The following is a 72,089-nucleotide window of genomic DNA, read 5'->3' as shown; positions in this document are numbered from 1 at the left end:
TGCCCATAACCCCCAACCCTGGTGACAACGGGATTTGATCCCAGGTCTCCTCTACGACCATCCACACAACTTACCAATGAATCCACCATCAGTTGGTTGTTCTACGTCTAACTTTACACTTTGTTGTTAATACCTTCATGAAACGTAAGCTAGCCGAATACTCCAGGGAAAATTGGACAAAGTCTGGGCACTGAAAATTTTAAATATTGGAGAAACTGGAAAATTCCTGTACAACAGAAATCATGAATGTTGGTTATGGTAAATTAAGAGTTGTGGTTTTTGTTCACCAGATCATGTTACATAATCCTCCTTGCATCCACACATCCAAGGAGGTGAAGTTAAAGTGGATGTAATCCTACAGGAGGAAAATCAACAATCTCTTGAAGTTGGAGATTCTTGGACCATTACAGATGATTTATTTCTAGTTACCTTCATTTTCATTACCTTTAGTGGTGGAGAAGAGTTAATCCATGGAGGTCTATCTCAGATACTTGTCTTCAGGCATCTTTAGACAAGCTTGACGGAGTGTTGGTGTTAGAACCCTCAACTAGGGAAATGTTAACTATCATTTTGTCAAGGGAAGTGGCCAGATGCTTACAAGTCTCCTGTTCTGTATTTAGGAGGCTACACTTCAGTTTTAAAGTCAACAAATACAATGTTCTGTAAGTTGGCAATCCTTTCTTTGTTTTTTTTTTTTTTTTGAAAAGAGGAAAACAAAAGAAGAAAAAATAAAGAAAATGGGGAAGCATCCTTCCCTCAAAATCAAGAAAAACAATGAAACTAAGGTCCCAGGGCACCTCTTGAGAGAAAACAGCTTCTTGCTCTAACCCTTTTATTATCGAGCCAGGCAACTGCACAGTTGCCTTCTTGATAAGTGTGATTGTAAACAATCAAACCAGACTGATCACAAGCAAGGCTTCTGCAATCTTGAATAAGAGATGAGAATCTCCTTAGGAATTGATATTCTCCTTTTAGCGCCCTGATGGTGATGAGAGAGTTCTATGATTATTGGGCTATCAGGAAAGCAGGGTTAAATTTTGTGGGCAGGAAAGTGGGATACAATTTTGTGGGCCTCAAGAGCAGCCCAAATTTCAGCTACAGCCCATTTTAGCTGTCATAACTTCACCTTTCGAGTTTCTCATAATGCAGTCATGACCACACATTTCATCTTCTTAGCCAAGGCACCAAATTTATTTTTAGGGAGTCTCGGGGAGGGGGGCCAAGTCAGCTGGACCAGTTAATTTTAGGTTTACCTCCAAGAACTCCTTTACCATTGTGATGATTTTTTCCAGTTTTTTCCTGTAACATTGAATCCACCAAGCTTCTAGGTTTCATCTTCCAGCTAATATACAACCAGCTATTCGTTAATCCATCAACCTCCAAACTTGTTTTGATATTTGGAAATGCTCTAGAATATGGTCTCTATTCTCCACATCCCAACAGAAACGGCACTCAACGTTAATTTTTAGGCCCCTATCTACCAAGTTCTTCTTTGTTGGAAGCTTGTTTAGAATTAAAAGCCAAAGGAAGACCTTAATCTTTTCCTGGAAAAGAATTTCCCGTGACTTTTTAATTATTTTAACAATTCTTGGTTTGATGGTCCTCTCCTCTCCTCTCTGAGGGAATTATAAGCCAATTTTACTGAGTTTACCATTCGGGCTCTCACCCCAAACTCTTCTGTCTTCTCTATCCTCCAAGGAGATATGAATTGCCTTTATTTTGTCTATTATATTTTGAGGACAATTGCCCTCCAAATTACTTTGCTCCCAACATTTATCTTGCAAATTTAGTTTCCAACCTTATAATTCATAATTGACTTGGAAAGAACCCTTCTATTATCCAATGAACCTATTTTTTCTTTTCTTTTCTTTTCTTATTTTCTTTCCTTCCCTTCCCTTCCCTTTTCTTTTCTTTGTTTTCTTTTTTTTTTTCTTCTCATTTTCTTTTTCTTTATTTTCCCTTCCCTTTCTTTTCTTTTTTCTTTTCTGTCTTTTTATATGAGGTGTGTGCCAGGTGCATGAGGCATATGCCTCTAGCATACCTCATAAAAAAGACGTATAGGGGCACCTCACCTTTTTTTTTATCGTTGAATAATAAGATTCATTAAATCAAAAACCAAAAAACACAGCTCAGGGAGAGGCACAAGATGCTACCTCCCCGTTAAGAAAGGGAGGAGGAGGATTCTATCTACCCTTTAAATGATTACACAAAACAAAGAAATGTTACACAAAAGCCCAATACAAAGTAATCCGAGAAGCCCCTTGTTTAGCGAGAGCATCAGCCAAGGCATTTGCCGACCTTCCCACCCACTAAAACCTAACTGTCATATTCCTTGTGAGCCATTTAACCTTTTTTAGAACATCCTTAAAGCCCCAAGTGATAGCATCCGGGTCAGCCAAGCATCCTACTACCACTTTGGAGTCTCTTTCAATTATTAAATTCTGTACTCCAAGTTGGTTTGCAATCTGTATCCCTTGTACCGCAGCTAGAAGTTCAGCCCTTATAGAGTCTCCTATTCCCACTAGTCCTAAAAAAAGAGAGAGAACGTTACTGTCCTCTACTCTTTTCTTAGAACACCACCAATGCCAGACAATCCTGTATTGCCTTGACTATCCCATCAAAATTCAGCTTAACAAAACCTTCCATAGGAGGAGTCCAAATTGCTTAAATTCTGAGCTTCTTATAAGAAGTAAATGCCAATGTAGACCAATTCCTCCATATATCATCAGAGTAATTTTCAAAGAGTTTTGTGGGGGCACCTCACTTGGAGGCACCCCCAAGTGTACTCCCCCATTTTTGTCCTTTTATACTGTATTCCACTTAGTGAGTGCAAAAGTTCTGTGGTTTTGATTTGCACCTCAAAGGAATTTTCTTGGTACTTGTCCATTACCTTTGTTGTCTCCTTGGGGATCCCGTAAATACTTATCCGGTATTGGGCAAGGTTGTTTGTTAATGCTTTTAGGAGAGTTATTCTTCCCCCTATTGATAGAGTTACTCTTCCTCCCATTAATAGAGTTTTGCCCCTCCATCCTTCTAGCTTGCTCTTGAATTTTTCTAGTAACTAATGGAAAGTGCTTTTTGTTACTCTTTTTTCAATTGTTGGAGCCCCAAATATTTTTCCTCTTTATTGCTTTTGGGATTCCTACCATTCTAGACAACATTATTTGGAATCTATTCGGAGTATTCTTTGAGAAATACATAGTCGATTTATGTTAATTTGGTCTTTGGCCTGAGACTTTGGCATGCTTTTTTTAAATATTTTTTATACTATGGCAGGCCTCTAGATTGGCTTTTGCAAATAATATACAATACTACATATTGAAGCATGGGGATTATTGGATCTTGTTTGGAGGTCTTTATAACAAGGTTCACATGAACCCCTATTGATAGATTTTCTATCTACCTTGTGAAAGCCTCAACACAACACAAAAATATATGGAGATAGGTGATCCTCCTATCTTATTCCTCTATTAGGTTTGGAGTTGTTAGCCAGGGATCCATTTACAAGGACTTGGTAACTAACAGTAGATATGCATTCCATTATCCAGTGAACCCATTTTTCATGAAAACCTATCTTTGCCATCACTTTTTGAACGTAACCCCAAGATAATTTGTCATAGGCTTTCTCCATATATATTTTGTAGGCTACCAGCCCAATTTTACCTTTTTTCCTCCTCATAGAGTGGAAAGTTCCATGCATTATTAGAAGTTTAGAACATTGTTTGATATATGTTTGCTCGGGACAAAAGATGACTGAAAGGGGGATATTAGTTTTGGTAAAATTGGTTTTAGTCTATTAGCCATTATTTTTGCTATAATTTGTAAATGATACTGCACAGGCTTATATGTCTGAAATGCTCCAGCTTTTTTGGGTTTTTAATTTTTGTGACAAGGGTAATATAAGTTCTATTCAAATTTTTGTCATTTTACTCGAATGAAAGAAAGCTTTTATTGTACCTTTGACTAAGTCCCCAATGATTCTCCAATTTTTAAAAAGGCATGCATTCAAGCCATTGGGACCAAGAGCTTTTAGACTATTCATTGAATTGAGGGCCTCCATTATTTCTTCATTTGTGACTTCTTTTATGAGCTCCAGATTCTCATCTTCCATTATCAAGGGGAGAAGGACCTCAAGGAAGTCATTAGGGTCTTCTGTGTCCTACCCGTATGCCTTTCTTTGAAAGCTTCAATCGAAGCTTGTTTAACTGGATGGAGGTTAATGATCCAATTGTTATTTGGGTCTCATATTCCTGTTTCTCCTAATCATCATTGTCAAATGAAAGAATTGTGTTTTTGTCTACACACTGTAGTCATTTATTTCTTCATTTTTGGGCCTAAAATAGTTCTTTTTCTAGAATTTTATTTAATCTTTTCTTAATGGCAGCCTCCTTTTCTAGAATCATGTTATGTGGGTCCTGTTGTCTTTCTTGTTGTGTTTTAAATAAGTCTTCAATTAAAGCTTGTTTCTGAACAAAGATATTTCTGAATATTTACTTATTCCATTGTTTTAATTCCATTTCTTTTGTTTTTTTTTTTTGGAAAATCGGACCCCATGTGAGCCTGTAGCATTGGTGTTTCATGCATTTCTTGTTACATCCTCAACACTTTGCTCTTGCATCCACAATTGTTTAAATCTAAAGGGCTTTAGGCCCCCAACTTATTTTATTATCAATGTAAAATATAAGAGGGGCATGATCTGAGCTAAAAAAAAAAGTTAAGTTTGTGAGTTGGGCTCTTGGATATATCATTCTCCATTGTTCATTTGTTAGAACCCAGTTGAACTTTTCATATAAGCTCCCTACCCTCCATGTAAAGTGGTTGCCTTTTGCTTCTAAATCAACAAGATTACACATGTTTATCATATGATTAAAGTTGTTCATTTGAGTCCTGCTTATAATTCCTTTATTTTTGTTTTCTTGGGATCTATAAGAGTTACAATCCTTAATTAGGCACCATGGACCTTGAATTTGGTCACTAATTTCACTGAATCCAATCCCATAGAACTGGTTGTTCGACTCTACTTAGTGGGTCAGTGGGTCTTACAAAAAGTGATAAACCAATGATAGGGATAGTGTGTGAATCACCCATTTACAATTTGCAGATGATACTATTTTTTTTTATGAAAGGGATGACACTAGGTGGATCAAAAATTTGAAATTGGTTGTCCATCTCTTTGAGCAAATGTCAAAATTTAAAGATAAATTTTGATAAGAATTGCATTGTGGAGATGAATATGGGAGAGATAGAGAGAGATCTCAAAAAGTTCAAAAATCCTAAGTTGTGTGGTGTCGCAATGGCCTATGAAAGAAGAAAATTCAAGTGGGTTACACAAAGCATGGAACTTAAGCTGCAGTGGGTAAATTGAAGTGCAAATTTTTTTGCTGATGCTTTAGTGAAACAAGGGGTGGGAAGGGATATACTTTTCTAGGCTGTGTTGTAGCTAGAGTAATCAGTTTTCATCTCAGAGAGAATTAAGAGAGTTCACCTCTCTCCGTGGTGTTCCTTTGTAACTAATATTTTTTTATCTTAATGAAAATTTTCTGTTATTGATCAAAAAACAGAGAGAGAGAGAGAGAGGGAGAGAGAGAGTGATTTAGGGTTCTTGGTGAGCTGAATTAGATTTGCCAAGAGAGATGAACAATCCTGCCTTGTTTTACCACTTTGTTTGGATTGAAACCTTCTTATAGTTCCCATTCAAACTGTAAAAGACTCCTAGTTAAATTAGGAGAGAGGGAGAAACAAGAGCTCCTAATTCAACCCAACTAAGACTAGTCAAACTAGACAATGTCCTAATCTAACTAGAACACTTAAAGTGTAAAGCCAATTCTTGATTCTATTATAATTTTTAACTCTCAAGGAAAAAGTAAAAGCCTGATCTTGTATGGTATGGGGCCCACAACCATCAACTCAAACCAATATGGGAGACCCTCCTCTCTTAGAGGAGAGGTGGGACCAGCTATGAGCGAATTCACTCCTATGAAGAGAGTGAATCATCCATGACTAAATGGGCTTAACAATATGGCCTATTAGTACTTGATTCTAACTACTTGGGTCTCAGCCACGCTATGAGCCCAAGTCCATTGGTCCATAACTAATACATGTCCATCAAGATTTTGGGCCTAATTGGACATTTGCAATGTAATCTCTCAACCAATAATATCCAACACTAGGAAATAGGAAAAGGCTTATTTCCGGTACTAAAAAACCCCAGTGTCACACTCTCTTACAAAGATAGATACTGGGAAAACAATTTGCAAACACATTTTCAAAATAAACTGTTTATTACTATAATATTTATTTTACAGAACTGATTTCAAGAGCCATTTGAAATCCACTACCAAAAATTTGTAATTTCCATCAGAAAGAGCATGTTACTAGAATTTTCTCTGTCTGACAAAAGTTACTAATCCTAATTTGCTCCAATATACCCAGGTTTTTAGCCTAGAAGGATCTCACTAGTTGATATGTTAAAAGTAGACAAGTCTAACACCCAAAATTATACCATTATCAAGTCTAAGGATCACATGAAACTTTCTAGTTGTTCCACCTATCCAAAAGTCCAGGAGCAATATGAAAATGGTCTGATTCAATGTTTTAGAAAATACCCATTCTTATACCTTGGTTCTAACCCTAGAATTGAGACTAATTGCTCCGTCCCTTAAGTAGTACAAGAATGTCAACCTTGTCAGGATAGACTGCCCAAATCTATCCACTGGTTGAGAATGTCAAATATACATACTAATTATGGAGTCTCAGATCATAATCCTAAAATTCAGTACAAGGGTAATTCACATAAACATGCCACATGCCACATGTAATAAATTCAACGTTTATTCATAATAAGATTCAATTGCAACTCTCATTGGAGGGATGATGTGGCAATTCCAACTTATCCATTAGTTGGGGTCCTCTAGATTAGTCATTTATTCATGCAGCTCGGTTGAAAAACATTGTATCTGTATTTGATGAATGATATTTGTACCCATAAACATATCTCATGTATTGAGCAGTGCTATACATGCTTTCAAGTGTTACCTGTACTTGACCATCTTAGCAATTCATAGCAACTATTCTACATTTTTTTTGTTAGTAAAGCGGCACCTGCAAACCATTAATTTATTATAGACCCACCAAAATAAGTTCAAATGACAAATAAAGAAATATGTTCACCTTATGGGTATAACTAGTCAACACTTTACAGTTGTTTATAATGTAGGATGAAGCCTATTCTGATCAAGGATGTTAAGTATCACTTTTTTTTCCAAGTCAAAGAGAGTTTTAAGCTTGTTACAATACTTAAGTCCTTTTTTTTTATCAGCGTACGAAGGTTCCTTTCCATTGATTATGATTCTTTTCTTATGCATTTGAGATACTCCCATCTGTTTTGTAGCATATAGACTCGTTAAGGACCTTTGAGAAGTTCATTGGTTGTAATAACCAATAGCTTACCATATCCACTCAGTTGGCACTAGAGTCGTGACCTATTAGGAGCCCTGGTTTCTGGTCTCTGTAAACCCTCAACTTTTTCTGTACATTGAAAGTGAATCTTCTATGGTTATTGTGCCTCTTGAAAATTCAAATTCACGAGGATGGCACCCATGCTTACTCCATTTCTGAGGGCATGCAATTTTTTGAGTCACTAGTAATTAAGCACGTGCAACATTTTTTTTTTCATATTAGTTACTTGAATTTTAGATATATCATAGTTAAGATATAAATTCAAAATTAATAAAAGTAGCAATATGAATAAAGATAAACTCAAGTACTTGTATTAAATTTTGTGTTCCATTTCTGTTTTAAATAAAAATAACTTTTATTTTAACAATTATATTTTTTATCTTATATGATGATTATATAACATTAGAAATGCTTTGAAATGTCTTTGACAAAACTTTGTACTTTTTTATTTTTTGTGTTTGATCTTTTTTTTTAATATTTATTATTCAATCATGAATTTCTTTGAAAAGTTGGATCATTGACTCATCATTTAGATAAGAAAATAGCTTCACTTTCGGATCAGTTTTAAATTATATATTTCATCTACATTATATAAATAATTTTTACTTATCACAATTAATTTTTTTGACATAGTTAATATATAATTTTTTATATATATTCTTTTGATTATTTGTACTTTTTATTATTTTTAAATATTTATTATTTATCTATCATATTACCAATTAATCCATTTGACCTAATGACTCAAAAAAAAGTTTGATTTCTAGGTTGACATTAAATTTTTTATTACATTTCCATTTTTGATAAAATTATATCTTATGTATAATATTTATTTATGTTCATATAATGAATGTATAATATTATAGATGTACCCAATATTTTATTTTTTATAAATATATAACATTATATCTTATGTATAATATTTATTTTTGTGATTCTTTGTATTTTCTATTTTTAAAAATTTTATTATTTGACTATGATATCATTTCATTTCTAGGTTGATTTTAATTTTGGCATTCCACTTTTTATCATTTATAAAAATATTTCTTAAATTTCATACTTATTTTTGTTTAGTATAATGAATATGCAATACTAGTGATGTGCTCAATTCTTTTTATTTTTTTGTATTATATATTTTATTTAATTATTTATTATTTAATTATGACATTATTTATTAATGCATTTGACCCCAAATGGTTGAATTGCTTACCCACCACCGAGATAGAAGAAAATGGTTTTGTTTTCAAATTAATTATTCAAAATATTTATTTTTTATATTATTAAAATTAATGTTGTGGATTTGATCAGTAGAATTTAATAATGAGAAAAATATATCTTAAATATAGGATTTAGTAAGAGAATATAACCTTAGATATGAGATTTAATGAGAGATAATAGGAAAATAGTTTTACTTCCAATTGGTTTTAAATTTTACATTCCATTTCCATCATTAATAAAAAACATTTCTTGTTTATCATTAATGTTTTCAACCTATTGTTGACCTGGCCGATTGAACCGTTCACTCGACCTTGATCCTAGGTTTGGTTCTGTTGAAACTCTCCCTTTTAGTTAAAAATTGTCTAACCCGGGTGATTCAACCATTGCCCCATTCGACCCAATAACCAGGTTATAGGTTGCACACTTAATTATGTGCAAACTTTTGGAAGCCATAACTTTGCATTCCGATGTCTGGTTGGGGTTAATTTTTTTTTTTTTTTTGAATAACTTTTCAAGATCTATACGTTCCAAGGGCCTTAGGCGTCTTGCCTTGCTATTTTTGCAAGAAACCCCCTTTTTGCCCTCAAATTGAAATTTTAATATTTTTCATAAATAAAAAATTAAAATCTGAATTAAAAAAACATAAATAAATATAACATAATACATATATTATATATCGTAAAACATAATTATACTATTTATTGATAATATATATATTTTTACATACACACACATAGTGTTGACGCAGAGTGGTTTGACTCATTTGATCTTGATAGTCGAACTGGTGACCTGGACCTATGATCTGAAGACAAAAGCGGATAGGCCTCTAGATTGTTGTTTTTTAAAACATTGTTTATCATACTGATTATTGTTTAATATGGCAAATATATGATGTTAAAAACTTTCACATTTTCTCAAATTTCTATATTTTTTGCATTTTATATATTTTTGAATTTTATTATTTAATTGTGGCAACATGGATTGGCCCATTTGATCCAAATGGTTTAATTTCTTATCACCACCTAAATGAAAACACTATTCTAGGTAGTATTAAAAGTATAAGTTTTTATTTTATTGAAATACAAAAAATCTTTAAATATATGATTCAATGAAGGTAAATGCAAATTATTACCTTAAATGTTGGATTTAGTGAGAGAGAATTGAATATATTGAATATCTTAAAATTACCTCTTTTCAACTCATTTAATATCAATAACCAACTATCCTATTTGCTCTCATTTTTATCAATAAATTTAAATATAGAGAAGTTTTGTTCTCTGAAGCTATTCGTATTTTTTAAAGTAGTATAGATTCGCAATGAATGTTTGTAAGAGGACATGCATCCATAACAATTGTTCACCACGTTTCAAGGATGTGCATCTTGAATCAATGACGGACATGTTTCTATTATCAACCACCCCCCCACCCCCCCCAAAAAAAAAAAACCAAAAGGGTATCTTTGATTTTCTTGTGCTGATTTTTGATCATATGAAGAACTTTTGTTGGTGCTTAATTCAACTAGATGTATTTTTTTCGGTTATCATCACTCATTTTATAAGATATTCTTCTGATATTGCAATCCGCAGCATTATAGACTAAAATTCTTTATTTTGGCAGAGCAACCAGGCGTCCTTGAGGTGGTGCCAAGTAGGACCTTACAACTGCATTCAGGACCTGCCAAGATACACTAGAACAAGTGAAATCCTTCCCTACAGAGGGACTAGCGGATCCCTTAAATAGGCTTTATATGTATGAGTTCCAACTCATCCATGGCATAGTATTTACGATATTATGTTCTTGATGGATTTACTCAGGATATATATGTTAAGAGTTGTGAATTGTTGACATTTAAATAAATCATAGTATATCAGTTTATTATACAGATTTTATCTGCTATTTGCAATAGTAAAATGCCATCTTAGAAGTCCTGTCAGTTAAAGATTAAAAATGGAGAAAGTGGTATGGAGGAGTGATAGCAGGTTGATTTAGAGGTGTGCTTCAGCAAAAGCTTGGACTTATTTTGTCACCACAGAAAAAAAAAAAAAAAAAAAAAACAGTTATCAGCTACAGATAATCCGTTGAGTAGTTCTATTCCCCTCCTACAAGTCGTGAGCTATCTGATTATACTGCCTATTTAGTATATTTTAAGACTAGCAAAACGCTTTTGTAGATCCACTGATTCACATCAGCAAGTTGAGGTTCAATACTTGTGCTTCACTGATTCACATCATGGGTTTGTTTGTAAAATGTATGACGTTCAAGCTTGATACAAAACTAGCCCAAGCGGGTGGGAGAGTACTCAATAAGCATTGTGACAAAAAAGAAATTGGGGACCCTTCCTGCGGATTCAATTGGAAGTTGATACAACAAGGCCTCTTGTGTAAAGAACCAAGGGAGTTGAGTTGCTTGTAATGGTGGGAGACATTGGTTTAATTTTGTTTTAGGATAAGCTCCCAAATCCCAATGTTGTGGGGTCTTAAGCCATGAAGAACCAAGATATATCAAAAAGTTTGAAGTAGCCCAAGGACAGAGCTAGGGACATTCACTTTATGGACCTTGGTTATATGCCCCAGATCAGGCTACGCCCACAAGAAGATGCCAAGAGGACAAGAGGACTCGACATTCCTATCCCTTGAGGAAAGGAGGTCATGGAATCATGGAAGAGAGCTCAAGTGATGTATGACACCACTCGATGTTTTCTGGCAATGGGAAGAAGGTTGATTACAGAGAGCTGCTCTCCAATGGATGGTATCTCAACGACTCAATCTCCACCTGTGGGAAAGGAGCAGTTGCGTAAAGGTGCATGACACTGGCGAGAAGAGGAAACAAAACAAGCTATTTGGGTCGAGGTATCAGGTCTGGAAATTACCGGACGGTCAGACTGCAAAAACAGGGAAGCGGTCAGGTGATTGGTTCCGGTTTTTCCCAAAACTGGATTTTTCATAAAAAATGTTGATTTTGGTCAGAAAACCGTTGATCCGGGTGGTTAACCGTTCGAACAGTTTTGGTCGGTTTTCATTTTTTTTAATTTTTTGTCAGAATAGGCCGACTGTTTGGTTCAAACGGTCAGACCGTTCAATCCTATAACTGGACCCTGACCGGTTCGATCTCCGAATCAGTTTTAAAAACTATGGTAAAAACGGATATAATTTGTGAATGTGGAGCAGAATAACAAAAAATAATATCTACCAAGTGACCTTGCTAACTGGGTTCAACATTTCAATCAGTTGGATCATCAAGTCATTAATTGAGGAAACGATTAGCTGCAAGCAGGCAATTTTTGGTGGTGAAATAGACTTGGAATTCTAATCAATAACTAGGTTGACCAGTCCAATTGGCCAATTCAATTGCAAGTTGAAAACACTGCTATCTAGGGTGAACTTGGGCGAAAGAGATCAACTTCGGTGCTTCTTCAATGCAGCTTTTCGATTTTCTAAAAATGTATATGATAACTAGAACCATTATTAATAATGGAAATGGCTAAAATGCAAAAACACAAAAAAAAAAAAAAAAAAAAAAAACTAAATTCTAACTCATGACCCATTAATTAAGTCAGACAGGTTACTATTCAGCCAATTAGGTCATCAAATTGTTGACCAAGTCAATGTCATTTTGAAAAAAAATGAAAGTTCAAAATGAGAGACTTAAAAAAGGTGATTAATCAATTAGTACAACCATCTGGTTCAACCATGGTTAAAAACATTAACACAAATCACAAACCTACATTATTTGTCACAATCCAATAAATATTTGCACATTTCAAATTTAAGTAATCATATTAATTAATACTGCTTGATATTATACATATAAATAAATGTAATAAATGCTGTATCAAACACAGCCTTCTAATGAAAGAGAAAAAATCTTCTACTAAGCTATGACATGAGCTTTGAGTTTCAACTTTTAAGCTATTTTTATCAACATTTTTTTAATTATTAGATTGCCAATCAAAATTTACAAAAAAAAAAACAAAAAACAAAAATCAATTGATAATTGAAATTATTAATTTTCCAATATTTGCTTTGGCAAATGCTGTTGGCCCGCCATATTGGAAACCGCCATCACTGTCCACCAGGGGTGTAACATAGATTGTTCATTGTTGTTATAACAACGTTCGAATTGAGTTTTTCCTTGAACTAGTAAATTTGGTCGAGTTATGTACCACACTGACCATGTTGATTTTAGGCCCCTTTTATGGTGGCTTGCATGCCATTATAAGCTTTGAAAATTCAATGAATAGTTTAGGCTGAGTTTGGAAGGAGTACAAATGCAAATATGTAGAGTGCAAAATCTTATATTTTGTATGTATTTACATTGTACATATTTGCATTTGTACTCTTTCCAAACTGAGCCTGAAGTACATTTTTGTCCTTTAACAATTAGTCTTTTAAAATTAACATTTGAAAATCAACAAGGATATAATATATATATATATATATATATATATATATATATATATATATATATATATATATATATATATATATAGTTTATTAAAACCTTTGGGTATATATAAGTTATTAACCCTTTAACATAGTGACATGGTGGAATTTAGGAATGCCAATAGGGCAGGCTCAAGGCAGGGACCAAGAACCATACTCCCCATCCTTGTCCCATTTTCCCCGTCCTCAATCCTTGTCAGGGAGAAAAATGAACCCCCATCCCCAATGGAGACAGGTTCCCCATTGAGGACCTGAATTCCCCAATTTTTTATTTTATTTTTAATTAAAATCATGTTTTGGGAAAAGGATTTACTTAAAATGAAGAAAAATACAATAATCTAAATTGGTTTAACACTTAACTATCGTCATTAAGCACCAAGGTAATATAGAAATTTGTTCAATATATGTAGTGGCATTATAGTAATTATACATAATTATTTTCAAATTTGTCCAATTTGGGGTTCCCTATTGGGGTGGAGACTTTACTCCCCATTCTTGTTCTTGTCCACAAACATGTATCCTTCTTATTCCTTGTCCTTGTCCTTATCACTGCAAGCTAGAGCAGCCCCATCATTGAATTAATCAAATTGAGAAGGCCATGTGTGTGTAGCTAGTTTTCACACATTGTTAATAGATGCCACTTGAATAGAGAACACACCCTAGTTTTCTGTTGTAAGAAGCAGAGCATGATTTATAAGTTTCTCCTATCCATATAATTTAATAAGGTTTAATGATAGGAATAAAATGCAATTAGCAGTTTGACAATTACTAGCAGTTGAAAGGCTGTTTGAGGGCTTAACAAGATGTCAGGTCTACAAGGCTGAGTCACCAGTCTAGCTCATGGATCAAGTGTACAAGGCAAAGTTAGCATTGGTGCAAGTTAGTTATGTTTCCATTTTTACTAATGTGTTCCTAGACAATTGTAATTGCCTTCTATTACTCATATAAAGGCCAATATATACGCCTCAATTAGCAGGAGGATGGTTATGGAATGATAACAAATTTGCCATTTTCTCTCGAATACTTTCTTCACTAATTCTTCCCCCATTTTTCTCTTAATTTCTTTTCATCTTCTCCTTATCTTCTTCCCATTTTCATTCTTAGTTCTTTTTGATCTCTAAAGATTCTGGAGTTGATACACAAGTGTGTATCAAAGCTCGATCTTGGCATCATTGCTTGAGAATTTCAAATTGCAGTAGACCAGTTAGGGCTACTAGAGGCTAAGAAGATAGGAGGCTCAAGGAATCCTTCAAGAACTTCACTCGAGAGGCAAATCAGAGGCAAGATCGAGCATATGCTTGAATTGCTGAGCTAAGTGAGAGGTTCGATAGATCTTTGGATAAAATGGAGTTACTTATAACATTGAGCTTCCAGGTTCAAACCATTAATGCTCAACAGAACCAACAGATGAATGCGCCACAACAGAATCCCTTCACAAGGTTTACTCGAATTGATTTTCCAAGATTTAATGGTGACAATTTCAAGGGTTGGTTGTACAAGGTGGAGCAATTATTTGAATTTGATTGGATTGCAACTGAGAACAAGATCAAAGTAGCCTCAATCCACTTAGAAGGTAAAGCCCTGCAATGGCATCAAATGTATGTTAAGAGTAGGGAGTTAAGGGGTTTATCTGTTTGGGAGGAGTACTTGAGAACTATGAATGAGAGATTTGGTGAACAAATTTATGATGATCCCCTCACTAAGCTCAAGAACCTCAAACAAACTGGCTCTCTCCAAGATTATTTGGATGAATTTGATCAATTATACACTCAAGCAAATGTGACTAAGATCTAAGCTCTTAGTTTCTTCCTTGCAGGCCTCAGGAAGGAAATTCAAAATCCAATTAGGATGTTTAATCTTGTATCACTCTCCTAGGCTTATGGAATGGCCAGGTTACAAGAGGTCACTAATGAGTCAATACTTGCAATGTCCAAGACTCTCCTCAAACCACAGTATCAGTCCCTTCCAAGGCCTCAGCCTTTTGTACTAACAAAACCACCCAAACAGGCTTTATTGCCTGGGCCCCCATAGCAACCCTTGTTGCCAAGGCCATCACCACCAGCTTTCTTAGCTAGAAACAATCATGCTGGAATCCTACCATTACCTCATAGTGCATAGCCTCTGAACAAGGGTAACTCCAGAAATACTAGAACCTTGTTTAGTAAGGAGTTAGAGGAGAGAAGAGCCAAGGGGTTGTGCTTTACATGTGGTGATAAATATGAACTAGGACATAGGTGTAAAGGAAAATAATTGTATTCCATCACAATTGTTAAAGAAGAAGAAGGTGGATCAATTGCCTCTTAAGGGGAGACCTCCACTATTGAAAGGGAACCTCTACTAATTGAAGAAGAAGCACCAGTGGAGGATCTACAACCCTTGATATCTCTCCATGCTCTATTAGGGCAAACTGAGACCACTCAATGCAACACCATGAGGATCACTAGCTCTTATAAGAGGAGGAATTTTCATACATTAGTGGACTCAGGAAGTTCACATAACTTTTTGGATGAAATAGTGGAAAAGAAGATGGGTTGTGCACTAGAAATTACAAGGAGTCTCTCAGTCAAAATGGCAAATGGAGAGCTAACTTGCCATGCAATTTGTAAAAGCTTCACATGGTCTATGCAAGGGTATGTGTTTACAACTAATGTGTTGATACTTAGTTTAGGTGGTTCTGAGCTAACCCTTGGAATACAATGGTTGGAAACACTTGGTGATATCCTTTGGAACTTCAAACCTTGAGGATGGAATTCACTTTAGCTAATAGACAAATAGTGTTGTTCGGTGAGAAAATTACAACATTGGTGATAGTACCTAAGAAAACCTTGTCTCAACAACTGAAGAAAGCCACTCACAGTGGACTGGTTCAGTTCTTTACCATTCGTGTCAGGAGCAGGGAAGAATCAACTATACTTCCCTCAATTATGTAGTTGATCGCTACATTCAAATTAGAATGCATGTTGGGGATGAATATAAGGTTGCATTTAGGACTCATGATGGTCATTATGAATTTCTTGTCATGCCATTTGGCCTTTACTAATGCACCCTCAACATTTCAAAGCTTAATGAATGACCTATTTAGAGCTTTCTTAAGGATGTTTGTACTAGTTTTTTTTTTATGACATACTAGTGTATAGCCCTTCCGAGGAACATGTGAGTCACTTTAGGCAAGTACTTATCATGCTTAGAACTCATACTTTGTATGCCAAGATGAGCAAGTGTAGCTTTGACAGTATCAAGGTTGAGTAATTGGGCAATTTTATCTCTATAGATGGGGTTTCAACTGATCTAAAGAAGGTAGAAATAGTCCTTAAATGGCCAACACCTGCAACAGTTAAGCAATTAAAGGGATTTCTAGGCTTCACAGGTTACTATAGGAGATTTGTAAGGAATTATGGTCATATCAGCAAGCCCTTAATTGCTTTATTGAAGAAGAATGGGTTTAAGTAGAATGATGAAGCAGAGAGGCTTTCCAAAGGCTCAAGTAAGCCATGGTTTCTGCACCAATACTTTGCTTAACAGACTTTTCCAAGGTTTTTGTTATAGAGATAAATGTTTCAAGTCAAGGAATTGGTGTAGGTTACTATAGAAGATTTGTAAGGAATTATAGTCATATCAGCAAGCCCTTAATTGCTTTATTGAAGAAGAATGGGTTTAAGTGGAATGATGAAGCAGAAGAGGCTTTCCAAAGGCTCAAGCAAGCCATGGTTTCTGCACCAATACTTTGCTTAACAGACTTTTCCAAGGTTTTTGTTATAGAGATAAATGCTTCAAGTCAAGGAATTGGTGTTATTTTGATGCGAAGACCACCCACTTGCATTCATCAATAAGGCACTCTCCAAAAGGCACCAACAACTCTTAGATTATGAGAGAGAATTGTTGGCCTTGGTTTATGTAGTTTAGGTGTGAACACTACCTCAATGGAAGGCACTTTGTTGTGAAAACTGACCATCAAAGTTTGAAGTATCTGTTGGAACAGAAGATCACAACCCCTAGACAATAGAGATGGTTGATAAAGCTACTTGGATTTTGATTACGAGATCTAGTATAAGAAAGGAAGAGAATATGTAGTTGTTGATGCTCTTTCAAGGGTGCACAGTTCTGAGTTGTTTGTTTTATTAGTATCAAGCATACAATTTGGCCTTTTGGAGGAAATAGAAGCCAACTGGGAGAATGATGAGTGTCTCTAGCAGCTCATTGCTTCTGTCCAAGAATCTTAAGTTTCTTCAATTACCCTAGACACACAGTATTCTTGGGAAAATGCAATCCTTAAGAAGAAGGGGAGGATAGTTGTGGGGAACGATCCTGCTTTAAGGAAGAAACCCATTCATCTAATGCATAATACACCAATTGGTGGCCATTCAGGTGTATATGCTACCCTCAAGAGAATGCAGGCAGTGTTTTTCTGTAACAGAATGGCAAAAGATGTGTGGCAATTCATCAAAACTTGTAGCATCTATCAGATATGCAATATGACCACTCAGTAACTCCTAGTCTCTTGCAGCCTCTCCCAATTCCAAAAGGTGTTTAGCAAGCAATAAGCATGGATTTCATTGAGGGTCTACCAAAGTCACAGGGCTTTGATGTAATTTTTGCTATAGTAGGCAAATTTCCATAGTATGCTCACTTCATGCCCCTACTTCATCCCTTTATAGCTTCTATGGTGGCTCAATCCTCATGGATCATGTCTTTAAGTTTCATGGCTTACCCAATTCTATTGTGAGTGACAAGGATTTTGTCCTTGTGAGCACCTTCTAGTAGTTGTTTAAGTTGCAAAGTGCAAACTTGATGTTTTCATCCTCTAACCATCCTCAAATTGATGGCCGGACTGAGGTGGTTAATAGAAGTTTGGAGACTTATCTCAAGTGCATGGTTTATGATCAAGTTAAATAGTGGGCTAAGTGGCTCTTTTTAGCCAAGTGGTGGTATAACACAACTTTCCATACAACAGCACGCACTTCTCCATTTGAGGCCTTATATGGGTATCCTCCTCTTATCCATGTGCCCTATTTCCCAAGAGATTTAGTTATAACTTCTGTTGATCAACGGTTGTAGGACAGAGTCAATGTTGTAGCTCCTGAAATATCACTTGACTCGAGCTCAAAAAATGATGAAGACCTTGGCTGATAGAAGAAGATTTGAAAGGAAACTTGACATTGGGGATTGGGTTTATGTGAAGCTTAAGCCTTATAGGCAAATTTCTGTAGCTTATAGAGACAATCATAAGCTTTCTCCTCTTTATTTTGGCCCCTAAGAGGTGCTTGATAAGGTTGGTGAGTTAACCTAGAAACTGGACCTCCCAACTTTTTCAAAGATTCACCCCACCTTCCACATTTCACGATTAAAGAAGATTGGAACTCATACATATGACACTGAAGTTCCTGCTTGGTTCACAGAATATATTCATCAGCCTACTGCTATTTTAGCTAGGAGAATGGTGAAGAGAGGCAACCAGGCAGTTACCTCAAGTCTTCATACAGTGGAGCCATAGGCCTATTGAAGAAGCTACTTTGGGAATATCTTTATGACTTGCAGGTTCGATATCCAAACATAGTCCTTGTGGAAAAGGACTCTTAAAGGGGGGGAGTATTGATAGGAATAAAATGCAATTGGCAGTTTCAGAGTTAATAGCAGTTGTAGGGCTGTTTGAGGGCTTAACAAGGTGCTAGGTCAACATGGTTGAGTCACCAATCCAGCTCATGGATCGAGTGTACAAGGCAAAGTCAGCATTGGTGCAAGTTAGTTATGTTTCCATTTTTAGTAATCCGTTACTAGACATTATAACTGCTTTCTATTACTCATGTAAAGGTCAGTATATAAGCCTCGATTAGCATGAGGATGGTTATGGAATGATAACAAACTTGTCATTTTCTCTTGAATGCTTTCTTCCCTAATTCTTCCCCCTATCTTCCTCTCAATTTCTTCTCATCTTCTCCTTATCTTCTTCCCATTTTCATTCCCACTTTTTGTTCTCCAATTTTTCTGATATGACAGTTGTTTTTATTTTCAAAAACAAAACCAACCTTATTGTTGAACATCCCTAATAATATTGCTAATAACATGGAATGAGCAAATGGGAATTTCCGATATTTACATCTAGTTACAGAAAAACAATTTATTGTGGTTACTACCACATACTTGATTCCATCATTCCCTTTTCTTAGTAAAATACAAACACTTGAAAGTTAGAACACTAGCTGTTAATTGCTCGTAAAAAATTAGAAACTGTACAACACTTGAAATCATAGCATTTTCCACTTCAAACATGAAGCTTCCAATTGGATGGATAAGAAGTTGCATTAGTTGGAATGTACAAGGAATACAATTCGTCATTATTTCTCCGAATGCACAAGATTCTAGCCTCTAGAAACTTCCTATTGATTCTTCTTTAGCTTTGAGGTGGAAGGTGAGGATCTCAAATCCTGAGAAGTTCTAATTATGAAAAGAAGTGTTTCCAGCAGCATACCACCCACCAGTCCAAGGATACCTCCAGCAGCATTCTACACATTAGAAATAGGAGCAGCACTTGTCACCAATATCACTTTGAAATATCCAATACGCACAGAAAAAAAAAAAGAAAAAGAAAAAACAGCACTTAATAGCTGAAAGGCCCACTAGAGTTGTAAATTGGTAAAACATTTCCAAGAATTTTCTGAAAGTTACCATGATAGGACTGTGATTGAACAGAGCCCTGAAAGCAGCATATCCAACCAAGTAACCAGTAAACATTGTAAGAACAACATGCAGTCCTGCAAAAATTTAAGGCTGGCCTTGTCTTCAAAGCTTCCAATTGGATAAATAAATCGTAAAAACAAATGAGAAACTCAAAAATAAAATTACCTCACCAACTGACACAGTTAAAGGAAAAACAAAGAAAATATCAAAACAGCAAGGACAAGCTTATAGCAGAGCTAATGATAGAAAAAAGAAAAAAAAAAAAGAAAGAAAAGAAGATAATAGCAGAGCTCTGACTCTAAATCTTAGGGGAAAATAAGCTTCATTAAGTTGGAAAAACAATGCAGTTAATAGCTGCACTGTAGTAACATTTTGCAGTTACAAACTACCATTATTACTTTGAATGAAGCCGCATGTGTCACAAGTCACAACTAGAGAAATCAATGTCATACTTATATCATAAAAAATGCAGTATATGGGTATTGATGGATAATAAGTCAGATGAAGCATATTGTTACAACAATTATTAAATATCTATGTAAGTAGCTCAAAAGTTATAAGTGACAATCCCAAGCAACATGGTAGCATCAGCAAGTGACTAGTTGCTGTCAAGAGATGTTCATAGCACCCAAAAATGCTGTCAAATAAATTTAGTCACAAAGCCAGAGTTTATGTTGTTTTGATACTGGAAAACAATAAACATAATGACATGTTAAACAAAAAAAAGGCTTTTTGTTGGAAAAATTGCAAGAACCACCACCACAAATCCAACCAAGTCAACTTGGAAAACAACAAACACTTCCATATTACTGACTTTTCCCCATCAACTTGGATTGAAAGGATTTTGTTCTGCTGTTCTGAAGATATCAATTATCATGCAAATGATCTCCTCCACCTTTGCATTTAAGAGGTCCAAATTTCATTTGAAAACCCTCATTTTTCCTATGCTTTCTTTCCCATAATTTTTATTTTATTTCATTGTTTTGGTAAGTAACTGTAATGTTAATGATTAAAAACAGTAAACAGATATGTACAAGCTTTCATACACCTCAGTTACCAAAAAAGAAAAAAATTCATGTACCCCAAGCTAGGATAGTGTCTTCCATCTATTAGCCGATCTTTGCATCCACCAAGCTGTCACAGTCACCTCTATATTCCTGTCCAGCCACCTGGTTCCTAGAGTTCATTTCTATACAACCACATAGCCTGCTCATGATGCTTCAGCCAATTGATCACCACCTTTGATGATTAGTTTTTCCACATTCATTTCTCTAGCCAGCCTTAATCCTTGAAGAGCACCCAAAAGCAACACTCAAATAGAGTCCTTATCTCTTATTGTACCTCAGAACATTGCCTTCATTTTCCATTCATCTCTGGAAACACCTCACTCAAGATGGGCCCAGATTTCCCAAGCTACTGCCATCCAAGTTGAGCTTTAGAAAGCCCCTATGAGGTGGTGTCCATAGTTTTCAAGGCACCAAGGAGAACCTAGGCGACCAGAGAAAGTTGACTAGGTGAAAATTAATCTTTGACTAATACTTACCATAATCCTCATGAAATAGGTATAAACCTCATAAAAACATAGAAAAGCAAAATATTTATGAGAAGAAAAAGAAGAAAGAAAAGAAAACATAGGTGCTAATCCCTTGTTTTTATCCTAGGAGAAGGAACAATGATAATATAATAATAATTCCTTGGTATCTTTTGTATGCTGTTTGGATAAAAATCTTTAAGTTCTTAATTTATTGATTCAGGTATTATTTTTTGAAAGGTGGAAATGGAAACTTTATTAATCTGAAAAGAAAAATCTATGGGAGAGATTCCCTTAAAACAACAGCATCAAGAATAGTGCAAACATCACAAAAAAACACCACAGAATAGGTCAAAAGACAAAGTTTTCATCCCAAATGATTCTAAAGTCAAAGCCCTTGAACAGGCTGTGGATGGAAGCCCATTTCACCAGAACCCTCTCCACTTTGCCACAAATCCTCTCAACTGGCAGTGATTGATTATGAAAAGTCCTGTTTCTTTCTTTCCAAACTGACTGGCAGATTGCTCCAGGTGCCATGTTTCAGAGGACCTTTCCCCACTTTGAAAGGCTGTCCAACCTCCAGGATGAGAACATTGATTCCAAATCTTGGGGAACAGCCCAAGAGACCCCAAATAGGTTGAAACAATGAGACCAAACTGCGGTGGAGAACTTGCAGTGTATGAGAGTATGATTCACATTCTCTGCTGCCAACCCACATAAGCAACAATGGTTAACAATGAGCCATCCCTTTTGATTGAAGCAGATCAATAGTTTGAACTCTTCCCTCACAACCAACCACATGAAAAAAAATCACCTTACAATTTATCTTCAATTTCCAGATCCAGCCCCAGGCTACCGCTGATTTGACGAGCAACCAGATTTTTAAACATTGATTTTACTGTAAAACAATTTGAACTCTGACTTAACCACCATGATCCATCTTCAAGATCGGGCTGAGCCTGAGGTCTTACTCAGTTACTCCTAACAGAAGCAACAAGTTTGAGAGATCCTCCAAATCCCAGTCATTTACTTTTCTGTGCAACGAGGGATCCAAACCTGCTGTCCGCCTAAAACTTCATAACCCCTGATCTTGGCAGATTTATTAGCTGTAATGTATGGCATAGATGCCTAGAAAAAACTTGGCTTAGGGGTAGAGAGCCACACCACCTGTCTTCCCAAAAATGGACTCTCTCTCTCCAATTCCTATTTTGAAGGTAACAAATTTGAAAAACTCCTCCCTGTTCTGCACGGCTCCTTTCCATAAACTTGTGCCATAGGATTCATTTATAGGATTTGTTTCCCACCCCAAGTCATTTTCTCCATACTTGCAACTTATAATGGATCTCCAGAAATCCTACTTTTCATGAGCAAAACCTCCACAGCTACTTTGAAAGAAGAGCTCCATTGATCTGTTTCAAATGTCTTACACCTAAACCACCTTGGTTTTTTGGCTTACAAACTTCTGTCTAGGCAATCAAATGAAACTTCTTCTCTTCCTCTCTACCATCCCAAAGGAAATCTCTTTGAAGCTTTTCTAAAGAAGCTAGAACTGAAGCAGAAGCCACAGAGTGTCAAAAAATAGGTAGATAGATTTGAAAGAACACTCTGAATCAGTGTTTGCTTCCCACCCTTTGAAAGATAAAGCTTTTCCCAACCTGCCATTTTTTTTTTTATCATTTTTTTTATCAATTCCCAACCTGCCAGTTTTTCCTGGACCCTCTCAATCACCGGATCCCAAATCTCTTTCGATGTGTAATTTTCTCCCGAAGGAAGCCCTAAGAATTTGGAAGGGAGGAAACCTATCCTGCAACCTAAGACTTCTGCAAGGTTTGCAATGTTTCAGAATTCACCCACAGGAATGGATTCACTTTTCTGGAGGTTGATCTTCAAGCCTAAAACAGCTTCAAAATCAATCAACAAGCAGCTCAAGAAAAGCAAGTTGTTGGCTGCCAGCCTTGAAAAAAGTCAATGGATCATCGGCAAATTGAAGTAAACTCACCGTTTCACTGTTTGCTGCAACCTTAAAACCTTCCAAGTGTCCCCCCTCCACAGCTCTACTTACTATCTGCCAAGAGCTTCCACCACAATGATGAAGAGGAAAGGGGAGATGGGATCACCTTGCCTCAGCCCTCTCTCAACAGCAAAGAAGCCTTTAGAGATACCAATCACCAAGATGGAAAGATTCTCTGTTGATAGACATACTTCCATCCACTTTCTCCATTTGACCCTGAAACCCATTCTTCTTAGGAGATATTGAATAAAACTCCATTGACGTGGTATAAGCTTTCTCCATGTCTAATTTACAAATACTATCCAGTGACTCAGCTTTGAACCTTGAGCCAATACATTCGCTTGCAAGCAAAGAACCATCCCAGATCTGCCTCCCATCTACAAATCTCCTTGGGATGGGGAAATGATATTTTAAAGGGTTCAATATTACGTCGCCAATTTGTGTGAATCCAAAAACATAAGAAAATAATAAAAAGCAACTAATATAAGATTTATAAAAAATATCATAAACCCACAAAGTTTAATGTAATAATATCTATTGTAAAGCTATAAAGTTACAATGTCATAAAATAAAAAATATATATATACAAAAATATTATGTAGAAAATAGCACCTAATACAAAAAATACGCAGGTGCTTGGTTGAAGCTACCCTCCAAGGGCACCTTGTCACTTAGATGCCCACCTAGACATCACCTTGACAACTATAGTAATTCCACAGCCTTGGAACCACAACCTTTATGGAAGGAGTTCCAACCACTTCTCCCCATTTACAAAAGACGTCATCAATTGAGAAGGCTTAAAAGACATCAACAGACTTGACCCAATGCCAACTCTGAAAAAAGGCATCAATTCCGAACAACAATCTTCCACTCCAAAATTTTCTCTTATCCATAACCAGCATTCCTCCCAAACCTACAATGCAACGCATGATTCACTATTTCATCACATTCGTTACACAACACACAACCGCCACTGCCCACCATCATAACCCTCCTTAGCAAATTACCCTTTTCAAGCATCTGTTTAATGCAGCTGTCCACACCAGGAATCCAACCTTCAATGGGACTGTATAATACCAAATTTTGAAGCCAGAAACGTGCTAGGAATTGTGCCCACCAGTCACTTATAGAAAGAACTTGCTGTAAATGACCCTGATGCTTCCCACCTCCAAACCCTTGTGTCCTCCTGATTAGGATTTGGCTCAATGTACTGAAGTTGAGATCTGTGGCAACTCGCAGCCATTAGGATCTCTTCTAAATATGGGTTGCCAAACTACAATTCTCATAAAAGTTGGCTTACACCACTTGTATTCTGAACAATGCCTAATGCCTCCAGGTAGTGGAACACCTCACATCATGCCTGTGCGTTTTAGGACATTTATCTAAGTTAACCAGGATGAGGTTCCCTCAAACTAAATACAAAATCCGCCCCCCCCCCAAGGACAGCAAAGGCTAAACGAAAAGATACTACAAAAAGTTTACCGATTCCATAAGACTTGATCACTTATTAATGATTTATAATAATCCACAAAAATAATTCTAAAAATAAACTGATCTTGCTTCACCCACTGAACTCTTTCAGAACCCTGGCCCACTCAATCAGACACCTTTCTATCTTCCCAATCAACCTCTTAGTCTCTAAGGCTGATTTATTAACGGCACCACTAACCAATTGCCATAATATCTTTCCCCTGCTACTAAACATCTTGGCTGGTCATGCCGCAATCAAAGAGAGCAGATCCCTTAGAAACACTATCACTACCTTGAACAGTTACAGAAAATGGCTCCATATATAGTAGGTAACAGGTCACCAGATTAACATATGAGCTACATCTTCCACCTATGATTGACAGAACCACACATTGGTTAACAATGGTGATACCCCTTCTATTTAAGTGATCTATAGTAGAAATTCTGTTGATAATTGCAAACCATACAAAAAACTTCACTTTCAGAGGCCATTTAACTTTCCAAATCAACATCCATGGGACTGCTTCAGCATTTAAAGGAGCCAAAATCTGGAAAAAGATTCGACTGAGAATTACCCAAGGTTTCTGGAGACTAGAGCATAATATACTGTTCATTTGGATTCAGATTAAACTGCTGCAGCAACTCTATCAATCTCATGAACTCCACAACCTCCCAATCATTTAGGCTTTGCCTCAGCTTTGGACCCCATAGCACCTGACTCCCCAGAAGTTCAACATAATCTTTTTTATCAATAGAACTTCAACATAATCTTTATTCAAGGCATTTTTACTCTTAATCAACAAATAAAGAGAAGGGAATAGCTTATTTAAGGATTGGTTTCTGAGCCAAGGGTCTTTCCAAAATGCTATCTGATCTCCACTCCCTGGTCTGAATTTAATACTGATATAAAAAGGCTGATTCATCGTTGTTATTAGTCCAAGTATATTCAGCCTCCCATCAGTGGGAGATCCACCAACTCCCACCTTTCTTTAAACTCTGCAAACTCCCTTAACCTTTGCCAAGTATCTAATAGATGAAATCATTTTACTTATTTTGTTATTATAATATAAAGAGAAATTTAAAGGATTTTATTTCCATAGTAAAGTTAAAAATAAGAAAGAATAGCAATAAAAATGTAGAAAGCAGGTGAGAAAAACTAATAATATAAACCTTACGCGAAAATATTCTAAATGTCAGCAGTTCATCCGAATTTTAATGGCGTCCAGTTATTGAAAATAACAATTCGCTATAAGAATTAATTTACTCGAGGATTCAAAACATGGATATTAAGCCAGATATGCTGCAAAAAAGGATTTAATTTCAAACAAACAAGTAATAACCATTGAACAACAACGAAAACAAGATCCTTTTTTTTTTATAATTAACGAAAATAAGATCCTTACCGAACCCTAATTGATCTTTGTAGGATGAGAAAGGTTCATTAGTAGACTTCTCCGGCATTATATCCTTAACGATCTGTTCATAAGCCTTTTGTTCTGCCAATTCTTCAAGCCTTCTCAGCCTCACCTTCAACTCTTCACTCTGAAATAAATAAACAAAAATGCCATTTCAGAACAAGAAACAGAACAGGAGAATAAAAATTTGGGGCACTTTTTTTACTCTCTTTGTCAATCCCGCAATACCTTCTCCCTGGGTTTGGGGCTGGAGAAGACGAAATCAGAGCCCGAGAAGAGCTGAAGAAGCTTAGGTCTTGTGGAAGAGGGAGATGCAAACCAAATAATCTTCAGTGATTTGTATGGAACAGAGGTCTGAGACAAGAGATTGGAAGCAGATTTTCGGAGCTCGTCAGTGAGATTTGAATCCTTGGAGGCCGACCGTAGGAAAGAGCGGATGGTTTCATTGTTGGCGATGACCAAACCACCTGAACTTGCCGTCTCATCTGTTGTCGCCATATCCCCAGTTTTCTCAACCTAGGCTTGTGCACCAGAACAAAAACGGAGTCACGCAGACCTTTTAGTTTTGATGTGTAGTCACTCAACTCTACGGGCAACAAATTCTATTGAACCACATCATAGAGGACATTCTCCATGGACTGTAAACGGATCGGATTCGGATCTAAATGAAAAGTGAAGTCCAAATCTGATCCGTAATATGATCGAATTTGAAGATCGAGGATCGAATTTCGATTTTAATCCGCTTTTGCTTCATTTTTTAAATAAAGAAAAAAATAAAAATTTATTACATTTTAAATTTTATAAATAAGTAATTAATATAAATACAAAAAATTGAATTTCTTATCTATATAAAGTTATATGTAGTATAATATAACTTTTATATAAAATTATACTTTTATATTTTCTATATAATTATATAAATTATATATATGAATATATATATATATATATTAAAATAAATATATTATAATGTAATCAATTCGGATCTTAATCATATTTGGTGGAGTTAAATCGTAAAGTCCAAATCCAACTTGATATCATTCGAATCCGGGACAATGGCATCAATGTTTGATAAGATTTCAGACTTTCAGAGTCCATAGATAGCCCTGTATACAATATTACCTTTGAGCTTGGCTCATGAAAAGCACAGTTCAGTTTAATTTAAATCGAGTTTTGAGTTGAGTTTGAGTCAAATTTATAGGGTTGTTTACTAATCGAGTCGAGTTAAAGCCTAATAAAGCTTGACTCGTGAGCCTAATCAAGCTTCTACATACACATTCATACATACATACTAAAATATATATAATATTTTTATTTTTATATATAATAATAATTAATTTTTATAATTATATAATTTTTAAATATCAAATAAAAAAAATTATATATAATTTTTTTTACTTTTATAAAGCATTTGACTCATAGTCAACCTCGAGCTTATGAGCTTTTGACTCAAGTCGAACTTGAGCTCAAGTCTCTAGCTCAAATAGAGCTTGAGCCTCATACTGTCTTGGCGAGCCAAGCTCGAATAGCTAACTATTCGGCTTGACTCGGCTCAAATCCATCCCTAGTTTGAATAGGCCCTTGAAATGGATGATTAGATAAAATAAATCTCAAATTTCATCCTCACCATTTTAGGCCCCATTTGGAAATGGCTTGACTCGGCTCAATCCATCGTGTCATAATTAAATAAAAATACAAAAAATAATAGATATAGTACAAAAACTAGGAAATTTTTATAGAAAATGTTGGAACATTCTAATATTATGCTTTCATCATATTAAACAAAAAACAAGCACTATAAATAAGAAGCATATTTATTAATGATGGAAACTACAAAATTAAAAAGAGACCAAGAAACATTTTTTTTTAAATAATTTATAGGTAAATTTTTTAAACTACTCCTACTGTTTAGCTAATTGACAACCTATACGTTAAATATTGTCTTAAACCACCCATATTGTTTTTGAGAATCTACTAATTCTATCGTTGCCGTTAATTTTTTTTTTTTAAATCTAATATTACTCTTTGCCCGAAGCTCGCTTGAAATTAATGCTCACCTAAAACAATGTTCCAAAGCTCGCATGAAACTTGCCTAAAACCAGAGTTCGCCTGAAATAGGGTTGGTTGCATGCATCTCAGACCAAAATGGAATTATTGTTCATTGATGACGACTTTGACTACTCAAACAAACCACACATTCTCTTCATAAACCCATCTTGGACCGAGAATGGGGAAGGCTTCTTTGGGGAATCTCAAAAGGAAGCAGGGATGAATGGGGTCAACGTGCAGTGTTGGAGGTGATGGTGGTGGCGCGTGGATAGCAGTTTGGGCAACAAAAGTATCAATCGGCGAAACCTTTAATGAAACAAACACAGCAACATCTGCTCTTGCGCTCTATTACAATATCACGAATCCAGACAAGTTCAATCAACTCTACTACTCTAATTCATCCCACATCTTACTACTCCCTCCTCCGCCATTGAATACCCTCCACTACACCAACCTCTCTCTTCATCCCCCATTTACCTCAAAAGCCACACGCAGTGATACAATGGAGAAGAGGGTTGGAGGTCTTTGAGAAGACAAAAGAGTGGCTGAGAGTTGGAGACTTCAAAACTAATATCTGAAGGGTTTCAAAGATTGGAGGGAGAAGAGGGCTGGTGGGGAATGCGAAAAGTTTATGTTTCGCTAATACATCTCAATCCCTGATTCACAAGCATCAACAAGAAAGGAAGATGCACTAACGCAGAGAGAGACAAGAGGGAAGAGAGGAAGAAGAAGAAGAGAAAGAAGGAGGAGGAAGAGGAGGAGGAGGAGGAGGAGGAGGAGAGGAAGGAGAGAGAGAGAGACCAAAGGCGGAGGGGGTTGCTGCCGCCAGCGCTGGAGATCGTGAATTCAAAGAAGATCCACAGTGATTTTGTTTCAATTCGGAAAAATGGATTTCAATTTGACCTAGTTTTACCCTATTGCCACCATCATATACTCTTCTAGTTTTTTCTCTTTGTTTGCTTGCTCACCATCGTCAGAAGGTAAGTGAAGGGCAAATTAGACATTTTGTTTTTTTTGTTAGCGTTTTAACAATGATGTTAGTTATTAGAAACAGTATGGATAATTAAGACAATATATGTAAACAGTAAGGTAGAGTTAGTTAATTAACTAAACCATAGCGGTAGTTTAAGAAATTTACCCATAATTTATTAATGATGAAAATGTAACACAATATTTAGTGTCAACCTTGATACAAAACCAATTTCCTCTTTGGATAATAGGTTAGCGGTTAGGTCTAATGAACCAACCCATAATGTGTTAATCAAATAATAAAATTTTTAACATAGAAGAGTACAAAGAATCACAAAAAATTAAAAATTAAAGAAAATTTTATACACATCTCTAATATTATATATTAATTATATCAAACAAAAGATTAGGTGTGATAAGCAAGAATTATTTATATAATGTGGGTGAAATCTAAAAACAAAGTTGTTTTCCTATCCAGATGGTGGGTTGATGATCCAACATTTTGTATCAACACATGATGACATAATTAAATAATAAGTATTTCAAAAAGATAAAAAAACGAAAAAATGAAGAATGTAAATTTTAAAAAAGACACGTGGGAATATCTCTAATGTTGTATATTCATCATTTTAAACAAAATAATTATGAAAATAAGAACTATTTTTATTAATGATAGACATGGGATACAAAATTAAATATCACCCCAAAATCAAAATGGTTTTTTTCATAGGTGGTTGGTGAGCAATTCAATAATCTAGGTCAAATGGGTTAACCTATAATGTTATAATTAAAATAATAAAAATTTAAAAATAAATAAAAACAAATAATAGAAAATTAGAAACTTTATAGAAAATGTGGGTACAATTCTATTAGTATATATTCATCATGTTGAAAATAAGTGTAATAAATAATAATAATTTTTATAAATGATAAAAAATACAATTAAAAATTAGGAACAAAGAGAATAAAATGTTTAACCCATGAACCTGTTTACTAGTTTAAATGGTTCAACAATTTATTTTGCTATGCAAATAACATGGTGGTTAAATCAATGATTTTTTTTTTTTTTTGTGGACAAATACTTTTGGGGTTAATGGACCCAGAATTTTGGTTACGTGACAAATTAACTAGGGTAACCAATTGATTTGAGTATAGGATAGAAAACACTAATAAAACCATGACAATACAAATATAACATTTTTTATAAAATTTACAAAATAATTGAGCATGCCTTTAATATTATATATTCATCCAATTAAACAGAAAAGGTGTATGAAGAATAAAGATCTATTGTTATTAATAATGAAAATATCTAGAAATAAAAAAAATAATAATAATGTCTTATCGAATTGGTGAAATAGGTCAACAGTTCAACCGATAAGGTCGTTTGATTTTTAACCAAGTGAACATTTTTGCAATTATTAAATTTATGGTGATGGATCAATTGATTTGATTAATTGGTCATAAAATCAAGTTCATACACTAGTGTTTGCACCAAATCTGGACTCGTCTTTGTTGCATAGGTTCTAATAAAAATATTGATGAAACTGTCATAATCATTTATAACTCATCCAATTCCCTTTCATTAAGACCTACAACTAATGTATTAAACTCATATTTTCTCTCACTAATCCTATATTTAAGGAATTTGGTTTTCAATAACCATTGAAGTGCATTAATATTGTATAAAAGATTTACTAATTAAATTTTCATGGCTATAACACATAATTTTATCAATAGTATAAAAAACTATACTTTTAAATCCAACCAAAAAGTAAAACCATTTTTTCCATTTGGGTAGTAGGTCATTGATTCAACCATCTTAGTCAAATCATCGCAATGAATCAATCCATCGTGTCATAATTAAATAAAAATACAAAAAATAATAGATATAGTACAAAAACTAGGAAATTTTTATAGAAAATGTTGGAACATTCTAATATTATGCTTTCATCATATTAAACAAAAAACAACCACGATAAATAAGAAACATATTTATTAATGATGGAAACTACAAAATTACAAAATTAAAAAGAGACCAGGAAACAAAACTCTTTTCCTATACAAAAGGTAGGTCATGGTTCAACCATCTAGAATAAATAGGTTGATCAATCAACCCATGATGTCATAATGAAATAGTAGTATTTCGAAATGAACAAAAATATAAAAAATTATAAAATTTTGGGCACACCTCTAATTTCATATATTCATTGTAATAAGCAAAAATTATTTTTATTAATGATGAAAATAGAATACAATATTTAAAATTGATTAGAAAAGAAACTACTCTTCTATCGTGACGGTGGGTAACTTATTTAAATGTACAAGCCAAATGAGTCAACCCATTTTTTCTACAAAAATACAAAAGGTGGGTCAAATATATATAGAATACAAAGTTTATAATTTTTTTCTATGAAAAGTTTGGGCACATCTCCATTCTCTCATATTATATATTCATCATATTAAACAAAATGTGTGATAAATAAGGATGATAGTAATAGTAGTTGTAATTGTAATATGAAATTTGCAAGTGTAACATATGTGCACAATTACTAGTTTCTTACTAAAGTAATAGATATACTGAATTTTTTGCCAAGATTGTATCCAATTGAATTAATAAGGCTCAAGTTGGAAGGGGTACAAATACAAACATGTATAGTGCAAATACATACAAAATAATACAAAGTACAAGGTTTTGCACTCTACATATTTGTGTTTGTACTCCTTCCAAAGGAGTACAAATACAAATATGTAGAGCATAAAACCAAATATTTTGTATGTATTTGTATTTGTACCCCTTCCCTAAGGTGCAATTGAACTCATGGGTTGGGTTTGTGATTAATCATGCAAGTATGCACTTATGTATCTATATATGTATTTATGTATGTATATAGTCCATTCAAGTTGTAATTGGCTCACGCTACTTGAACCAATCCAGCCATTTTATGCAAGGTCTAGGATAGGCTCTTTTCCAATTGTTAGACCTAGGTTTGATTTTTAAGACCTGGTAATAATTGGGAAGGCAACCTTTCCACCTTATCCAAAACCAATAAGGATTTAATCCCACCATTATGTTTATTATTAAATTATTAGGTTTTAAGCATGTTAAGTATAATTGGATGGTTCCCAATAGGACAAAATTTTGGCATCTTACTAACAATGCTCATAGGGTTTGGGTTAGGACTAGGTCTGCCTATTTTCTTATTGGGTTAGGACCAGGTCCTATCCAATTCATACCAGACTTGACTTATTAATAAGTCTACCCATTGCAACCACTTGTTAGTGATGGCTCAAGTAGCCTAACCCGAGAGGAGAGTGAATTGGGTTCTATAATTTTTCTCCCAAAACCAAAACTTATTAAAAAGTTTTTTTAGCCCCAAAATTTAATCCTGGAGAGGTGGTCACCAATTTATTAATAAATAAAGTAAGATGCCTAAATTAGGGAGGGCATAAATAGCTTACCATAACAAAAGCTATACGAGGCAATAAGGTAGCTCATAATGAATGCCTACCTACTGCGTACCAAAAAAAATTATTTTGTTCATAATCATGGATTAAAAAGCTATCATTAAACAAACAACCATGACAAGATACTAGAAGTTTTGGTCTAGAGTTGAACAAAAAGTCACCATGATGATCATAAGCAAAGTTGGCCAAGCAATCAGTTGACAAACTTCCTTCCCTAAGGATATGAACAAATTCATTCTATAGATTTATTGTTAAACTCAGGTTGTGTTTGGTACCGTTGTCACTCTTACTTGTAACATTTTAGGTTGGTCAATACAAATTTTATGATTGATCCATTTGCATCCCTATTGTTATCATCCCTTTTTAAACCCTTGCTTGGTAGCATTATCATAATCACCCTCCTACCTATCAAATGAACCATTAATTCCATTTCCACATTTAACTCCATCCCTTTGACAACAAGTTGGCTCATTTGCCCATGCCAAGTGATATTGTTTGAGCTGATATGAATAAACAACAAATGAAATGTCATGTGAGATGGATGAGCAAATGAGATCCAACAACTTGCACACACAAAAGGTTAGAGACCCTAAGGTGATTCCTCAAGGAGAAGCACTCCAATGCTCAAGTTAGTAAGGGAAATGAAGAGATTGGATAGGTCATATTGGTTGTAGTTGAGCAATGTAAGCTAGAAAGCAAGAGAGTTAAAATGCCAAAGAGTATAGAAAAAATGTACCTTGGGCAGCACACCCTTACATACCCATGGGGGAGTATCGTTTTGCTCCTTGCTTTAAGGGAAACATGTCATGTCCCAAGGTCATCATCGGCTAATGTTCTAGGGGATCATTCAACAATCTTCGCGTGAAAGGTAGAGAAAAGGGTGGGAGATTTGGGCTTTAGTTGGTGGCCATGTGTCTCTCTTTGTCTAAGTTCCATGGTATGCACTGTTGCTCAACTCTGTGGCAAGTGGAAGAGTGCCACATCATCGTTCTCCACGTCAACCAAACTGCATTGTTCTCCATGTGTCGTCCACATCAACATCCTGTGGCGATTCAGCCTTGGACATTTACACCCACATTAGTTGTCCCTAGTTTTAAAGTCGAGTGATGTATTCGTGCCAACAATCTCTTTATGTGCTTATGTGCTTGGCTATAGACCTATTCAATTATCAGTTTGGACTAGGTTGAATAATTGGCGTCATAACCCGTCTTGGTTCAAATATTAATTGCAATGATTGGAGACCACACAGGAGGCCAGAATTTGAAAATTCGAAACTCAAACTTAAGGGAGTTAGGTGTGACACTCTACCTTCCAAGCACATGAATGGGCACTTAGACACATATTAGCTAGTGAATGGGCATCGTTTGTGGGGTATGATCTAGATTGTTGATCATTGATCCATTTGGGTCTTTGGTGTCCCTATAAAGGTAAAGGAACAAAACTAGGTGCCTTTATCATTTAAGCGAGAGCGTTTAGTGGATCTCAACTTAGGTCCTCATCTTTAAGTGTTCTTATCTTTAATGTAGAGCCCCTCTCTAGTAAGTCCACTCTCCCCATTATATCGTCTTTGTCTTTATTTTTATGGTGGAAAGCTCGTCTCAGTGAAAGGTGGTTAAGTGGTGGTCCCTGTGACAAATGCCCACAAGGTTAAGCTTGAGGTGGGCATTTTGGGAGTGAAGTTTGAGGAGGATGTCCATGGTGAGGTAGATGAGGAATTCGTTCCTTCTTCTATTGCCGAGGTTGAGGACCAAAACAAAGAGGAAACTCAGGATGTCCCAGCCTAGGTTTAATGATACTTTATTCTCCTTCATTGAGGCAAACATGCATAAGAATATTGAATAATACCTTATTCCCATCGAGTATGGGCTTAGGTGCCTGAGGAAGGGGAGAACGGGTTGCATGTGTATGCTTGATCGAGAACAACCACAAGGTCGGCCTCAAGTTCCCCTTATATGAGGTATTAGTTGTGATTAACCCTATGCATTTTGATGATAATGAACTCATTTTTATAAGCTTTTTGGTGCTAAATAAGTATAAAAGCTAGAATGCTATAGATGATGAAGTGGAAGCTCTATTAAGTTGGTTGTTTGTGCTTCAATGATTGTCTACACCATCATTATCATCATCTTTCCATCTAAGGAAGTTCCAAGTATATCATGCATCAAGGTTGATTAAGAACTAAATGACTTTGAAGCTGCACAAGAATGATCTGCTACAACAACACAACAAGAAGACTACATAAAGTTATACTTATATTTTTAGGGTCTTGATGTAATCAGTTGTATAATGCATTTCACAGATTCTCCACAAGACTGAACTTAGTCAATCCTCCTTAGAAACCATAATCCTTATTGGGTTTGGTTCCATGGCTGAACTTAAACAAGAATTAAAAAGGAAAATATTTGTTGAAATCCAATGGAAGTGTTTCCGAAGATGTTGATCTCTTTAAAAGGTTCCTTAACAACATTGTTTGAATTTTGCAAGTGTTTGGGGGAAGTTTCTATCTCATCGCAATATCCAATCAAATTGCTAGGTGTTGGTTAGATCTATCGTGCATAATGTGCATCTAAGTTAATGTTGCATTATAAAGTTATGAGTCTCTTGTTTGAAATAAGTTTAGAGTTGTTCAAGTGTACCTGATTAATATCAATATGTCTTGTGGTTTGGCATTGTTATGAATTTCATTATCTGCACTTGTGTGAGAGTGTTGTTGAATTGGTAAAGATGCATTAGTGTGTGAATTGTATATTATGATTGAGTGAGTGAATATTGAAGTATTAAATTAACATGTATAAAGTTAAGCAAGAATGTATCATGGTGTAATTGTGAAAGATTGTATTGGGTGGTAGGACAAACATGTCCTTTTATCTTATGTTTTGGACACTCCTGTCCATTATATATCATAACCAGGGGCATATATGTAATTCAACCTCTAAAACAATTCAACACTTTTCTCTTTTCTCTCTTCTCTCTTCTCTCTTTTTCTCTTATCCTCCCTTCTCTCATCTTCTCATTCTTTATTTTTTGGTTCAAATTCCACTGTATCTATGTTGTACCATCTTTCATATGGTAACAGAGCAGGTAACAAAAGGAAGATCAAATTAGGGCTCATCCTCACCATCGATTTGATTAGGGTTTCTTCTAGAAGACTACCATAGCTTGCTATAGGGAATCGAACTAGGTTCAACAGAACTTTTGGGTGATTAGTGATGATTATAACCATCACATGTGTTAAAAATCAAGAGGGAAATGTGATGATTGAGTTTATTTAGTATTGTGAAGTGAATATCTTTTATGAATTTGTGATGAGACTAATTTCCTAGTGAAACTAAGGTTGTGAAATGATTTTTAGTAATGTAACAGATGTATGTGTGAATTGTGAATGTGATAAGGTTAGTAAAATTCAATTGTGATTTCATTTTAGGCGAGGATAGTGAATTTCAATGGAGGTGAAATCAATTATTATGACCCCCTACTAGGGTTAAACCCCAAGAACAACCAATGGGTGTTTAGAAGAAACACTGAATCCAAACCAATTTTCAGTTATGCCCTTGACCTTGAAAATAAATAGAAAAAACTAGAAAATTGAATTTAACCCTAGACTAGATTATGATACTACACATGATTTAGAACTGAATTATCTTTTATATGCCAACCAGTGAGATGCATTGAGGATCAAATATCTGAGTATATTAGGGCAGTTTAAGAAATTACCAGTGTAGGTGATCATAGTGATAGGATCGGTTCCTTTGTTAGACAAAGTGAATAATAGGGTTTACACTCTCTCTAATGGAAACCTAAACTACCGGTAGTGGATCTCAACTGTACTTGAAATGCAATTTGCAAAACGTATTTATATGTTATATTATTATCTTATGAAAAAGGTTTGCAAAAGATAATCCCAGGATTCATCCGAGTAGAGAGTGTGACAATGCATTTTGTAGTCATGGAAGAAATCTTTCCCTATGGGCAATGTTTTGATGATTATGGGTCAAGAAGTTAGGTGTAAGAGACTATTATAAGGATGATTATCTAATGAAATTTATCTTGCATAAGTTCATTATCCTTGGGTCTTTATAAGCTAGCTGAATCCAAGGGTCATTGATTTGTAAATGTTGGCCCCAAACTAAGCCTAAGTTGATTGTGTCAGGGGTTCTCAAATCCTAAGTAGTGAATTCGGCCTAAGCCCTTCTAAAGGTGGGGTAGAACCCTTTGTGAAATTGTATGAGACCTTTGTGGGTGCCATGTTATACAATATTCATTGAAACACAAAGCATTAAGGAAAATGGGCCTAAGGCTCATTACTAATATGATTAGTTAAGTTGTCATGTGATTTGGATTGAAAATGGGTATGGAGAATATATTCTCTTAGGAAGATAATGATTATCAATTATAGATAAAGTCATGATCCAAATTTGATATGGATCAACTCCTAATCAAATTAGGAAAGTGCTCTATATAAGGGACTGAGAGGGGAAGGGGGAATTCACCAATTCTCTCCACTCTCTTGCTCTCTTCTCTTCTCCCTTGCCTTCCAAAAACCCTAATTCAACCCAATTGTGATAAGGGATGATTTCCATTAGTTCTCTATTGTGCTTTTGCAAGAAAAACATCAATGGATATCAGGTTCATATACCTACATCGATTCAAGCAAGTTGGAAACAAGTTTTATTGAAACTATAATTCTGAATCGGCTTTACGTATACACTATGCCATCTTCAGTTAGAGTTTGACTTTGGAATTAATATTGAGCATGAACTACCACTCTAGGAGCTACACATTATGATCTTCGTATTAGGTATAATCAGTTTTAATTTAGTTTTCAAATCTAGTCCAGTTCAATGCAAGTTTGATCTTAAAATGTCCAATTTCAAAATTATTGGAAAATTGACTCCTAGGTAGAGTTAGAAAAATTTTAAAAAATCGGCCAACCACTATACCTGGTTTAGCCATGTTTAATATGATTTCTAACCCTTCCAACAATATGAACGTTTTCTATTGATCTCGCTAGACCATTGCTCATTGATCTCTCCATATTGGTGCTCATTTCATCCAGTTAGGATAATTTGTAGATTAAAAACGTTGGAGAAAGTTCTCTTGATGAAGTGTCGTAGTTGTTGATGGAAACCGCCTAAGTTCCAAAAATCTATTGGGGATTATTGCTATGCAACAATAATTTACTCTCAACGGACTTAGGTTATCTATATTATTTTCTTGTATTTAAGAGATTCACAAGTCGGTTTTTTTCCTCTCTCAGTGCAAATATATCTTGGATTTATTGATTTGTGTGTGCTATTCTAATACTCCCAATGCATGGATGGGATGGGATGTGGGGCGCACTCCATGGGTAGATGATCCGGTCCCAGTTTTCAAGCACTCCATTTCTAAATGCCTCGTTGTATAAGAAAACTATTGGTGCCTTGCAGTCTCTCCTTTACAAGGCTCAATTCTTCCTAGGGGTGGCATTCTTGACCCTAACCCTTTTGACCCATCCAACCCACCCATTTCAGCAGTGGGTTATATGGGTCAAGTGACCCATTAGGATCAAGGAAAAAGAGGTATGGGTGGGTTGGGTCGAGGGTACCCATTGGGCCAAAAAGGATTAGGGTCACTTGGGTCAAGGAGAGGGACGAGAGAGAAGCTGATGTAAGAGTTGAACTGTCAAACAAGGAGCGGGTCAATAGAAGGTTAGGGTTTCAAGCCATTCGCCATGAATTTTTTCGCAGTTCTCTCAACTCTCTATTTCTGCCATTGAAGTAAGTTTGTCCTCTTAGCCATTGAGGCAAGATTGTCTCTCAACTCTATGCTAGTTTCGTAGTTCTCTCAACTCTCTCAACTCAACTGTTTTCATTGTTGTTGTTTCTCAGAGTTCTCAAGTCGTGTATACATCAGAGCTTCAGATAGATACATCAAAGTTCTGAACTCTCTCAAATAGTTGTTTCTTATTGAATGGCTTCTAGTTTCTACCTGGAATCACTATAAGAAAAAAGGTCAAATCTGGCGGTCATGCGCCCGCTCCCTAAAAAGCTGCTGCCTTAGATTTGGACCGCCGGCTTAGGTTAAAACGGCTGCCACCTTTGATGTTGCTCTAAAGCGGCAGTCTATTGAAGCCCCCGGGTTATCGTTAATAAGTCAACGGTTTTGACTGCCGGCGTAGGTCCTAAAAGACCGCCACTTTAGCTTTTTCTCAAAAATCCTCCCATGGCTTAGATGTTTCTGACCGTGGCCTTAGGTTCTTATTTATTGGCTATGTTGGCGGTAAATAAGACTGCCGACTTAGAACTTTTTTTTAATAGTCATTTGCCATATTTTTGTTTATACCTTTTGTACTGTATTTTGTATTGCTTTATGAGTCGTGCTTAATGCAAATCCCATCCATCAAAAGTTAAATTTATATAAAAATGCAATTTGAAACAATATCTATTAATTAGGAGATTAATTATTATAATATCTAAAATTTGTTTAAATACAGAATGCAATTGTTCAAATACAAAAATTTAAAAAAATCAAATTGTCAAATAATGTAGTGCATCTCTGAATGCATGTTCATTTTTAAATTGAACAAGCTCTAACTCTTTCAACGTCTCTACAGAAATTCTAAGTCTTTCAGCGTCTCCACAGAAATTCTAAGTATTTCAGCTTCTCCGGTTGAAGCTTGCATCCATCTCTGCAATTTTAGACTCCTCAGCTACCAAAACCTAATAAAACAGATTCACCATAAATTAGGTCAGCTCATAATTCGGATATTGGTACAGGAATTTGAAGAATCCATATTTGCTGCTGAGACTACAATATTGAAGATAAGAAGCATATGAATAAATGTATTTAATTAAGATAGCCTTGTATCCATCATACCATGATACTTTGTAAATGCACAATGATTTTCACTTCCAGCTACCATTCTATAACACTTGCAGATTGTTCATTTTCATTTTTTTCCAAATAATTAATTTAACATAGGGACTGATCTACTAATCAACAATTCATATTTGCTACAAAACATAAATTCCTCTGCCCTTCCTCAAGCACATGCTCATTTTAGACAAAACAGAACATAAACCAGCTCCTAACATCTCCCAATGTCCCCTTCTAACTGTCAAAGCTAATAAACGAAATGAATTCTTCTCTCAGACTGTTTTAAACAGATATTAGTGATTGTCCCAGCAAATAATCTAGCAACCATACCCACTCAGATGCATCTTGAACATTTTCTGTTTTGTAAATGGACTCGACAGTGTCTCAAGCATGTTTCTATTCATATACTTCAATTTTGATTACTAGAAAAAGTGTTATGATATATTTAATTAATATACCTGTCAATCCAAGACAAGATATTTTCGGATGACATAATCACCACAGGTATCTCTTTGAAGGTCGAAGATTCCTGCATAGAAAGATTAAGGAAATAAGTAATTATCGAATTCAGTATTTTCGAATTAATCCATTGAAATGCTATAAGATTATATATGAATTGAATCTAATTAATCTTGATTTTCTTGAGCAACTCATATCCAGTCATCCCAGGCATAATCAGTGATTATCATATTCAACTTCAAATCCTGCAATTAATATCAGATGAAAAGATTTAATCACTAAAAAAATAATTCCAAGGAATCATTTATATTTGCCTACAACTTACTAAATTCTCTTACACCCATGCCGACTGCAAAGTTTTCTTCCCCATCCAAACCCAGAAATTTCAGAGCACTCCTTCCACTATCCACAACAGTAACTAAGATTTCAACAATATTTATTTAGATAACAAAAAAAAGTTCAAAACAGAACACTACAAAAACGAAAAGAACAAGATGAGAACCAAATGCAACGAAGAAAATTTTGAAAATGACCTTTGCAAGAAGAGATCTTGAGAAGACACTCAATTACTTTCCGATCAACAAACTATCATCAATCGCAAGAACATGTACTTCATCAGATTCCGCTGACGACAGTGAAGGATCGATTTCTTCATAACACTCCTTCAAATAAGGATCAAAATGTTGGAAATTCCCCAGCTTCTCTCTGTCATTCACTTTCAAACCTTGTTATCTCTCTGTTTCAAGTCTCATCAAATCTGGAAATCTGCTTTTTTAGAAGCCAATTTTAGATACACTAGCTATCTTTCCAGTCTGCAAATCACCCCGAATTAATATCTTCATATTCTCTGTATCACTAGACAGTAGCACCCAAATGGTGAAATGAACTCATCCATACCGTTTCAAATTTTCGTATAGAAAATATCATGGAAATGTTTATCAACAAAAGACAAATGTTATCACTGGCTACATAGATTTAACTTGTTCTCTCTGCTCAGAAAATCCCAAAACCTTCCATCATTTATTTTATCCTATTGAAATGGTATCGAAATCTCAAACTCACATATTCAAAACAGATTGCCACTCAGTTCTTTAAGACTCTTCTTACACCCCATTGGAGATCATTGCCAAATGGAGCACATACTTCACACCACTGATACACAGATTCATTAACTTTTGAGATGTGAAGCTCAGTCATGGATCAACAAACCATCTTGTAGTATTTACCAATGGCTTCACACAAATAATCAAGGCATGGAAGAGTATATCCTAATAAAGTATAATTTCATTAGCCAAAAAAAAGGGCAATTATCCCTAGACATAAATCAACAACTATACAGTGAGAAGCTATACAGAAAACTAAGAGGTATTGCTAAAAGAAAGCAAATGGCATCCCTCATAAAACAATATTTTAACTCATAAATATTTCTTTAGGTGCAACCAAAAAATGGACAAAAAAGGAATGTCAAATGCATGATAACCCAAAAAAAAACAAAAAGAAAGCTACTGAATTTGAACCAAGGCAAATATTATTGAAATCTGTAAAGTAGATAAATGAGTCCCAATTATATGATAGTTGCATAATGATTTAATGATACAAATTAGTCCCAAATTAGATCTCTGAATGATATTCTAGAACCAACATCTATAGCAACAAAGTAGCCAAAGCCAAAACTTGGGAAAATATAGGTTCTGGCAGCATCAAAATCACAAAGAAATGGAATGTCAAACTTCAAATCTTCATTCAGTACCTTAAAGCAAAAAGCGTAGCAACTATTTTAATATTACTAAAAAGACAAATTATTTAACAAAGTAGAAAGGATTGTCTAAATGGCTTGTATCTTCATCACTTCCAATACCACACTAATGTTAGCAACTTTGTTCTCTGCATCTTGAGTTAATTGAGGTGTCTTGTGGTATGCTAGGAAAGGCAAATAGCTTTGTTCTCTGCTACCCAGACTACTAAGGTTTGTATTTCTCATTCAAAATTTTACTACTCATTCTTCCTATTTTGGTAATCTCAGATTGCAGGTTGAAGATCTTGCATGCTTGTCTTTTCAGATAACTCCTATATATATTGGGGTTGAAGATCTCTGTCCACTGCTTGCCAAAGCATCTATCAATCTATTAGCTGATCTATAAACCCAAGTTGCATATACAATTCTGTTTCTTTTGAGCTCATCATCTCCCTCATAATGTTTCTATATTGTCAAGGAGTTCTTTCCTCATCCTGCATCCAGTCCACCACCAATTTGGGTTCTCTCTTAATTGACAATTTTGTATAGTTTAAGTCTTTTCCTAGTCTAAACCTTTGTAGCACTACTAAAATCTCTGATCTTGTTGAATCCCATGGCTTGTTGTTTCAGAATGAGGATCCATTCTATTCTGTATATGAATAAAGCACGAATCCACCAATAGTATAATCAATCAAATTAGGAATATCTATGGAAGTTGTCTTGGTTAGATATTCTTTCACACGAGCCTAAACCATCTTCACAGTATAATCAATCAAATGAGGAATATCTATGGAAGTGTTCTAAAAAATGAACACTTCTATGGAGCGGGCAAATTTGTTACTTGATAGTTTTGCTACTCAAAAGGAAAATAACATAACACATAGATCGTTACCAAGAAAACACATGGATTCCATAATAAGATAACATCCCAAGTCTAAAGTATATAATTGATGAGAGAGAGAGAGAGAGAGAGAAACCTAGATGTGATTAGAATAGAAGGTACGCATGGAGGAGAAGACACATTACCTCAATCAACTCAGTCCCGGATTTGAAGTTGATATCTTCTACAATTAGAAATGGTGGTACCATGTGATCATCTTGCCGTTAGAGAAGTTAGATGAGGACGAAGAAATATTTTACAAAATAGATTAAAGGTTTAATGAAGTGAAAATGAAGGAAGATCATACATACCTCTGTGGAAATAAAGGCAGATCGATGGATTTGGAAAATAAAGTCGAATCTCTCTTCCGATGAGGGAAGCGACCTAAAATCAAAATGAGAGTTTTACTTCAATGATCGAATCGAAATGATAATATATTTGCTGCTCTCATTTTCAGATATCTAATGCATAAATTGTTACTTCTATCGCATAATAACCGTTTTCTTCTCTATCGAACGCTCGAAGAGGACTTTGGATAAAACAGTCGAAACCGAATGGAGAATGAAGATTTTTACCTCCCCGCGCGCGTTAGAACGGAGAATGAAGATTTCTGCCTCTCCCCGCGCGTTCAAACGGAAAATGAGGAGTTTTGCCTAACATCCCGCGTTTATTCTATACCAGTATTTTAGATCGGCACTACAACAAAATCAACATATAGCGGCGGATTCCTTAGCGACACTAAGAAAGACGCCGCTATATATCTTTTTTTCAACCGGCGAATAGTGTAATCCGCTGCTGTAGGTGCGGTTGGGTATAGTGGCGGATGCATATTTGCCGCTATAGAACACTCAAACTAAAATCATCAAAAACATAAGAGCACGGTTAAATCTTTTATCCCGCGCAAATAAAGCGCCCACCTTCCCTCGTCTTCCCCCAAAACCTCACCAGCGAAAAACCCCTCTCTTCTCTTTGCAGATTCCAGATTTCCAAGCTTTTGCTCGTCATCTGTCGCCTCTCCTTCCTTCGGCATATGAGAAGAATCAACTGAAACTCCGGCTAGGTAAGTCACTGATTTCTCTCATAATCTCTCTCATAATTTTTTCTTTTTGTTCGTTCCCTATTTTACTGCAGCAGACCAGACGAAACTCTTCTCTTTGCCGATTAGACCATCGAAGTGAACTCCCTCATTGCCATTCCTCCCTTCGGCAGATGAGAAGAACTGAACCGAAGTGAACTCGGGCAAGTTATTGCACCGATTTCTCTCTCTCCCCCTTTCATCTTCCTTTTTCTCTTATTCTCTCTCTTACACTTTTTTTTTTCTTTTTTCGTTTGTCCCATTTTTTATGCAGTAGATCAAACCATCAAAGGAACCATCTTTGAGTATACACTCTCATCCCTCCCTGCAACATCAAGGTATGGTTTGATTAAATCCTTTGTAAAAAGAAAGACACAACCAAGAAGAAATAGGAAAATAAAAAATAAGCAAGACCTAACCAAAATTTTTGCTCCTTCTGAGTTTTCTAAGTTCAGCATTCTAAAACTCTTACCACGTGAACATGGTGTGTTTTGGTATCATTTCTTTCTTCATTCCCAAATTATTTTTTTTGGGAATATTAAGCATTCCCTATTTCCTTGAATAAATTTAAAAGTAAAATGTTTATTTGATTATATCTCAGGGAGAGCATCTAAACATAGTCGATTTTACTATCTCTTGATTATTTGGATGGGCTTTGCAGGTCAAACTTTTCTAACCGTACAAGAAGCCTTCCATTTTCCCTCTACTATTCTCAGCTCAATATCGATCTATCTTGTCAACAGGTAAGTTATCTCTTCTTAATTTTCCTTTTCCCTTCTAGTCTTTTATACCCAGTTTGTGGCGTAAGAACCATTTCTTGTTTACTCAGTGTAGCAAGGGATGTTGGAGTAATTTACAAGTGGGTAAAGAGGTCAGCCAATTCTGTGACTGATACTTTGGCAAAGCAGGGGACCTTCAGGGAAAACCTTTTTTGGGTTGTGTTCTAATTATTGAAATTGATTGGGACAAACCTTCATGCTCTGAGTTGTTGACAGTGTATAATGATTAACTGTTATTTTTAATGAAAGTTACTGATTCAAATAAAAAAAAAAAAAATTGGAGTGCATAGCACCACTATAAGAGAGCTGAAGGTTCTGGTAAACAGATAACATGGACCTCTACAACTCAAGGGAGAGTAGAAATATGGATGAAGAGCTCCATGGGGGTTTACAGAGAAGTTGCAAAAGGGGAATTATGGTTTCTCATGTAGAAAGATGAAATCCTCCAAGAAGAAGGGGTGTGCCAGAGAGCATAAGTCTAGAAAGCTGAAGATGAGGAGTTGATAATTTGTTGATATGTTGATCAGAAGAGATGTGTTATGTTGTTGTGTTAGGTACATGCCACCCTTTTATAATCTGTCACACTTGTGCCTGACCCCAAAATATCTTTTTGTTAGAAACGAGCCTTAGTTAAGCTGGCTTAGCACAAGTGATTACAAGTGGAGGACAAAGAAATCTGGTACCAAACAGAGCACTTTTCCCAAGCCCTTGCATGTTGTCCTACCATCTGTCACCGCCTTGTGCTTTGCTTTGCTTTGCTTAATAGAGTACTCAAAGTGTTCATAAAAATTTTACTGCATAGAGCTTTAAGAGATCAGGCAACTTACTTTACAATACCCTAGCAATTCAGGTCAGTATTTCACAAAGCTTTTTTTTTTTTTGCCAACCAATAGTTTGGCATGTCTATGCTCTTACAAGTGTTTTTATCAATTTCAAAATATATAATTTAGAGGCAGAAATAATTTTGGAGGAAGATAGGGTCCATGTGCATATTGGCGCTATATTTCATATAAACTCTCTCAATAATTCCCAAGGGTTTGACCCCTGTTTTTGTTTTTCCTTTCTTTTAATTGTACGCCTTCTTGTAGGGAGTAAGGAGTGGAAAGTATACTTATCTGATACTACTTAATATTGTTGTAAATTTATAGGTGTTCCCTTTCTTTTACAGACTTTAAAAATGCACAAGTTTATTCCCCTTTTAGTAGTAGTGCAGTTTAAGTGATTTCATTGCTGTACAGAGCACAAGTAAAGAAAACCTTTGGGTCAGTTATGCATGTGGTGTGAACTTCTTACTGATAAGGGTGGCTCATTAGGTTTCATTTCCTGATGAATTCAGAGGTGTTTTAGTGGTTCACCTATTAAGATATTGGCAGATAGTTGCAACCTCTCATAGCTTGAGACCACGAAGGTTAGCTGACTGGTTCCAACCATCAGCTGGAAGACTTAAATTGAACTTTGGGGAAGGTCTGATGTATTCTGCATTGTTTCATCTCCTTAATGAATGAATTCCACTTGTTACTAAAAAAAGGAAGAAAAAAATCTTATATATAAATAGTGGACAGAAGAGGAGTACTGTAGCTGAAGCCAAATAATTTTGCAAAGACTTGGCTGATAATTAATAAAAGGAGTATCTATGGTGATGATACAAACTCTCCAAGAATTTGCATGCAAATTTATCATACATTCAATAAGCTGAACTAGGACCTTTTTCTAATGCAATAGCTTCTGACATCTCATTCAATATAATGAACCAGTAAGGACCTTTTTTCGGGATTCTTTTTTCTAATGCAATATGATGGAGGTAGATTTGGGCCGGCCCCTTGGCTGTGCGACACGTGGAAGAAGACAAGATGACCTGGCAGGAACGCCAACTCGGCACGATGACTTAACACGGCCATATCCCGAAGAGAGGCCCGAACTCTCGAGCTCCTCAAAGAAGCCCGAGTTCCCGAGCTCCTCAAAGAAGCCCGAGTTCCCGAGCTCCCCAAAAGGAAACCCGAGTTCTCCCTAAAGGATCCCGAGGCTAACAACGAAGCCCGCGGGGGGCAAGGCCGGGGCCAGCCCACCTCAAGCCAGTTCGGATCATGTGCCAGCACTTCGAGACACTAGGATCTGCTCATCCGAGCTCAAGACTTCACCTCGCACACCACTTCGGCACCTCGGCTCCAGGTCGCGCGATTGTGAAACCATATCTGACATCCGTACTCTAAGGCAGCACGCCTGATTGATCTGAGTCTGACAGACGGCAATCACGCTGCAATGGCTACCTGCCACCTCCATCTCAGCCATGGCAAAGATGGCCCTGACAGAGAGGACAGTGGCGGTTATGCCTACCCCCCAACAGAGGCGGTTATGCCTGACTTAGCAGAAATTTGGGAGTAAGCGCTACCAGGTGGCTATAAGAGGCCTTCCTCCCCCAAGAGAAAGAGGTATGTGATATTTTGTGCTTTCTGGTCTCGAAATCCATTATTTCCCTTGTCTTCTCTAGAACACTAACTTGAGCTTCGGAGTGTTCCTACCAGGTTCCTCCCCAGAAATCCCCAGCTTCTTCCTTGTTTCAGGCACCTTCAGCTCCGTCAGAGGCGAGGTAATCGGCAGCAAGGTCTGATCGGATTGCGCATTATCATTTGGCACCGTCTGTGGGAAGACTTCAAAACGCCTCCCCTAACCTCTAACTCTCTCTCTCTCAAAGAAACCTTAGCTTCCATGGCTTCCTCTAGCAGCAACAGGCACAACGCCGACTTGAATGCTGTAGGGGAACACCCTCAGCCCGCCACTGTATGCATCGGACAGTTCACCATCCCCCTCTCGATGGACGGAATCTCTAGCCTCAATGCACCAAGCACGGTGGCACCTGTGAATGTTCCCCTTCCCCTCCCTATCGAGACAACCTTTGTCGAACCGACCGCTGTCCCTCTAGCGACCAGCCAGAACCAACTTGATGACTTGATGCAGTGCGTGCGGGCAATGCAAGCCCAAATGTAGTAGTTCCAGCAACATCAGCTCCATCAGCAGCAAGTATTGTACCACATTTCTCAATGTCACTACCAACAGTAGTTCCCCCAACTGCCTCTGAACTAACCGCAGCTCCCACCTCGGCACCCTGCTGCCAAGCCGGTCAAGCCCTCCCCTCAGGGCGGGCGCCTTCATCCCCAGGCAGGAGGGAAAGACTAATTACTCCTGCCTCGTAGCTCGTTGGCAGATCAGGAACCACCTTGCTGATCAAGTCAGCACCTCGGCACTCTAAGTTTGATCTCCCACTCGCAGAGAACCAATTCGGCGTCCTGGCCGCGGACTACCAACAGTTCGGGCCCATCGAGTTCGGCAGCACCGAGGCAAGCAGCGTCAATACCAGGCCTTCCAAGAAGCAGCGGAGGCACTGGCGAAGTCGTAGAACTACCATCCGCGTCCTGCCCGATCTCCGAGGTAAAGAAGAAAAAAGCTCGGACGAGGTAAAAGTTGCCCCTATTCTTTTAGTCTCTTCCCCCCTGTCATCAGAACTTCTTGCGGTTCCCATGCCCAAAGATTTCAAACTCCCTCCTCTAGACAAGTATGATGGGTCCTTCGACCCCAATGACCACGTCGATGCCTTCCAGTCCCAAATGCACCTGGCAAGGGCCAGCGAATCTTGCATGTGTGTGGCCTTCACTACCACCTTCAAGGGAGTGGCCCGCACCTGATACAGGAACCTGGCCCCCGGGTCGATAAAAAGCTGGACCTAGTTCATGCAAATCTTCACCGCGCACTTTGTTACCAGCAAGCAGTGCCCCCGAACCGAAGAGAGCCTCCTCGGAATAGTCCAGAGGGAATGAGAGTCCATCCAATGACGCATGCTTGCAGATACCGTGCCTAGACCCCGCAATACAGCTCGCGACAGCCAAGAGGGGTGTGACACACGAGGAGTTCAAGTGGCACATGGTAGTCAACCAGCCCGCGACCGTAGCTGAATTCCTCAAGCTCGCGGACAAATTCATAAGAACAGAGGAGGAGATCAACCAAATGATTGAAAGCGGAATCGAAAAAAGGAAGAGGGAAGGTGAACCCTCCAACCCAGATGATAGGGAGAGCACAGCAGAGATGCTACCGAGTCTAGCAGCTGGCCAACCGAACCACAGAAGCAGCCCTCGAAGGAAAGACCGGTTCGGGGAACAATCCACGTGATCGTTGGAGGATCGATCGTAGCAGGGTGCACCTCGGCAGCAGCTCGGGCATCAACTCGGGAGGCCGCTAGAGAAGAACAAAATCCCCCAAAGCGGCCTGGGACGGAAAACCCCATATTCTTCATCGAAGACGATGCGCGCGAGGTCCACTACCCCCACAACGACGCACTTGTCATAAAGGTGAAGATCAACGATTTCGAAGTCCGACACGTACTCGTTGACTCCGGCTGTTCGGCAGACATCCTTTTTAAAGCGGCCTTCAACAAACTCTAGTTCCGAGAGAATGACTTGAAGCCCGTGGTACCTGTGGAAGTTGGCATGTGGCCTAGCATGGTAAGACTGAGTCACGATTTCTTGGTGGTTGCGACCCCCTCCCCCTACAATGCCATAGTAGGTCGGCCAATCACCAACGCTTTAAAGGCTGTGGTGTCTACTTACTATTTAGCCATGAAGTTCCCAACGGACTTTGGCATCGGGGTAGTGCGGGGCGATCGGCTCGAGTCCCGCAAGTGCTACGTCGCCGCCCTCAAGGGAAAGGCCAAGGTAACCAGCGACCTCGAACTGAAGCGACCGGTGGAGCAGAACGAGGAGCGAGCAACACCAACGGAGGAAACTGTTCCCATCCCTGTCTTGGCAAAAGACCCAATCAGATCACTTCAGTTCGGTGCGTCCCTGGAAGAACCCTTGCGATCCGAGCTGGTACGCTTCTGACTCGGTAACTTAGATGTTTTCGCTTGGTCCGCGACATAAATGCCCGGCATAGACCCTAAGCTCATAACTCACAAGCTCAATACTGACCCTGTAGTTAGGCCCATTAGACAGAAGAAACACAACTTAGCCCCAGAACGCTGGAGGGCGGTCGATGAGGAGGTCAAGAAGTTCATCGCAGCAGACTTCATAAGGGAAGTTCATTACCCGAGCTGGGTAGCCAACCCCGTTTTGGTAAAAAAGGCGAACGGCAAGTGCACATGTGTGTCGACTACACTGACCTAAACCGAGCTTGCCCGAAAGATTGCTTCCCCCTCCCCAGGATCGACCGCTTAGTGGAGCGACCTCGGGACACGAGTTGCTAAACTTCCTGGGTGCCTACTCGAGCTACAACCAGATCAGGATGGACCCAGCCGACGAGGAAAAAACCGCCATCATAACCGAGTTCGACCTATACTGCTACAAATTTATGCCCTTCGGACTGAAAAATGCTAGGGCAACCTTTCAAAAGGCTTGTGAATAAACTGTTTCAGCCCTTAACTGGCACAAAGATAGAATATTATGTAGACGACATGGTCGTCAAGATATAGTCTTCGCATGAATTAATACAAGATCTGCATTCTGTCTTTCAAGTTCTGTATCAATTTAACATGAAACTAAACCCAAATAAGTGTATCTTCGGTGTCACCTTGGGTAAGTTCCTAGGGTACATCGTCAACCGATGTGGTATTGAGGCCAACCCGGACAAAATAAAGGCCATCCTAGATATGAGATCACCCGAAAAGTGAAAGAGATTCAGAGGCTAAACGGCAGAATAGCCGCTCTGAGTTGTTTCATGTGTAAATCAGCAGACCGTTGCCTGCCCTTCTTCAAGGCAATAAAAGGCAAAGAGTTTGAGTGGAACCCGAAATGCCAGCTCGCATTTGACGAGCTCAAAAGATACCTCGCCAGTATCCCAGTATTGACCCGGCCCGAAGAGGGCGATGTTTTAGAACTGTACCTCTCGGCAAGCGTCGAATTGGTCAGTTCGGTACTGATAAAGGAAGCATATCGGGTCCAACGACCCATCTACTATGTTAGTAAAATATTGCAAGGAGCAGAAACGAGATATCCAAAGATAGAAAAGCTAGCCTATGCGTTGGTCATTGCGGCCTGCAAACTCTACCCGTATTTCCAAGCCCATACCATCATCGTCTTCACCGACAAACCCTCGAGGCAAGTATTACTCAGGCCCGAGGTCTCTGGTCGATTGACGAAGTGGGCCATCGAACCCAGTGAGTACAACCTCCAGTACAAGCCACGAACCGCTATCGAAGCCCAAGCCTTAGCGGATTTTGTTGCAAAATGCACGTTCAGCTCCGAGGTCCTTAGCCCGGTTGAGCACGAGGCTCCCAGTTCGGGTGAGCTCGGTGCTCCCGGGCTGGTTGAGTCCGAGCCCTATGAGGTCGCACCCAGTTCGGTATCTCTCCTGGTTAGGCCGAATGTGAACTGGGATGAAGAGCCCTGGATCCTTCATGTAGATGGCTCCTCAAATCAGTAGGGCAGCGGAGCCGGTGAAGTTCTTCACGGTCCGAGTGGCACGAAACTGGAGTACGCGCTACGCTTCGAGTTTGCGGCATCCAACAATGAGGCGGAATATGAGGCGTTGATAGCCGGGCTAGCCCTGGCACGAGAAGTAAAAGCAAAACACATAGTTATCTGCAGCGATTCCCAGCTCGTGGTCAACCAAGTTACAGGCGAATACGAAGCCCACGAGCTAGCTATTATCGCCTACCTGGCAAAGGTAAAAGAGGCCTTGCTTAAGTTCCAGTCACACTTCATCAAGCAAATCCCGAGGTCAGAGAACGCTGAGGCCGATGCCCTGTCTTGGCTAGCCAGCACCAGTGACAACACCATGAGAACTGTGTACATAGAGACTTACCCCGGCCTAGCATTCTCGGGGAGGCAGTGGAGGTCGCTCCTGTCACCCAAGCAGAGTCGAGCTGGATCGATCCACTCGCGAGCTTCCTGCTACATGGAAGGGTAGAGCGCCAGGCAGCTAAATACGTCATAATAGACGGACGACTGTACCGTAAATCCTACACGCTCCCCTACCTGCGCTGCTTGCGGCCTCCCGAAGCCGAGCTTGTACTCCACGACATTCATGAAGGTCTGTGTGGCGGACACTTGGGGGGCAGGGCCCTCGCTCAAAAAGCACTGCAACAAGGGTACTACTAGCCAACAATGAAAGAAGACGCCGTTGAGCTGGTCAAGAAATGCGATTAGTGCCAGAAGCACGCCAATAGTCACCATCAGTCCGCCGCCGACCTCAAGTATCTCACCAGCCCATGGCCCTTCGCATAGTGGGGCATCGATCTACTCGGACCATTCCCGCCAGCAACAGGTGGGAGAAAATTCTTAGTGGTGGCGGTAGATTACTTCACGAAGTGGGTTGAAGATGAACCTTTCGTAACGATCACAGCTCGAAACGTCCAGAGCTTCTTCTAGAAGAACATAGTGTGCCGCTTCAGGCTACCTCAGATACTGATCTCCGATAATGGCAAGTAGTTCGAAGACATCAAATTCCAAGAATGGTGCCAGGACATGAGGATCCGACAAAACTTCAAGTCGGTCGTGCACCCATAAGCAAATGGTCAGTCAGAAGTCACGAATAAAGCTATTCTTCGTGGACTGAAGGCCAGGCTAGACTGAGCTAAAGGGTTATGGGCAGACGAGCTCCCCAGTGTTCTATGGGCATACCGAACTACAGAGAAAACCGCCACCGAAGAAACCCCCTTCAACCTCACCTATGGCACAGAGGCAGTCATCCCGGCCGAAATCGAAATCCTCTCACTTCGGTTGGAAGCGTACAACGACGATGCCAATAACGACGAGACGTACCAACCTCGACCTGCTCGACGAGGTGAGGGACCTTGCATACATCAGGACCGTAGCATACCAGCAAAGGGTAGCTCGATACTACAACGCCAGAGTCAAGAAGCGAAACTTCTGCGTTGGCGACCTGGTTCTCCGCAAGGTCATGGTACCTGAGATCGGCTTTGGCAAACTCGGGCCAAACTGGGAAGGACCCTACCGAATAAAGAGAGCACTCGGAGGAGCGTACGAGCTCGAGACCCTGGAGGGTAGGCAAATACCCCGAGCTTGGAACATCGTCAACCTAAGGCGATACTACCTATAAGTTGTCGAACTGAGCGGACTTTAAGCCGCTCCCGAGAGCCTAAGGGCCAGAATGCCGAAGTAACGAAAACCTCGGCACCACAAGACCCGGCCACCTCTCCGGCATGGGCAAGAAACCTAGGAAGATATCCTGAGTTAAAGCGCCGAGCTGAGGATGACCTCGGGAACTCATCAGCGCAAGCTAAGTGTTAGCACCAAAGGAGCAGGTAGCACAAATGTGAAACCCAGGGTGTAAAGCTCACTTCGATATAGACAGAGAACAGCTCGGGCATATAGCCTTACTATGTCAGCTCGCCTCAAGGAATCCCCCTCGTCTCGGGGACCTAACTCTATGCAGTTCGGCAACATAATCACTTCGGCAAAAAGAAATAGCTACGTGTTGAAGTTTGACCTGCCCTAGAATTCTATCTTGTTCGTTGACTGTAAAGTAAAGTAAACAACAAGAAGTAGGAGAGGAATGAAGAAGAAAGAAAAGAGAGAAGGGCTGGTTCGAATTAGAGAGAAAAGTTATCCCTAGATTCGGCCAGACCTGTTATTATATTATTAACTTATTGGAAAAGACTTAAGTGCCCTTCTTTAAGTAAGAGGCACTCGAACTAACATAACAGTACACATCAACATTCTCAACAAGTACAAAGACCGAAATACCCCTTCACTAACACCACTAACCTTCCCCCTCAAGTTGGTGAGTATATATCATATAATCCTAGCTTGTTACATATGTAGTCCACTCTCCCCCGACTCAAACCTTTTGTAAACAAGTCTGCCCACTAGTTTCCCCTATTAACATATGCAGTTTCTATCACCCCATTCAACACCTTCTCTCTCACAAAATGACAGTCAACTTCTATGTGCTTGGTTCTTTCATGAAACACCGGATTGGAAGAGATATGAACCGCTGCCTAATTGTCACAATAGAGCTTCATTGGAGTACTGATGTCATATCCTATCTCTTGTAGAAGGTTCCTCAGCCACAGTAATTCACAAGCAGTATGTGCCATGGCCCTATATTCTGCTTCTGCACTACTTCTTGCCACAACTGTTTGCTTCTTACTTTTTCATGTTACTAGGTTACCCCCTAGAAAGGTGCAATAGCCTGTGGTAGATCGTCTATCAGACATAGAACCTGCCCAATCAGCATCGGTGTATCCTTCTACTACTAGTTTTCCACCACTCTTGTACAGCAAACCATGACCAGGAGCTCATTTCAGATACCTCACAATCCTTAGCATTGCATTCCAATGTGGGACCAAAGGTTTTTGTATGAACTGACTCACCACACTAACCGCAAATGAAATATCTGGCCGAGTAATGGTTAGATAGTTTAGTTTGCCTACAAGTCATCGGTATTTGCTAGGGTCTTCAAATACTTCACCTATATCACTGCTCAACCTCGTATTTGTTTCCATAGGTGTCTCAGTCAGTTTAGTACCCAACAACCTTGTTTCTTCCAGTAAATCAAGCACATATTTCCTCTGACACAAATTAATGCCATACTTAGATCTTGCTACCTCTATGCCCAAAAAGTATTTCAACTTGCCAAGGTCCTTTGTCTAAAAGTGTTCCTGTCGGAATGCCTTCAATCTGTCAATGTCCATTTTATCATTCCCAGTCACAACGATACCATCCACATACACCACCAATATTATTTTGCCTGCCGAAGAGTCAAAACTGAAGACAGAGTGATTAACTTGGCACTGTTTCATACCAAACTTCTTGACCACCTCACTGAACCTACCAAACCATGCTCGAGGGGACTATTTAAGTCCATAAATAGCCTTCTTAAGTCTGCATACATTACCATCCTCCCCCTGAGCAACAAACCCTGGTGGTTGCTCCATGTAGACCTCCTTGAGCAAATCACCATGCAAAAAGGCATTTTTGATATCTAGCTGATGGAGAGGCCAATCATACATAGCTGCAAGGGAGATGACAATACGAACTGACCCTATCTTAGCAATTGGGGAGAATGTCTCTTCAATGCCATAGGTTTGGGAGTACCCTTTGGCAACCAGCCGCGCCTTCAGGCGCTTAACATGACCATCTGGCAAGTACTTAACACTATACACCCACTTACAACCGACAGCCTACTTCCCAGGAGGAAGAGAGGCGAGATCCCAAGTGTGATTATGATGCAAAGTAGAGAGCTCTTCTTCCATAGCACGGCACCACTCTGGAGAGGTAATGGCTTCCTGGACATCCTTAGGAACGACGGAGGATAACAAAGAGATGAACTGGCGATGGGAGGCAGAGAGGTGGGTAAGTGAAACAAAATTGGAAATAGGGTGAAGGGTGCAAGTACGTTTACCTTTCCAGAAGGCAACAGGAAGATCTAGGTTGGAGGCTGGTGTCAGAGCTGGAGCTGGATCTGTCGACGGTGATGAAGCTGGAGCTGTAGCCGGTACACGCGGGCGATGTGTATACGCGTGACGGATGGGTGGACGGTCAACAGACGGTGGCACCGGAGGCAAGGACGTAGGCATGATTGGAACCAGAGGAGGTGGATCAGCCACAGGAAGAGGAAGAGGATGTGGTGATGTGGAGGAAGCAATAGCACCGGACCCCATGAAGAACGGAGTAGACTCGAAGAATGTAACATCAGCACATACCAAGGAACGACGAGAACTGGGATGATAACACTTGTACTCTTTCTGAGTTCGGGAATAGCCAAGGAAGATACACTTCAGGGAACGTGCATCTAACTTGTCAGTCCCGGGACCCAGATTATGAACGAAGCAGACACACCCAAATACCCGAGGAGAAAGCTGAAATGGAGACATGTTGGGGAATAAGACACTAAAAGGAGAACGACTATCAAGGATAGACGTGGGCATCCGATTAATTAAGAAACAAGAGGTGAGCATTGCATCGCCCCAAAAGGTTTTGAGAACATTCATGTGGTGCATGAGGGAGCGTGCCGTTTCTACAAGATGGTGGTTCTTTCTCTCAGCAACCCTATTTTGTTGCGGAGTGTAGGTACATGAAGTTTGGTGTATAATGCCATGTTGGTCCAAGTATTCTTGAAAAGATGAAGACAAGTATTCATGACTATTATCAGGACGGAAAATTTTGATGTGAATGCCAAATTGATTGCGGATCTCAGCATAAAATTTCTGGAATATGACAAATAATTCACTTCTTTCTTTCATTAAATAGAGCCACGTCATTTTTGAACAATCATCAACAAAAATAACAAAATATCTGTATCCATTATATGACATCACTTTATAAGGACCCCAAACATCTGAATGAATTAAAGAAAAAAAACTCGACACACGGTTATCGACCCTAGAACGAAAGGGAACACGATGGTGTTTCCCAAATTGACATGACTCACAATCTAAAATAGAAAGTTGACTCAATGAAGGGACTAAGGACTGCAACACTTTCAACGAAGGATGACCAAATCTACAATGCCACTGGAGAGGAGAAATGGATGACTGAAGGGCCGTTGACGTTTGTCCACCACCATCAAGATAATACAGTCCACCGGCTTCATGCCCTCCACCAATCTTCATCCCCATCTTGAGATCCTGAAAAACACACATAGAAGGGTAAATTGTGATGGAGCGCTTAAGGGACTTGGTCAGCTTACTAACAAACATAAGATTAAATGGAAGCTTAGGTACATATAAAACAGAGGATAGGGATACAGGATTTAGGTCAACATTACCAACACCACAGATAGATGATGTGGAGCCATTAGCAAGGGTAACAGATTGTGATGTTGAGCAATGAGTGAGAGATGAAAACACACCTGGAGTTCCCGTCATGTGATCGGAGGCTCCAAAGTCAATAATCCAGGGGTTGGGTGTGGATGCCAAACAAGCCATACCTGAGTGTGCAAAGGTAGTTGTGTTTTGTTGCGACTTGGATTCAACAAACCTTTCATACTCATCCCGAGGAACACTCACCATCTCCTTGCCTGGACCATCTGAGGGAGTAGAAGGCATTGGGTCAGCTGATCGGTTCTCCTGTCTAGAGCTGAAACTGGTGTCACTAGTTATGGCATGGTTGGCCCACGTCGAGGGAGGACCATGTAAGTCATAGCAGTAGTTAATAGTATGTCCATCCAAACCACAATGAGTACACTTCCGTGGACCTGAGCCACGTCCTCTACCACGAGCTCCCCCTGAATCTCCACCTCTAGTACGACCACCACCACGGATATGTGTAGATCCACCACTACCACTCCTGCCAGGCTGGGCTCCTCGAGCCCCACTTCTGCCACCTCGACCTCTCGACACTACAAATGTTGATTTATCTGAGACATTAGAATCCATAGATCCAATGGAAGCCCTCCGAAGACGAGCAAACACCTCCTCTAAAGATGGAAGAGCAGATCCCCTTAGTATTTGGGCTCATACTGGTTCATACTCAGACTTCAGCCCCACCAGAAACTGTCACATCAAGCTGCTCTCGCTGTTGCTATTGAACTTTAACATCAGAAGTGAGAGGATGATAGACATTTAACTCATTACGGATATTCCTCACATTGGCATAGTACTCCTCAAGGCTCTGATTTCCCTGTTGTAGATTGAAGTATTCCTGATACAGTTGATATACCCTAGTGGTATTATCTTGACCTGAATACAGTTTCTTAGCATGATCCCACACCTCTTTGGCTGTGTCAAGAAACATGAAGTTCACACTGATTCTGGGTTCCATACTGTTCCACAACCATGTAATGATCTGTGCATCTTCCTGTTCTCAGTCTTCATACTCCTGAGAATTAGCGGGGGTTTCTCCTCTCTTATATGCTTCACTTTCTTCTTCGCCTTCAGAAAAACCTCTACAGACTTGGCCTAAGGGACATAATTCTCTCCATTTAGTTTAATGGAGGTCATTTGGACATTCAGGTAGTCAGCAGATATCATGACACTAGGTTTACTATCACTGTTATCTGCCATTGCCGAACTCCCTTATCACTGAATTCTGAGCACTACACACTGCACACTACACACAGATACTTCACCGAAATCTGCACACTGATTTCAATAGTAATAAATGCTGAGAACTGCAACACCACAAACCCTACTCACCGAAATCTGCACATTGATTTCAACAGTATTAAATGTTGAAAACTGCAACACCACAAACCCTACTCACCGAAGTCTACACACTGATTTCAGCAATATCAAATGCTGAAAACCACACTTGTAACACCACAAACCCTAATCCACAGCTACCGGAAGTTTCACCATTAAGTAGACACTATTGCCCTTCGAATCACACACAAACCAGAATAAACCCTAGCATACTGCAATCTGAAAACCCATCATACGAACTGTACTACACTTCTCATGTATTCCATAATAGAAAATATGCATAAAAAAAAACTTTACCTCATCACCTAAAGGCCAACCACACGAAGGGCTGAGACACCACTGCACCACACTTAACAGCCCTAACTAGGGCTTAGAAACCACAACCACCAATCACCAATGACACAATCGGAGGCATAGGAACCTCCTAGGGAAGAGGGCGATCACTCCTTTTCAGCCCTTTTCTCAGTCTCCAACTCACAGCTGAGAAACCCAAGAGAAACCCTAATTCGAATGCGCAGAAAACAGAATTCTAGCAAGTCTGATTTGTTTAGCCTTGGCCTGATACCATGATGAAGTTTGACCTGCCCTAGAATTTTGTCTTGTTCGTTGACTGTAAAGTAAAGTAAACAGCAAGAAGTAGGAGAGGAAAGAAGAAGAAAGAAAAGAGAGAAGGGCTGGTTCGAATTAGAGAAAAAAGTTATCCCTAGATTCGGCCAGACCTGTTATTATATTATTAACTTATTGGAAGAGACTTAAGTGCCCTTCCTTAAGTAAGAGGCACTCGAACTAACATAACAGTACACATCAACATTCTCAACAAGTACAAAGACCGAAATACCCCTTCACTAACACCACTAACACTACGCAACACTTAAACAGAAAAAGGTATTTCATTACCAATATTTGCTTTACAATGTTCACAAGGAAAGAAAGAAGAAATGAGCTCGCAGGCTCGATACATCACTTCAGGCTCGCAGGCCCGGTACACATCACTACGGGGCTACATCTCCTTTACCCTCAAAAGGGACCTCGACAACACTCGGGGGATCGGCTTCGTCGTATGAATCCGGATCTTCATCGGTCGCAGTAGCCATCTCCAGAGTAATGCGCGAAGTGGTGATGGCACGAATATCAAGCTCGGGTTAGGCGTGCCTTATCATCCACTGGCTCATCTTGAAGCCCCTCCGGTATGAGCCCACCATCAGGTCGTCAAAGCACTCCGACGCGATGTAATCATCGACGACCTTCACCTTTGTATCCTCAAGGGCCTGGAAGAATATCTCGGATTTCTCCTTGATATTGGCCTTGAGGTATTCCACCTCGTGCTCCAGGACACCCTTCGAAGTCGTGAGGTGCTTCACGACTAGCCTTGGAGCGTCGTTCTCCCTCCGGAGTCTCTCCAGTTCGCTCATCTGAACTGAAGCTTCACCTTCAAGGCGGTGGACCCGCTCCCGAACTGACCCTAGAGCCTCTTCAACGGTCCGCGCCCACTCCTGAGCCGACCCCAAAGCTTCTTCGGCAACTTGTGCCCGCTTCAAGTTCCTCTCTGCCTGAACTATCAGGGCGTGAATAGAGGAGTTCGCCTACCAAGCAAAGAATCAGTTTGGCAAGAACATAAAAGAGAATGAAAGGCGGTGGACCCGCTCCCGAACTGACCCCAGAGCCTCTTTAGCGGTCCGCGCCCGCTCCTGAGCCGACCCCAAAGCTTCTTCGGCAGCTTGTGCCCGCTTCAAGTTCCTCTCTGCCTGAATTATCAAGGCGTGAATAGAGGAGTTCGCCTACCAAGCAAAGAGTCAGTTCGACAAGAACATAAAAGAGTGAAAAAAGCACAAAGGGAAGACTTCGACAACCTACCACCATGACGTGAGACGCTGCACGTGCGCCGATGTGGCTGAGAGGGAGCTTGGACCATGCCATGACCTCGCTCGAGTACACGGCCTTCTGGCTCTTGCGAAGAGCGTAGCTCGGAGTTAGCACACTGCCAACCCCCTCCTAGTTCCCCGAGCTGGAGAAAACAGTCGGAGTTCGAGAGGCCTCCGTAGTCTCAGCCTCCCGAGCCTCTGTAGTGCCGAGCTCCGCTGCCATCTCGGGGATGGGCCCTGCCGCCTCGGTTTCCCTAGGAGAGTCCAGGTTGATGATCGGAGGCTGGCTTCGGACTTCGGGATACATGGCTCGAGGAGACTCCACCCAAGCTCGCTTGGTGACCCGCTTCCTTCTCTTCATTCAGGCAAGTAAGTTGGCACCACGGGTCTTCTCTACTTCCATAATACCTGCAAAAGGAGCTCGGCATCAATTCCAGAAAAAAAAAGAAGAGAACTAAGTAAAGAATCCTACCCGGACTCAGACCGGCCTGAATAAGCTTGGCCTCCGTGAGGTATTCTTCGCACTCAAGCCTGACCTGGGCCCAGGATTGAAAGGTCTCCACCATGTCTTTGTTTAACATGATGCCGGGATCAGGGATGGCTGCCCTCCAATGAGTAGGAAACGGCCACCCTGTAACACTTCAGACCACGAAGTAGTCCCGCTTCCACGCCGGGACTTTGTTTGGGAGTTTGTGAAGGAGTTTGAACCCCGGGCGAGGTGACAGGTAGTAAGCCCGCCTGTGCTCGGGAAGGTAGCTCGCTTGTTTCTTAAGCATAAGAAGGGCAGGGGGATGACGAACTTGCAACAGAGTGATATGGTCTCGACAAGGTTGCGAATAGAGTTTGGGTGAAGTTGACCTACCGAGACGCCAAAGTGGTTCAAGACTTCAACAATTAAAGGCTGAAGAGGAAGGCGCAGCCCGACAATGAGCTGCTCCCGGAAAACCACAATCTCATCTGGAATGTGCTCCCAAGGGAAGTTGCCCGAAGGTAAGCTATATGCATACTCCCCGGGCAGGTTGAACTGACGAACAAGAGACCGAAGTCTCTCAGACGTCATAGTAGAAGGTCTGAACGTGTCCGGCATCTGAACCTGACGCGAGGTGGACTCTAGGCTACCCGGGGTGACCCGGGTTGAAGGCCCTACCTCGGGCTCATCAAGAAGGCTATTAAAGGAGTCAACCCAGCTTGAGGTCTCCACCTTAGGCCCTTCCAGAAGATTATCTAAACTACCCGAACTACTGGAACTAGACATCGCGAAAGGAAAAGGAGAGGAAATTGAAAAGGCTAAGGGGACTCACCAAGGAAAACGCTACTGAACTAAGGAGAATGACGCGAGCTGGGACTTTGGATGCGAGCTCAAGGAACGATCGTTGAAATTTGGTGAAGGAAAAGTGGCCAGGGACCCCACTATTTATAGCTGCTGTACCCACGCATCAACGGTCGAGATTGAAGCCATCCAACGGCTCTCAAGGAAACCGGCTGCACGATCCCCGAGGTGAAATCAGTTTAGCACGAATTTTTGATGTCCGATAGTTGATAAATCGTCTGACGTCCTTGTGTGAGCTGTACACGACCCGATCTGACTCCAGTCGAGCCGCACTGACCTTAGTTGAGCCAAGAACATAAGCGGGTCAGACCAGGGAATCTCCAAACTGGACTAAGCACGCCACAGAGCAAATCCACCCGTCAGTCCGTAAACTCCCCATGCCGGGTCAAGACCTCGGGCATGGGGAGTGGGGGGCAATTGATGGAGGTAGATTTGGCCCGACCCCTTGGCTATGCGACACGTGGAAGAAGACAAGATGACTTGGCAGGAACGCCAGCTCGGCACGATGACTTAGCACAACCATATCCCGAAGAGAGGCCCGAACTCCCGAGCTCGTCAAAGAGAGCCCAAGTTCCCAAGCTCCCCAAAAGGAAACCCGAGTTCTCCCTAAAGGATCCCGAGGCTAATAGCAAAGCCCGCGAGGGGCAAGGCCGGGGCCAGCCCACCTTGAGCCAGTTCGGATCATGTGCCAGCACTTCGGGATAGTAGGATCTGCTCATCTGAGCTCAAGACTTCACCTCGCGCACCACTCCGGCACCTCGGCTCTAGGTCGCGCGACTGTGAAACCATATCTGCCATCCGTACTCTGAGGCAACACGCCTGACTGATCTGGGTTTGACAGACGGCAATCACACCGCAACGGCCACCTGCCACCGCCATCTCAGTCATGGCAAAGATGGCCCTGACAGAGAGGACAGTGGCGGTTATGCCTGCCCCCCCCTCCCCCCCCCCATAGAGGCGGTTATGCCTGACTTAGCAGAAATTTGGGAGTAAGTGCACCAGGTGGCTATAAGAGGCCTTCCTCCCCCAAGAGAAAGTGATATGTGATATTTTGTGCTTTCTGGTCTTGAAATCCATTATTTCCCTTGCCTTCTCTAGAGCACTAACTTGAGCTTCGGAGTGTTCCTACCGGGTTCCTCCCCGGAAATCCCCAGCTTCTTCCTTGTTTCAGGCACCTTCAGCTCCGTCAGAGGCGAGGTAACCGGCAGCTAGGTCTGACCGGATTGTGCATTATCACAATAGCTTCTGAAATCTCATTCAATAAGCTGATCCAAAAGGACCTTGGGGTGAAGTTTCAGTATTGGATGGAAGACCGATGTGTAATGTTTCATACATTCATGTTAGAAGCTGAATCCATCAATATGTTAATAATGAACATATTATCAGTTAATGATTTTCTTTTGTTTGTTTGTCAAATACTAGTTGCTTTTGATTTTTAGTAGTTGTTTCTCTGATTGCAGCCCATGATGACACCATTGTTTATACTCTGCAAAAGTTCTCTCTCTGGTAGGGGAGCTTTTAGATTGGTTTATGTGCTCAACACCCAGTCCATGTCAACTTAGACCTCAACAGTTACCATGCATTGACATCTTCCATGAGTTATATTAGCCATCATCCATATTTTAAAATATTTCTAATTTGAAAACTGCCCACAAAGACATGCTTGTTTTGCATGAATAAGGGTTTTTAATATGAAATTTGCCCAATGAATAGTGAGTGGAGAAGCAAATGCATGGGGTCTTTTCAGGACAGATTTCTATCTAGAGAAGATGTAGGAATAGCAGATTTGTGTTTTGAAGCATTTCTCAGGATAGCTAATGCTTTTATTTTGTTTTGATCTCCTTGATCTACTCTTTTGAAGAATCTTTAGACCTGGTTTTACCTCATTGATTAACTAGAAGCTTTTTATAACTTTAATAGGCCCCTTTGACATGGTTAATAATTAAAAGAAAAGTCTATGCAAGAACGTCTTCCTGCTTCTTCCTTGGTCCTTGTACGAAGGGGAAACCCTACAACATGATAGCCGCAAGTGACTTTATTTGTTGCAAATGCATGTTATTATGTATGTTTTTTATTAATTTCAATTTTGATTTGTTGAAGGCACATCAAGGAGCAGAAATCAATATAATCAGTTAATCTCCAAGCTCAAGATACCAGATGTTGCAAATGGTCTAAATCTGGCTTGTACTCTGTTAAATCTTGTTATCAGGGTTTGGACACAATAATTATTTTCTCTTTCCCTAGAAAACCATCTGGAGGTCTATCGTACCCTCAAAGATCAAGTTCTTTACATGGTTAATAGCTTGAGGGAGATGTCTTACCAAACAGATCTTATTAAGGGGGCTAACATACCAGACCCTTTCTGCCCCTTGTGCAGGGTAGAGGAAGAGTCTTCCAACTACCTTATCCTTCACTGCAGCTTCACTTTGCTCAATGACTTCTATGTGGAAGAAAAGTGTAGGAGAATCAAGTTTGAGCATCATTGCCATGAAGACTAGCACTGATCTTCCTTTCAATCAATGCCTTCTGGTCCAAAACCTTACCATGCAGATAATGTTTTGTTACTTTGATTTGTCATGCATGCAGGGGCTATTACTTGGTATAATGGTAAAATCTCAGACTGGAAAGTGTGATAATGCAGGTTCGAGTCTGAGAGTGGTCACTTCGTGCCAAAAACGCCAAAGGTTAAGACGTATCCAGTCTTCTCTTATCCTTCCCAAGACCCCAGACAAATGAGACTAACATTGGGTAATGGCCTTTATCCGTGTGATGCATGTCCATTGTGCTTTCTAGTGATCAATCTAACAATCATATTCTGGAATTTTTCAGTTCACTTAGCTATTAGTAGTGGACGAACTTATGTGGACTTTATGACTTTTTCAGAAATGCCCATATATTGCTGCTCTATGTACCTCCTACATATGCATCTGATGACTAGTAATGTAACACTACCCAACACCGCGAAAAAGCAGGCCAAATACAAAATCAACATGTTCTCAAGAGACAGAACTAGGTACCTAATTGTGCACACAGTTAAGGACCTGATTAAGATTCTAGAAGATAAGCAAAAATCTTAGCGTGGGCGTGTGATGTCTGTGTCTGCCAAGAAAGGACATATTAATATAGGTATTATTTTATCTTTACTTTCCTTTACTACCTTTTAAATAAATAACCATGTTAGTTTAAACCAGTAAGTTGGGATTTTGAATAGAAAATTCAAAAACAGAAAATATATAATGTCTTTGGGTTATAGTAATGCCAGAGTTTCTATTTTCTAAATAGCATTTTTGTTGTTTCTTGTCTAATAGTAATTATTTAATTAAAATATATAAAAGTTACTGTATTCGGAAGTCGGAACAGAACTTAACATTAATTGGTTGTGCCATTAAAAATGGATTTAGAATCATTAGTTACTAAATCTGAAATTGAACTTATTCACAATTCCAGCACCCAATCAACAGAAACCAGAGTCTAGTCAGGCCTCTTCAATACAATTCTGTACTTAACCTAAAAAACAGAGCTCTATTTTGGACCCAGAACCTAGTAAACAGAGATGGGTATGCTGGACCTCGAGTAAATGGGAACCAAATGCCACACCTACAGAATAGGTGCCAACTAGACGTACTATTAAGTTGAGAACTCATACCATATTATACCAAAGAGCCCAGCCAACCTAACCCAGTGTACAGATCACTAATAGCTCAACCCATTGAATGATCAAGCTGAGCATCTAGGCATTCAACCCAATAAATAATCCAAACTAACCCTAGATTAGGTTAAATCTGAATCCAACCCAACAGCAAATAGCATCTCACCTTGGCACAGCTACGAGTTCGAGCCGGGTAATCCGCCTCACCCAAAATGGGACAGGTTTGAATGAGGTTATAAGGATAGGGTCAAGATCAACTCACAACCAGCCCGAACATGGTTAAACAACAGAAATAAAAGCCTAGATCCCAGACACCCTTCCCTTTCAGTTCTACCTATATTCTACTCGTCTAAACCTATCCCAAAACTTGGGCAGAGCTAGAGCTTTTCCCACCATGGCCATTGTTTCTTTTCATAAGTCATAACCATTTCCATTTTGATTTCACATTTAAAGTAGGCATATTTGGTATCATTTATTTATTAAGAAAATATTGAGTTTTGCACTTCATTAAGTTAGGCAAGCATGCATAAAAAGCATGAGCTTGGTTAGCCCACATTTATTAAGAGAGGATATGAAAGATAAACACATGGATCCACCAGAAAAAAAAAAAAAAAAAAACAAAAACTAGATTCCTCTTTATGGAGACATCCCCAAATTTTTCCATGATTGACAAGTTGGCATTTTTGAGATGAGGTCGAAGAGACTGAAAGCCTCATTGAATTGAACTCTGAGATCTGCTCAGAGTGGAAAAAATCTTTAGTATTTCCTATTTCAATTTAAGGTATAATTTGATATATATATATATATACTTCAACATGCACAATCTAACTTTTATATTTGTTTTCCTTATTTTTCAGGTTGAACCAACACAAGAATGATAGAAGGCATTGTTGAAGATATTGAAGATACAATTTTTATTTTTTTTGTGATTTATTACTATATGTAATAAGAATTTTGTACCTTTTTCTTTATCATCAATGTATGGAACTCACATTTAAGATGTACTTTTGTTTTTAATTAACATATTAGTTTTTATTAAATTTTATTTGAAATTTTGGTGATGTTATATGTGTTAATCAGGTTGGATAAATTGCAAATTTATCTCAATTTCTTAGGTTGAACAAATTGAACAGGTTATAGCGGCAGATATATCTGCCGCTACATATCTGCCCTTACTTTTTTAGCAGCGGATATATCCGTCGCTCTGCTTATCTTCCATTAAATTTTAGTGGTTGATGTTCAGTTTTTATCAACGGATTTATCTGTAGTTAGGGTTTCTTTAGTGGCAGATGTATCCGCCGCCATTGATCACGTATAGCAGCAGTTTTCATATATGCCGCTATAACCTAGAGCGACAGTGCATACACCGGCGGATACATTTCCGCCGCTAAACCTCTATAGTGGCGGTTTTTTTAATCTACAGCGGCGGATTTTTCTGCCGCTATATACCGATTTTGTTGTAGTGCGGTTTAAATTTTGTCTTTGTAAAATTTTCCGAACATATTCTTATGGTCCACTGCCTTAGTTTCTAAAGTCGAGGTAGGCAGCGGTCTTTGGAAGACTGCCTCCTCAGATATCACTCCAGTGGCGGTCTTTTAAGACCGCCAGCTCCAAACCGCGGCCTTTGACAGATTTTCTTGTAGCGAATCATTTTTTTGTAGTCTCCTTTAATTTAGAGGATATATCGATTCATTTTTTTTTCCTACTTGGTTCATGGGATTTTGCTTTTCGTTGTAATCTCTTACTTTGAACTAAAGTGCTATCTACAAAGCTTTTGGTAAAAGAAATCTTTGGATCCTATATTTTTCTTGTCTCTTGTGTATGGAATAAGGATGCACTACAGATCAAGAAATTCAAACTTAAATCTTATTTCAGATTTCTAACCCAGTACCAACGGCCTCAGAAGTTGCAATGTTGAGATCGGAAGTTGCATGAACTGTACAACAACCTGTCAAAAATTTATTATAAATGGAAGAGTGTGGTGTTTTTGAAAAGTCAAAACTATTCCCTGATTTGATAATATTATGTGTAGTTAAGATATGCATGAAACCCATGCATGTTTTAATTTTAAGCCTCTATTTTGATTCCATGGTCCTGCTCTAATATATACAAAAAAGCTTATCTCCATTAGATCTTATCTGTTTTCAATACTTCAACGAAATCAAGATCTAATTACAAGAAAGACATGGATTGTTTGAATTGTCTTTTATGAGCAATAATGAATAAAAATATGCAAAGTAGATGACAACCTATGGTTTACTCCCTTTACTGTGTCATCTCATTCTTCTATATGCATTTTCATTCTCCATTCCCCATTAAGCTTCAAAGTATGATGATATAACTTACTTTGATCTGAAATGGTTTAAGCACTAATAATACATTAACAGTGAATATGATTTTTAATAGAAGAAATTGGCAAAGTAGGATTCATATAACTGACCCTATATAATTGGGATAAGGCATTGATGATGATGAAAAAATTTTACATCATTATTAGATGTCTTGTAAAAGAATGATGAGGACTAATTCCTTGAGCTAGGCTTTTACCCAGCAAACACAAGGGCTTCTTTTGTATAGCTACATGGATTTTTTTTCATGCATTATACACATATAAGTGGACATAGGGTCTTGTCTAGTACCTATTTTTTTTCTTGATATATTTGTAATATTGCCATACTATGATCTCCAAGATGTTAATTTAGCAAATAAGCAGGTTTATTGTCAAATTACATGTGGTTAAAAAGTATGATTGTCAATTATATCTAGGTCAGACTTGAGAGTCATAATTACAGACCCAATAGTTCATAACTGATTCTGCACATTTATCTATCAGTGAAGTTCAGATCTACCCAGAATTGGATCAGACCTAACACTTTAGGATATCCTCCATGCATGAGATGTGTGGATACAGACTTCTACCTATCGAGTTTGAGGCATGTTTGATAACCATATTAAGTTTTCTATGGTATATTAAGTTCTTTGGGAGGAGACCTGGCAAAACTATATTAAGTTTGAAAACTAAAATAAGGTTTAATTAATTGACATGTTTTCTAAGGTAAGCAAAGGATTTGCTTGTAAGCCTACACTCTTGGATGCTATTAGATGCAAGGTGCACGGGTTAATCAAGTCAGTATTTGAAAACAGTTCCTTGAACACCATGAATTGAAATCTGCATGATGGCAATTTAGTGATAGCGGCTCTGCTAGAGATGGCAATTGGGCAGGTTGGGTTGGGTTTGGTTTGGGTTGAGATTCAATCCAATCCATCTAACCGGCCAACCCATTAATGACCCAGTATTATAAAATTAAATAGGTTGGGTTCAATCCAAATCCGCTTTAACCCAATCCAATTCGTCCAAACCCATTAATCTTATATTTATGTACTTAACTCTCTTTAAACAAATAAATTGGTCATAGCTTGGTCGTAATAGTAGTTGCTATTTACATAAGTGGTGAAGGTTCAAATCACATTACATGCATGTTATTTTTACACAAGCGGCGAAGCCATTTGATTACGTTCGGATTTCGGGTTTGACCGAACCACTTAGGTATAAACCGGTCAAACCAACTTGAATTATCTAATTGGATTGTCTTAGAGGTAAGCACATCAAAGGTGGTTGAACTGTTTAGATCTGGATCAATCTTGTTGGACCAGACCGATTTCAGTCAATGGTGGATTGATTTGGACTGGCCCATATTAGGTTTATACATGGGTTTGGGACCGAACTGGCTGACCCGAAGTGGGTCAAGAGAAGTAAATTAGACTGGTCCGGATTCGGTCGGGCTGTGCAAATACTAGTCGGACTGGACAATCCAAACCCGATGAGTCAAACAATCCCATCCGGACCCAGATCAATTGTTTTTTCAAACATTACTTATCTCTTTGCTTACTTAGGTGGCATTTGATAAATCTGAAATTTCATATCTGAAAAGTTAAAATGTTACTTTTTGTCTAAAATCTGAAAAGAAGCATAGGTGTTTTTCTTCTTTTTAAAGGCTTTGAATCCATAAGTTTGTATTGTATCAAACCTTTACCATTTGAAATTCACTAATTTTACTATTTTACCCCTACAACATACTATTTGGAAATGTTGAGTTCAATTTGCATTATCTCATAAAAAATAATTTTCAACCTCAAAATAATATTGAAACAATACAAATAAAAATAGTAAATTAAAAATTAAAAATTACTAATTAATAAATAAAATGATTAATATTAAAAAAAATCATTAATGACTATAAAAATATTAAAATAATTAATAATTTACACAAATAAAAACTAAAATAATTTTTAAAAATTAATGAAATAATTAAAAATTACTAGTTAATAATTAATAAATAATAAATAACACAAGTAAAATTAATAAAAAAATTAATGTTCAATAAAAATATTAAAATAGTTAATAATTATTAAAAATAATTTATAACTAATAATAATAATTATTATTATTGTTACTCATGGAACTGCGACTACAACTTGCAATGGCGGTGGCAGTGGAGGGAAGATAGGGGGAGAGAGAGAGAGAGAGAGGGAGAGAAAGAGAGAAAGAGACAGAGACAGAGAGAACCGCCACAACGGCGGTGGCGGGAAGACAAGGGGAGAGAGAGAGAGAACTACCACTACAGGTGGTGAGAAGACAAGGGGAGAGAGAGGGAGAGATAGAGAGAGAGAGAGAGAGACACAGAGACAGAGACAAACAGAGATAGAGATTGAGATAGAGAGAACTGCCACAACAGCGGTGATGGGAAGACAGGGGGAGAGAGAGAGAGAGAGAGAGAACCATCGCTGTTAAGAGTTGCATCGGGCTAGTGGCGATGGTATGAAGACGAGAGAGAGAAAGAGAGGTGTTGAATGGAGTAGGGGATTTTTTTACTTTAGGCCATGTCTAAAACACGTCTGAGAGCGTTAAGTGATGGCCCGAGTCTTAAAATTTCAAATCCAAAAAAACCTTTCAGATTTAATACCAAACAAAGGTCGCGTATTAAAAGCAACGCTTTCATATTCAAATGCTTGAAAAGTGCTATCAAACACCACCTTATTTTATCAATTATGATCTATCCATCTTTACCATGCTAAATTTTGATACTATTGGAAGGTTCTTAAAACATTATACTATGCATTTTTCTGATTTTTTCTACAAAAGTTATGCAGTTTTTTTACAATTTTTTGTTTTTTTTTTTGTATTTTTTGCAAATTTATGCTATTTTTCTGCAATTTTCTGGTATTTTCTGCATTTTTGCAACTATTTGGTATTTTCTGATATTTTTCTGCAATTTTCTATAATTTTTTGTTGTTTTCTGTAATTTATGTAATTTTCTACAATCTTGTGCTGTTTTCTACAATTACTGTAATTTTTTGGTATTTTCTGCAATTTCTATAACTTTCTGGTATTTTCTACAACTTTTTCTATTTTCTACACTTTTCTGTTATTTTCTGCTATATTGTATTTATTTTCTGCAATTGTTTTAGTATTTTCTGCATTTTCTGCTATTTTTGTAATTTTTTGGTAATTGTGATTTGTCTACATAAATTTTGCAATTTTTTGTTATTTTTCTACATTTTTTTGCACTTTCTAGTATTTTCTGCATAATGTTTGCAATTTTCTGTTATTTCTGTATTTTTTGTGAAATTTCTGCAATTTTTTCTGATTAATTTCTACATTTTCTAGTGTTTTCATGCTGTTCTACAATTTTCTGATACTTTCTGCATTTTTTCCGAATTTTTCTACGAAAGTTTTGCAAGTTTTGGTATTTTCTGCATTTTTTTTGTAATTTTCTGATTTTTTAATTTTCCGCAATATTACTGCCTTTTTTTTTGCATATTCTGCAAAGTTTTTTGATATTTTTTTGCATTTTCGGGTATACAGGTCAAACCGACCCGTTTCTACTACATGGCATCCTTGACAGAGATCATTCTCTCAAAATGTTGTTTTTGGGTATAAATGTGAATGTGACACGTTTCTACCACATGGTATCCTTGATAGAGATTATTTTATTGGCATTGTTGTTTTCGGGTATACAGGTTGACCCGACCTGCTTCTACCACATGGTATCATTGATAGAGAATTTTCTTGGCATTGTTGTTTTCGGGTATACAAGTCGACCTGACCCACTTTTTGTATTTATAAGTGAGAATAAGTGGACAATATGGGTGAGAGTGGGTAAGGGTCAATATGAATGGGTCAAGTGGATCAAGATGGGTCAATGTTAAAGTGGATTATAACCCTTTACCAAGCATTGATGATGGGTCATAATAAATTAATGGATCAAGATGAATGGTCTGAAATTCAACCCTTACCCAACCCTCCCATTTGCCACCCTTAACTCTTCATACTCTCTCAGTCATGATTACTAATTCTTGCACTGCAGTTGGTGATAATCTCATTTTCTAATGCTCCAATGAATAAATTACCCTCTCTTACTCAAGTACAGAAGCACTACTACCACTATTGTGGTTGAAATCACTCTTCAATTGTAGTCTCTCGTTATATAACTTCTATCATTTGGTGTAATAACATGGGAGACACTACCAAGTACCATAGTGTTACTACTTCTACTATAGGACTCCTTTATTGAAGTCACTCTTCAATGAGAATGGTCCCTCGACCATTGCCTATAACTCCCATCATTTATCATTTGATGTGACAACGTGAGAGAAACCTTTCTTTCATCCATTCTTGTGTTTCGTGCACACTTTGTGGGAACTATTTCAGAATTATGGTTGTGATAGTAATCAAACTAGATTTTCCCAAGTATTATTGATCCGAACCATAAGAAATTAATTATATATAACAACTTAATAATAACCCGGAGGAAAACTTATAGGTAACAACAATGTTTCCATATGCGATCAATAAATTTACCAAAAATAGACAAAATTTATATAAGATCTAAAAAGTGCCGATTCAAGTTACATTATTCATTACTTTTTTTTGTTAAATAGTACCATTTCTAGCTTTAAAAAGAAAATCATTTACAATAAGTTCATGTATTTTTTAGATGAAATCTGTTATTGTACGATCTGACTATTTCTATCTGGAGGGTGATCTGGTTTCTAATCGAGCAGTGAATTGGATCTATCTGCAAGACAATGGATTAGAGAACCTGAGTAGCTAGCCCAGTGAGGTCGCTCTGATGCTTAAGTCAATAACTCTGCTATGCGAGCTAAAAGCTTGAGAATTTAGGAACTAGTGAGTAAAGTAATCACGCATACCTTTGCCTTGAGGTTTCATGCCTTTATATAGTGAAGTAGTCATGAGCTTTACGAAAGAGCTCCGAGATCTCCGGGGTGTGGAGAGAAGGTTCGTTCCGGTGTATAGATAATACTTATCGTTTCACTTTCGACTCCGGTGGAGCCGGGGCAACTTTCCATCGTGATCTCGAGAAACTTGGGATCTGTTGGCTCATCGTGATCTCGAGAAACTAAGGATCCTTTGGAGAGGCCTTTGGAGCCGGTTACATAGTGATTCGGGTCATTAGCTCCGAGATGGTACTTCGATTATGTAGTTTCAAATTGGATTAGATACCAAGGTGTCTCTACACCGAGGTGACTGAATACCCAAGCTCCGAATATTGTAAACTAGACTTGCTTAACTGAGCTGTCATCCCCTGATCTGATCACATCCACATGTCCCCTTCTCGCTAGATCGTGCTAAATCGCCCTTCAT

At 38.5% G+C, this 72,089-nt stretch overlaps 3 protein-coding genes across 3 annotated transcripts in view; 2 read left to right on the top strand and 1 right to left on the bottom strand.

Moving 5' to 3' along the window:
• Positions 1-10,558, top strand: part of LOC148852537 (Proteinase inhibitor, propeptide) — a 12,612-nt gene extending 2,054 nt beyond the window's left edge. Inside the window, exon 3 of the mRNA XM_088943579.1 lies at positions 10,294-10,558. Coding sequence (XP_088799705.1) covers positions 10,294-10,367 — 74 coding nt within the window. The 3' untranslated portion in view covers positions 10,368-10,558. The remainder of the gene's footprint in view (positions 1-10,293) is intronic.
• An 8,660-nt stretch (positions 10,559-19,218) lies between these two features.
• Positions 19,219-26,929, bottom strand: LOC148852536 (ER-based factor for assembly of V-ATPase). Its single transcript, XM_088946267.1, has 4 exons — positions 26,449-26,929; positions 26,209-26,347; positions 19,782-19,867; positions 19,219-19,618 (listed from the first exon to the last, which is right to left on the bottom strand). Exons 1-4 carry the CDS (start codon positions 26,716-26,718, stop codon positions 19,493-19,495), a joined length of 621 nt encoding a protein of 206 aa, XP_088802393.1. The 5' UTR covers positions 26,719-26,929; the 3' UTR covers positions 19,219-19,492.
• Positions 26,930-43,189: 16,260 nt separating this feature from the next.
• LOC148852535 (uncharacterized) lies at positions 43,190-65,484 on the top strand. The gene is made up of 6 exons (XM_088945815.1): positions 43,190-43,315; positions 43,479-43,695; positions 44,372-44,453; positions 63,416-63,522; positions 63,658-63,900; positions 65,281-65,484. Exons 1-5 carry the CDS (start codon positions 43,190-43,192, stop codon positions 63,849-63,851), a joined length of 726 nt encoding a protein of 241 aa, XP_088801941.1. The 3' UTR covers positions 63,852-63,900; positions 65,281-65,484.
• Positions 65,485-72,089: the final 6,605 nt, after the last annotated feature.

This window comes from Nelumbo lutea, chromosome 5 (assembly GCF_056320005.1).
Source record: "Nelumbo lutea isolate HS-2025 chromosome 5, American lotus-T2T, whole genome shotgun sequence".
Classification (NCBI taxonomy): domain Eukaryota; kingdom Viridiplantae; phylum Streptophyta; class Magnoliopsida; order Proteales; family Nelumbonaceae; genus Nelumbo; species Nelumbo lutea.
The sequence above is the reverse complement of the archived record's forward strand: the minus strand, read 5'-3'. Positions and strand labels throughout refer to the sequence as shown.

Excerpts from the sequence above, each read along its gene's own strand:
- LOC148852535 (XM_088945815.1), top strand. The coding sequence starts at position 43,190 with ATGGAGAATGAAGATTTTTACCTCCCCGCGCGCGTTAGAACGGAGAAT. Across the intron at positions 43,696-44,371 it reads TCAACTGAAACTCCGGCTAG|GTCAAACTTTTCTAACCGTA; the intron begins GTAAGTCACTGA and ends TGGGCTTTGCAG. Across the intron at positions 44,454-63,415 it reads TCGATCTATCTTGTCAACAG|GTTCGAGTCTGAGAGTGGTC; the intron begins GTAAGTTATCTC and ends GTGATAATGCAG.
- LOC148852536 (XM_088946267.1), bottom strand. The coding sequence starts at position 26,718 with ATGGCGACAACAGATGAGACGGCAAGTTCAGGTGGTTTGGTCATCGCC. Across the intron at positions 26,348-26,448 it reads GCCCCAAACCCAGGGAGAAG|AGTGAAGAGTTGAAGGTGAG; the intron begins GTATTGCGGGAT and ends TATTTATTTCAG. Across the intron at positions 19,619-19,781 it reads TCAATCACAGTCCTATCATG|AATGCTGCTGGAGGTATCCT; the intron begins GTAACTTTCAGA and ends TCTAATGTGTAG.